Source organism: Vigna umbellata, chromosome 1 (assembly GCF_029865625.1).
Source record: "Vigna umbellata cultivar VRB3 chromosome 1, Vumbellata_1.0, whole genome shotgun sequence".
In the NCBI taxonomy this organism is placed as follows: Eukaryota; Viridiplantae; Streptophyta; class Magnoliopsida; order Fabales; family Fabaceae; genus Vigna; species Vigna umbellata.
This window is the reverse complement of record NC_142165.1, coordinates 82,687,064-82,759,152: the sequence shown is the minus strand read 5'-3', so window position 1 is coordinate 82,759,152 and position 72,089 is coordinate 82,687,064. Positions and strand designations below refer to the sequence as shown.

The 72,089-nt window shown below is 33.4% G+C and overlaps 4 protein-coding genes, 1 long non-coding RNA gene and 1 pseudogene across 9 annotated transcripts; 5 read left to right on the top strand and 1 right to left on the bottom strand.

The window, feature by feature from the left end:
* The first annotated feature begins 3,793 nt into the window (after positions 1-3,793).
* LOC148206611 (dof zinc finger protein DOF5.7-like) lies at positions 3,794-5,621 on the top strand. Its single transcript, XM_088113951.1, has one exon. The coding sequence runs from the start codon at positions 4,228-4,230 to the stop codon at positions 5,326-5,328; it is 1,101 nt and encodes a 366-aa protein (XP_087970077.1). The 5' UTR covers positions 3,794-4,227; the 3' UTR covers positions 5,329-5,621.
* Positions 5,622-17,810: 12,189 nt separating this feature from the next.
* Positions 17,811-18,797, top strand: LOC148206610 (uncharacterized). The gene has a single exon (XM_088108268.1). The coding sequence runs from the start codon at positions 17,811-17,813 to the stop codon at positions 18,795-18,797; it is 987 nt and encodes a 328-aa protein (XP_087964394.1).
* Positions 18,798-18,888: 91 nt separating this feature from the next.
* On the top strand, positions 18,889-19,314 carry LOC148206609 (uncharacterized). Its single transcript, XM_088108263.1, has one exon. The coding sequence runs from the start codon at positions 18,889-18,891 to the stop codon at positions 19,312-19,314; it is 426 nt and encodes a 141-aa protein (XP_087964389.1).
* A 22,673-nt stretch (positions 19,315-41,987) lies between these two features.
* On the bottom strand, positions 41,988-44,045 carry LOC148206608 (uncharacterized). Of its 2 annotated transcripts, none has more exons than XR_015786161.1 (3): positions 43,624-44,045; positions 43,355-43,441; positions 41,988-42,446 (listed from the first exon to the last, which is right to left on the bottom strand). It is a non-coding gene; the product is annotated as an uncharacterized LOC148206608 (long non-coding RNA). The 2 variants fall into 2 exon arrangements; XR_015786162.1 differs by lacking the exon at positions 41,988-42,446 and adding an exon at positions 42,454-42,949.
* An 8,542-nt stretch (positions 44,046-52,587) lies between these two features.
* Positions 52,588-59,656, top strand: LOC148206607 (uncharacterized; annotated as a pseudogene). The gene is made up of 5 exons (XR_015783625.1): positions 52,588-54,872; positions 54,947-55,088; positions 57,486-57,576; positions 57,694-57,976; positions 58,485-59,656. The product of XR_015783625.1 is annotated as an uncharacterized LOC148206607 (transcript).
* A 2,636-nt stretch (positions 59,657-62,292) lies between these two features.
* On the top strand, positions 62,293-66,008 carry LOC124829846 (tRNA/rRNA methyltransferase (SpoU) family protein). Of its 3 annotated transcripts, XM_088104435.1 has the most exons (5): positions 62,293-62,669; positions 63,428-63,719; positions 64,309-64,359; positions 64,497-64,538; positions 65,472-66,008. In XM_088104435.1, exons 1-5 carry the CDS (start codon positions 62,425-62,427, stop codon positions 65,862-65,864), a joined length of 1,023 nt encoding a protein of 340 aa, XP_087960561.1. In that variant the 5' UTR covers positions 62,293-62,424; the 3' UTR covers positions 65,865-66,008. The 3 variants fall into 3 exon arrangements, with proteins under 3 accessions (XP_087960561.1, XP_087960560.1, XP_047159379.2); XM_088104434.1 differs by lacking the exon at positions 64,497-64,538 and having other exon boundaries at positions 62,294-62,669; positions 63,440-63,719; XM_047303423.2 differs by lacking the exon at positions 64,497-64,538 and having other exon boundaries at positions 62,307-62,669.
* Positions 66,009-72,089: the final 6,081 nt, after the last annotated feature.

Sequence of the window (72,089 nt, the reverse complement as noted above, 5' to 3'; positions counted from 1 at the left end):
TATAAACAAACTTATCTAATATAATTGCTAGACTCATTTAATAAGTATATACATAAACTCATCTAATGTGTATTGTAAAACTTGTTTAATTAATATATGAACAAAATCACCTAATAGATATTTTTAGACTCGTGCAATCAATGTATGAAATAATTTATTTAACATTTTATTTCTATATTGGTCTAATCAGTGCATAGTTAGACTCGTTTAATGTCTATTAGTAAACTCATTTAATTATTGTATAATATATAAGATTCATCTAATCATACTCGTATGATGTATATTAATAGACTTGTCTAATATATGTATAAAATATGAGTTTTATATACGTTTTGTATAAATTAAGTTAAAATAAAATGTTGGTGATTATTTTCAATTAATTAACTAATAATTTAAATTGATGATAAATTATTTTAAATTAAGATCTAGTTATCTAGAAGGGGAAAAAAACACAATTCAAAAGAAAAATTATTCCAATAATTTAACATAGATTGACGTGATTTTCACCTTTATTATTTTCCCTTACTTAAATACCTAAAACATATTAATCTTCCATATCTGGCTATTCAAATCCATACAAATCAGATAATCTAAGCAAACTTTGACAAACTCCATTTCTGTTTTTCGCCAGTATCATACAAACGTAACATTTAGTGATATAATATTGTATCCAACTCTGAAAAGAAGAAAAACATGACAAGCTCATATTTCAAACAAATCTACACAGAAATTAATAATAATTTTTTTTAAAACATTTTCTTCTTTACAGCCAAGAAAGAAAGACAAAAACAAAAGTTGCATGTTACAAAATGTAATTAATTCTCACAAAATATATAATCAAATGTGTGTAAGTTATATATTTGAAAACAATTAATTATATTTAAATAAATATAATAAAATATTTATTTTAAAATAATGATATAATAAATAATTTAAATTTAATATCTTATAAAATAACTTATTTTAAGGTTTGATAACTAATTTTATAAGAAAAAATTGATTAATTAAATTTTAAAAGAATTTATCATATATTTTAAAATTTATATGTAATATATAATAATTAAATTTAGCTTTAACTTTAATTTACATTTTCACAATTTTACATTTTCACAATTTTACATTTTACATTAAATTATTTTATAAATTATTTTCTAACTACGTTAATATACAACTAAAATTATTAAGACACAGTTAAATCTATTACAAATTTTCCTCTCATTTTTTTTTCTCTTGTTTTTACTCCAAAGAAATTCACTTTTCACCTTCTTTCTTTCATTTTCAGAGTCAAACTTTATTTTCAGAAGACGACTTTATAAAACTTTGCTTAATTGGTGTTGAATTGAGTGAGAAAGAAAAGGATTGAAGTTGTGACTAAGCATGTACTGCAACCCAAATGAGACCACCAATTACAAGAATTAACCAAAGAGTTAACGATCCGTGAAATGAAGCAGCGTATGAAATATAACACGTGTAAGCTTTTTCTGGACTCTTCAAAATAAGTTAAAAAGTAATCTTTACTTCTAAAGGGACGTTTCAAGGAAAGAAATAGACAAGGTGCTGGCAGTGTGCAGAGCGCCCACTGTTGTGCTCCTTTTACTCCTTCACTTCTTTCCTACCCTTTAATGCTGTTCACTTCAAACTTAAAATTTGTATTTGTAATTAATCATTTCTTAATAAAACCATTTTTAATTTCTTTATATTATTGTATTAACAATATTGTAAATTACACATTGCTATGATATGCAAGCTCATGCACCATCTTGCAAATCAAATAATTTTTCAAAAAGCCTTGTATGTGCATCTCTTTCAAAATAGATTATTTTATGGACATGTAAATGAACTAAAAAATGTATTACAAGTGTGTAGTGTGTAGTTCTTTTATAATTATGAATTTTATTATAAAAGAGAACATAGGAAAATTGGTTATGTTTCATCTATGTATTATTAAACATAAATTACCATCACTCTAGTTTTTTTTCAAAAGAAATTAATTTCACACCCCATTAAGTTTACCAAATATGAGAAATACCAATGACATGATTGAAGAAAAAGAAAAACAAAGAAAGTAATAAATAAGATGAATCATGTAGTAACAAATTTAGAAAAGAACAAATATACTAAGTTAGATAAATAAATGCATTAAATATGGTGAAAATTAAAAGAAAATTCTCACTACAAGGAAGTGTATGCACTCTTTGTAAAATAAAAAATACAAAAACAATAAATATAATGAATAGAAAATTAAAAATAAACAGAAAATCTGAAACTTAAAAACATAAACTATTGGTTTTGAGACTATTTACCAAAGATTTAGCTTGATTCCTTAAATTTAACAGTTTATGCCTCAAATTTATTCCTATGTATGCTACAGGTTGAGTTGCTCAAGGTGCTTTTAAGTTTTAATTATAGATAATTAAGGTGGATAAATTAATTTTGAAAAGTATTTAAAGTGATTAAGAATGATATTTTTGGTCCACAAAAGTATATGTGGCTCAAAATTTGCCAATTATATTCAAACAAAAAGGTTCAAAATCAAGGTATAAGTAACTTAAATGAGAAAGTAAGGACACCTATGACGACCAAAAAGTTTGTTGTTAGACATATGTCTTGGAGTGAGATGAAAATGTTTTTTTCTTTTTCCTTTTTCTTTAATTGAGTCCTGAGAAAGAAAGCTGCAGTTACTAATTATACAACAAGATATGTTTAATAATTTGGAACTTGGAATCACTTATAATGTATTTGTTTTCTTTTAAAAAACGCATGTTTTGATTGTTTTTTACGTTATAATTCATAAAAAAACAGATGTAAAAACATGTTGTATTAGATTTAGTTACACATTAATTATAATTATTAAAAAGACAAAAGAAATTATGTTGTATTAGATTGGGTTATACAGACAGCTTTTTTTTACCTGCCATCTAAACACGCGTTTTTTTATTTCATTTTATTCCACTTTTGAATAGTTTAATTTTGATCTAAAGTTTTTTTACATTGAAAAGAAAAATCATATGACAAGTTCAAATTATATATTAGTCATTATGAAAATAAAAAATTACAATTCGTACCAACATATTTACACTAACATAGAAATGTATTCAGATCATAAGTGAATACACTATTTATCATTAGCCATAAAAGAATGTTGCCTTGAGAAATAGGACTTAATTTCTTTGACGTATAAAAATGATTAAAAGGAATAGTTTTTTCCAAGTATTTATTAAATGGTAGCTCTGGAATAATTTTTTTTTCCAAGTATTTATTAAATTGTGTCGTTAATTGAAGTCTTTAATATGGTGATTAAAAGAATCAATAAATGTTATATTTTATTAAAGGATTACTTTGGAAATCACGATATAAGTGTATTGTTATAATCTCAATTAGTAAAATTATTTTTTCTTACATCCTAATTAATGTTGTGGCTCTTAAAACAGGTGCTAACACATGTTGATTAAGCTTATGAGGTTGTGGTTTTACTTGTGACTTGAATGTTTAGTTGACCACAATTATTAGTGTTTGTTAAGTGATAGTTTTACAGCAAATTTTCCCATTAAAAGAGCAGAAAAAGAGAAGGAGAGTAGTGAAAGAAAATGAGTGGTATGGAAAAGAAAGAAAAAAAGTGGTAATATAAAAACTGTGGGAGGAAGTAAGTATTATGTTGAGATTATTGAACAAATTCCAATATGATTAAAATGAAGAGCAGCTAAAATTGTGGCTAATTTTTGTTTATAGTAGAAGTGGTGGATCTAATTTTACACTGCCAAAACAGTTTGCATCATCTGCCTACGTTTCTCTCGTTTACTTTCTCTCTCTAAATCTTGTCTGTTTCTCTCTCCTCAATATACACGATATCCTCTTTCCAGTGAGATCTGTCTCCTCCCTTGCATATACATTTGTCTAAACCTATGCCTTTCTCCATTTCCTGATACCTTTAAAAGCCCACTTCACCCACCTCATTCACTCACATACCAATTCTCAATCACTCTCTTTGATGAGGATCACAAGCCCCCATCAACATTCAAGCCCCTCTTCTTCTTCCACCCTGCATGAAATCATTCAATTGAAACTCAAGCTCATCTAACCTTTCCCACCCCCCACAGCTCTCTCTTTCTCTCTCTCTCTCTCTCTCTCTCTCTCTCTCTCTCTCTCTTTCTCTTTCTCTCTCTCTCTACATATATATATACATATATACCTGCATACCTATCCTTCTTTTTTCTCTCTCTTCCTTCAATGGTACCACCAGAAGGCATGCCACCAACACCGAAAGACCATGAGCTCACTGAGGGCCGCAAAACGACGAGGCCGCCACCGGAACAAGGTGTGAAGTGCCCGAGATGTGACTCACCAAACACCAAGTTCTGCTACTACAACAACTACAGCCTCACACAGCCCAGGCACTTCTGCAAGACCTGCAGGAGGTACTGGACCAACGGGGGTGCCTTGCGCAACGTCCCGATAGGAGGGGGTTGCAGGAAGAACAAAAAGGTGAAACCTTCTTCCTCCGCTTCCTCTTCCTCCTCCTCCAGACTCTCCTGTGACCCTAAAGACTTCAATTTTCATGGTCTCTCAGTTCCTCCTTCCGTTGACTTCAACCTCGGAGGGATACCCTTTCCCTCCAGGCTCACTACTTTCAACACTCAACACCACCTCCCAACACCCCCCACTGGGGTGTTCAACCAGTTCTCTTCTTTTGGGGACGTTCCATCATCTTCCACCAGTTCTCTTTCTGCTTTGTCTGCCTTCCAGCTTGACCCCCCTGCTGCTGTTTCAAACCCTCTCTTGGGTCTCGTTCCGCCCAACCCTGACCTCTGGGCTCTACGTAGGTCAGAAAGGGCCTCACTCTCTGATCCATTGAACAGTGCAATGCAAACCCTTCAGACCATGGAAGCCATGAACGTTCACAGCAACCTTGCTTCTTCAATTGAGTCGCTGAGCAACATCAACCAGGACTTGCACCTGAAGCTGCAGCAGCAGCGCATGGCGACAATGATGTTCGGTGGGGACAGCCAGAAAGGTGAGAGCAGCGCTGCCCTGAATGGGTTTGGGAATCAGAAGCTGCTACAACCGGTTTCGTTTCAGAACCTTGCGATTTCGAAGCCAGAGAACTTGCCAGCTGGCAGTTCCATAAATGGTGGTCCATGTGGGGAGACAGTTACTGCAGCATCCACTGAATGGTTCTTTGGGAATTCCTTTCCCTCAGTGTCTCCTTCAACAAGCAATGGCGGTGCCAATGTTAACCACATTAGCAACGATGCAAACAACAACAACAGCTGGACTGGTTCCCTTGCCTGGGGAGATTTGCAGCAGCAACCATACACCGCTTTGCCCTAGATTTGACCAAGGAGGACTTAGAGTTGGAGGTAGAACTGCCTTTTTTCAATCTTGAAAGGAGAAGGAAGAAGCTATGATTAGTAGATAGGACAAATCTATAATTGTCTAAAATCCCTTAGTTGCATGTTTTAATTTCTTAATTAGGTAGTTTTCTTTATGTTTCCTTCAAATCATCATATCATATCATATCATATATCATATATGTAACAGAAAGGATAGTTAAATTTAAGAACTGTAAGAACATAACTATGTGTTCATATATACTCATATCAATTGAAATAGTTGTTGTTCAAAATAAATGTCTCAGTTTTTACTCAATATATTGAATATTAGATATATCTCGCTCGTTAATTTTGCCGATTTATACGCGTCGTGACAGTCTCTACATTTATCAAGCAATGGCCGATTCTCTTGCTTATTACATACACTTCAAGTACACCTTCAACAGAAGATTTAGAAATTGAGCTGTCATTATAATTTGTTTCTTGATAATCGAGAATGTGCTCACAAAAAAATTAATTGTTTCTAGAGGAATTAAATTGAAGTCTGGTATTGATCAATTTGATGAACTGTAGTTTTGTCTTTACATAGCATTTTTCTCAGGAGGTCGGTGATAAGATTACCGTTTCCCTCGATATTTTTTGTGGGATACGTGAAGGGTTTTTGGACTGTTGTTGATTAATATCGGGGAACTTTAATGCTATGATACTACCTTTGATTTTCTGTTTTTTCACGTATTTGGTTAATAAAAAAGAACCAACTCATAACCACTGTGGCCATTATCAGAGAGCTGAGTCTCAGGTTCCTTCAGTTACTGATCAATGCAAAATACACAATAAAACACAACATTGTGGCAGTGACTGGCATATAGCCTTTGCGATAGTAAATTAGTCTGCAATATCAAGGCCCTGTTTGTAGCCTGCACTCTCTCTCTCTCTAAATATACACATACATTAATTTTCCTCTATATTTCTATGTTACTCGGTTCTTTTGCAATAATTAGTTACAGTGTGGTGTGATTTGGTGTCTGAAAAAGGGTTGTTTGAAAGTATGTTAATGAAACACTGTCAACGTTTGAATGAGCTAGAGAGAGAAAAATGTGGCATCTAAAGCTTAGGTTTTTTTTTTGTTTATTAGCTTTATGATTTTTGGAGAGTGAGCCCTCAAATCCGTGCTAAATGCCACTGAGCATCAACTCTCATTGCAATTCTGCATCATGTCATAGAATGGGAAAGAGAAAGCAAAGCAAAGTAGGAATTGAAGAATTGCTTTTCCTTGCTTCCGGTCTCATCTTTATTTCTTACTTTCACTATTTGAGCGGAAAAAACAGACCCCACTAATGCTTAAAAGACTAGATTGACGTTGTTTTTTTATCCCTTCATATATCATATAATCTCGTATATGTTGTGCCACCATGCAAATAAAACACTTTCCAAACTGTTTTATAACCTTATTTAGTTAAAATTGTCTCACAAAGTTATGTAATACATTTATGTTTCCACATATAAAGAAAATGAGTCTTTCCTTTCCGTTCTAAACACGGTCAGAGATTAACTTCCATCTTCTGATTAATCTTTTGGGCTAGTCTCTATTGATATATTCTTGGTATGTTCTTAACGTCATGATTTGTAGATTGTGTCCTCATTTTACCAATTTTAAAATAAATAAAAAGGCAACTATAACACGAGTAGCATTAATCAATCATCATGGTTAGACAAGTTAATATATATATATATATATATATATATATATATATATATATATATATATATATATATATATATATATATAATAGCAACATTCCCTTTCCTCATGATTCAGTAGGAAAGGTCACTTTGGTTGCAACCCCTTTGCCTCCATCAGAACAAATATATTCCCTCTCTGAATCTGCATAGGTGACTTTTTCTTTTTCCTACTTTTATAATTTCTTAATTCTCCGTACACTTCCTTTCTGATTAAAAACCCCTTTTCCCTATTAATAAATATTTGCTGTAACAAATAATACATTAGAATGAATATACATATAATACATCCAGTATTTTCTTATAATATTTTCCCTTTTACCTGTCACATTAATCATTTATCAGATATTTTATTTTATAATAATTTATCGTCTTTTGTGAAAATGATGATTCAATTTGTTGTATATAACCAACAGGTCTCATAAATATTTGTGCGTGAATGTGTGAAGAACTTAGAAGGAGTGGCCACACAAGTATACATTACTTCTGTAAGTGTTTGTTTCCATATATGAAGATTCAGTGACTCATGGAACACGGCAAGAAAGATAAACTATAAAACATTGACATGAAGGCGCGTGATTAACGTGACAGTTGCAGATAGAAACTCTTCTTTTTGTTGAACTCTGCTGGTGGCTCAAACTGTCATTTTACAACTTACAAAACTGCAAGAAACTCATGACACACGCATTTATCTACATCCCAGATAAACTCTCTGTTCTCAACTTCTCATGATTCCTACACCGAAACTTTGGTCCCACCATCTTTGATCACTTGATAGTTCCCCCACTACCCAACTGCAAGCAATCATATGTATGACCACAAACAAACACTGCCAGTATTCTTGTTTCCTTAATCATTTTATATTCTTCTACTTCATCTTGTTTTTCATTAAGATTCTACATAAGCATAGTTGAAGCTATGCCTACAGATATGCGTTGAAGATCAAGGACAAGCATCAACATACGTATAAAACTTGCCCCAGTATGCAAAACATCATCATCATCATGCATCCTCAACCAGCTAAAATATCTCACTCTTGTTCTTTCCTTAGATAAGAACCCCATCTATATATCTGTTTATCTTTCGTTCACCATCCACAATATAAGAAGGAGCACAAAGCTTTCGTCTCTGTCACGGATTTGTCTTCTTCCACTGGATCTGAATTTTGGAGCAAGGGGACTGAAACCCGACAAGACAATTTCCACCATCTCGCCAACTTCATCATTTCATTTGGTGACCAGTTCTCCACCTGCTTCTTTCCATTTTTCATTCACTTCTCTTTCTCTCTCTTCTCCTTCTACTGTGATATAACCCCTCTAATTATATAGTCCATCAACCACGAAACTTGGGTTTGATTTACGGTCACATGAACCTTGAGTTTAATTTACAAAATACTCTTTCTAAGAAAATAACTGGTTTGTGTTTTTCTTTCTTTCTTTCTTCAGTAATCATATCTTTTAATAAAGTACCAAAATGATCAATAAGAGAATTCAGACCTATTTGTTTAACATGAGCTTTGCAATAAATTATAAATGGTCTATAGTTATCTTATTAAAATAATTAAGGATTTGCACATAACTTATTTTTATTTATATTTAGATAAGATAATTTGTATACATATTTCATAATTTATATGGAAAAAAATAATCTCCTTTTTTTTTAATTATTGAACAGCATACTTATACGTTAATATTTATTAATTAAATTATTTATTTAACCATGTCTTTAATCTTAAACACCATTACTCGTACTGAAACTCATGAATGATGAACGTCATTCTTGAAATCTCGTATAATTGTTCTACACTATTATCTGAAAATAACTTTTTTTTTTCATTTATGTAATATAATATCAACACTAAATTTATTATTCTTTCTACACAAATTATTGTTTACCTGAAAGAAATCATGAAACAAGTTATATATATTATTTTTAACTAAAACAATTATGCATTAAGTGATATCTAATATATGAAGAACAAACTTATTTTCATTTATCTATGTTTTCGCCATATTAGGAAATAAATGTTACACAACTTACTTTTTGTGTGAATCATTAAACAAATCATATGTCACTCTTGAAATATTTTAATTTTGTTTTGTTTGAATATATGAACTATATACTAAGTGTGTTATTACTTCAAAGTAATGAAAATTTGTGATAAACAAACACTAATCATGTCTTCTTTTCGTAAACTTTAGAAAATAAATGTTACCTAACTTATTTTTATTTTGAAAACATATAATCAAATGAATGAGATAGTCACTAATAATTTGTTCTTCATTATTCTCTTATAAAAATATATATTTTTTCATTTATGTAGCTTAACATGTCAACAGTAAATTTATTCTTACTTTTACTTGTCTTGTTTTTATAATTTAAAAAAGTTAATGCACAATTTTATTTTATTTTGCCGGAAAGGTATTGTAGGACAAATTACATATGTTATTTTGAAATACAATCTGTGTTACATGCAAATTATTTTGTATCTAATGGTTTTCCTTCCTTAACTTCGAAGGTTGAAGTTACACAAATTATTATTTGCTCAAAAGGTGTCATGGAGCGTTTACTTGTGTTGCTTTTAAAATGTAGAACAGTTTTTTTGTGTTGTTATCTCAAAATAACACATTTATGCATTTAAATGACCTAATGTATGAGAACCAATTTTATTTTTTATTTAGCAATGTTTCTATCATAAACTTTAGGAAGTCTAGTTACATGACATACCTTTTGTTAGAAAATATATGATTGAGCGGATCACATATGTCACCATTTAAATATTATATAGTTGTTTAATTTGATTATATGAATTTTATATTCAGATTGTGTTGTTTTCTTCAAAGTAATGTAACTTTATAACATATAAAGTCTAAATATGTCTTCTTCCCATAAACTTTATAAAGTAAATTTTATCAAATCTAATTTTTGATTTTGAAAGCTTTTCATTGAATAAATGGCATACGTCACTCATGATTTGTACTATAATTATTCTGACATTCTCTTAAAGCAACACAATACTTTTTATTTATGTAGCCTATAACCTATAAACACCAATTTTTTTCTTGTCTATACCTGTCTTCTATCCATAACTTCAGAAAGTCGATGATGTTATACAGATTATTGTTTGCATGAAATGTATTATGGAGCAAATAAAGTACGTTACTTTTGAAATGCTTTAGTAGATGCTTTAAGTTATACCAATTTTATTTTTGTCTATACTTGTCTTCTTTCCTTAACTTTAGAAAGTTGATGATGAATTTGCTTCAGAGGTATCAGAGTGATAAAGATCATATCATCTCTTCAATTTCTTTCTCTTTTAACTCCTTTTCTTTAATTTCTTTCTCAACTCATTTTTTTTTCATTCTCTCACAACTCCTCTCAAATTTCTCATTTTCTTTAATTATTTCTCTCTCAACTTTTTTTCCTTAATTTATTTCTCTTTCTTTTTCTCCATCTTCTTTAATCAAAATTTGATGTTTTTTTCAATATTCATCAAACATTTTTTCTTTATCTTTATTTATACCTTTGTTCTTCTTCTTTTTTTTTTCATTTTTTTCTCCACAAAATTCTCTTTGAATTTTCTTTTCATTTGTGAAATAAATTTATCAACAAATAATTTGTGTTGTTATTCGTATTAAGTTAATAGACATTTTTAGTACTATAGTACCTACAATATCATCTAATGAGAAAACTAAGAAGAGATCATTTCTATATTTAGTTTGAGAAATGGTATTGACGTTACACTCAAGAAAGATGAAAATATAAAATATAAGTCATGTGGTTAATTAATTCAGACTATCTAATAAGAACAAAATTAAGTTCTTATAACTCAAAATCCCAAAAAATTATTACAAAAAGAAATCTCATTTTGTATCGAATTCATATATTTATTTAAAAAATAAAATTATAAAGAAATTCTTCAAGATCATATCATCTTTTTTATTTTTAATATTTATATTTATTTAAGTTAATGTAACAAGCGTTAATATATATATATATATATATATATATATATATATATATATATATATATATATATATATATATATATATTACAAATATGTATGCATTCATGACAATGAATATGAATTTTTAACCTAAACTATTAGATTTCTAAGATGACAATTTTTTTATTCACAAATCTCTTTTTTCAAATCCACACTCTTCATCTTCACACTCATATTTATTTCTTTCATCTACACTAAAAAATTTTATTCAGACACATCTCCTTCATCTATATATTTTTTATGTCTCCTTCATCTCGTCATATTCATCATTTGTACTCATTTGTCCATTCATATTTATCTCCTTCATTAGTTGTATTTTTTTTTATTTTTTTATATTTGTTGAACATATATAAAAGTATTGTACGAGATATTTTTTTTAAGTTATTGTTATTAGTATAGGTTAACTCGACACAAATTAATTCAATATTAAAATTATATTTTAAAATTAAAATTGATTCAATTAACGGTACACGAATTTAATTAAAATTTAATTTAAAAATTAATGATGAATATGTTAACTAAGTCTATGCAACTTAGAACCGATCTTTAGAAATCAATACTAATAAATTAGCAATTATGATTTTAGAGTCGCTTGTACATGTAACATAAATATTATATTAATAATTACTAATCGTTGGTTTCTTTTTTCCTAATTGTGTCAATTTTTTCTACACAAAATATCTATTTTTTATAATGATTTATGTATATCAATCTTGTGCTATTAGATAACTCTATATCTATGGATCATGTTAAACATGTTGCTCTTATTTATTTTCAATATTTATATTTATTTAAGTTAACATACGTTAAACGAACGTTAATATATATATATATATATATATATATATATATATTATGAATTTGTGTGTGTTCATTAAGAATGAATATGAATTATATATTAATTTTAATCTAAACTACTAGATTTCAAGATGACAATTTTTTTTACTCCCAAATTTATTTTTTCGTGTCCACACTCTTCATCTTCACTCCTATTTATTTCTTTCATCCACACTCAATTGTTTTATTCACATACATCTCTTTCTTCTATCTTTTTTTTTCTTGTCTCCTTCATCTCCTCATATCCTTTATTTGTACTCATTTGTCCATCCATATTTATCTCCGTATTGTATTTTTTTTATTTTTTTATATTTGTTGAACATATATAAAAGTATTGTATTTTTTTTAAAGTTATTGTTATTAGTATCGGTTAACTCGACACAAATTAATCCAATATTAAAATTAGATTTTAAAATTAAAATGCATTAAAGTCGATTCAATTAACGGTACACGAATTTAATTAAAATTTAATTTAAAAATTAATGATGAATATGTTAACTAAGTCTATGCAACTTAGAACCGATCTTTAGAAATCAATGCTAATAAATTAGCAATTATGATTTTAGAGTCGCATGTACATGTAACACAAATATTATATTAATAATTACTTAACCGTTGGTTTTTTTTTCTAATTGTGTCAATTTTTTCTACACTAAATATCTACTTTTTATAATGATTTATGTATATCAACCTTGTGCTATTAGATAACTCTATTTATATGGATCATGTTAAACATGTTACTCTTATTTATTTTCAATATTTATATTTATTTAAGTTAACGTATGTTAAACAAACGTTAATATATATATATATATATATATATATATATATATATATATATATATATATATATATATATATATATATATATATATATATATATATATATATATATATATATATGGGTTTGCTAACGCGCGTACACCTGTTTTTCAGTTGGTACATTTTAGCAATGCGTACCGGGTTTTAGTAGACAAAAATATCCTTATATACATGGATTCTAAGTTTTAAGGTCAAGGGTATTTTAATAATTTTCATTTTCAAAAAAAAAAAAAAAAAGAAACCCCTGAAACCCTTACTCACCTCTCTCATTCCTCCTCTCAACCCTTTCTCTTTCATCTTTCTCACTCCAATCTTTTTCTCTGTCATCCCTACTGTAGCCCCAATTGAAAAAAATCAGAAACACTTGCGATTAAACAATCTTACAAAAACATGATTTTATAATCAATTTTCATCTTATAATTTTTGTCTTATATAATTTTATCCAATTTTCACAAGCATAAAGGAATTAGTAATTGACCTGGAAAAAATCAGAAATACTTGTGGTTAAACAATTTCTTACAAAAATGATTTTATAATGAGTTTTTATTTTATAATTTTTGTCTTATCTAATTTTATCTAATTTTCAAAAGCATAATTACATCAAAGGAATTGGTAATTAGCCTGGAAGAAATCAGAAACACTCGTTGTTAAACAATTTCTTACAAAAAATGACTTTATAATGAGTTTTGATTTTTATAATTTTTGTCTTATATAATTTTATATAATTTTCACAAGCATAATGACATCCGAAAAAATTGGTAATTGGCCTGGAGGGTTTTTTTTAGAGATGATGATTCAACATATGCAGATTATGAAATTAGAGAGATTAATGAAGATGGTGAAATTGAAGAGATCTTGAATGAACCTTTGCCTGAACGTAAATATGTCAATGACTCAACTCTTTACAAAGGCAAATTGTATAAAGGCAAGTGTTTCTGATTTTTCAATTGGGGCTACAGTAGGGATGACAGAGAAAAGGTTGGAGTGAGAGAGATGAAAGAGAAAGGATTGAGAGGAATGAGAGAGGTGAGTAAGGGTTTGGGGGGTTTCTTTTTCTTTTTTTAAGTTTTGAGAATGAAAATTATTAAAATACCCTTAACCTTAAAACTTAGAATCCATGATATATAAGGGTATTTTTGTCTACTAAAATCTGATACACATTGCTAAAATGTACCAACTGAAAAACAGGCGTACACGCGTTAGCAAACCTCATATATATATATATATATATATATATATATATATATATTATGAATGTGTGTGTTCATGAGAATGAATATGAATTATATATTAATTTTTAATCTAAACTACTAGATTTCAAGATGACCATTTTTTTTACTCACAAATTTATTTTTTCGTATCCACACTCTTCATCTTCACTCCTATTTATTTCTTTCATCCACACTCAATATTTTTATTCACACACATCTCTTTCTTCTATCTTTTTTTTCCTTGTCTCCTTCATCTCCTCATATCCTTCATTTGTACTCATTTGTCCATCCATATTTATCTCTATATTGTATTTTTTTTATTTTTTTATATTTGTTGAACATATATAAAAGTATTGTACTTTTTTTAAAGTTATTGTTATTAGTATCGGTTAACTGGACACAAATTAATCTAATATTAAAATTAGATTTTAAAATTAAAATGCATTAAAATCAATTCAATTAACGGTACACGAATTTAATTAAAATTTAATTTAAAAATTAATGATGAATATGTTAACTAAGTCTATGCAACTTAGAACCCATCTTTAGAAATCAATGGTAATAAATTAGCAATTATGATTTTAGAGTTGCGTGTACATGTAACACAAATATTATATTAATAATTACTTAACCGTTGGTTTTTTTTTTCTAATTGTATCAATTTTTTCTACATTAAATATCTATTTTTTATAATTATTTATGTATATCAACCTTGTGCTATTGGATAACTCTATATCTATGGATCATGTTAAACATACTTGTTACTCTTATTTATTTTCAATATTTATATTTATTTAAGTTAAGTACGTTAAACGAACGTTAATATATATATATATATATATATATATATATATATATATATATATATATATATATTATGAATTTGTGTGTTCATGAGAATGAATATGAATTATATATTAATTTTAATTTAAACTATTAGATTTCAAAATGACAATTTTTTTACTCACAAATTTCTTTTTTCGTATCCGCACTCTTCATCTTCACTCATATTTATTTCTTTCATCCACACTCAATTGTTTTATTCACATACGTCTCTTTCTTCTATCTTTTTTTTCTCTTCTCCTTCATCTCCTCATATCCTTCATTTGTACTCATTTGTCCATCCATATTTATCTTCATATTGTATTTTTTTTTATATTTGTTGAACATATATAAAAGTATTGTATTTTTTTAAAGCTATTGTTATTAGTATCGGTTAACTCGACACAAATTAATCTAATATTAAAATTAGATTTTAAAATTAAAATGCATTAAAATCAATTCAACTAACGATAAATGACTTTAATTAAAAATTTAATTTAAAAATTAATGATGAATATGTTAACTAAGTCTATGCAACTTAGAATCAATCTTGAGAAATCAATGCTAATAAATTTGCAATTATGATTAAATTATGATTTTAGAGTCGCATGTGCATGTAACACAAATATTATATTAATAATGACTTATTGTTGGTTTTTTTCTTAGTTATGTCAATTTTTTCCACACTAAACATCTGTTTTTTTAATAATGATTTATGTGTACCATCTTTGTGCTATTGGATAACTTTATATCTATGCATCCATGTTAAACGTGATTGTTACACTTATAACCTACAATGTTCTTAAGGAACAAAAGTGCTCTGATACCATTAATGTAACATCCCAAAAATACAGCATAAAACTATATAATAGAATAATTACATTGAATAATATTACATATCAGTCTTACATTAATAGAGAATGTACGGTTGCGGCCGAACGGCCTTACAGAAAGACAAGAAAGTTAAAACCGAAAAACATAAGTTAACACCGACCGAACGGTTTACAAAAGGCTATACCGGACGGTCCTACAAAAGAAAAAGGAAAAGATGATCGAACGATCATCTTAAAACTAAACTAATATACTGACCGAACGGTTCTACTGTTCAGTCTTAACTTCTACCTCAACTAGATTTTCTTCTTCCAGCGCTTCTTCCAGCAGCTCGTCTTCTTATGCTCACATCCACATGGATGATCATTACAACAGAAAGACAACCGAACGTACAAAACAGACAAGACAGGAAACATAGGGTAAGCTTATGCAATTTAATTCATGTATCAACATATATTTCACACAGTCAATCACACAAGATAATTCATTACTCTCTCATGCAAAGCCTAATACTAGACTCTGACTGTCCGGACTGTATGAACTCTGTGTAGCTACGACGTTCGTGCACCCGGGTGATGTAGTAACTGGGATACCCTCAACAACTGCCACCCGAGGTTAGTCCTATCTGTCCAAATTAACCATAAGGACTAGGACCTCCTACCGTTCCCACACATGACTTACTCTTCTCTACGTGAGAACGAGTAATCACTGAACATCAGGATGAACTGCCAGCTTAGCATGCCCACATTCATACTTTACCAAATTCCAATATCCATTCATGAGATATTCCTCCCCGAAATACTCTTTCATAATCATACTCATTTCATCTACATCATATTCCATCATCTTTCATTTTCAAACTTCAATTTTAACGAAGATCCCTTAGGATACCAAATACCGAACGTAAAACTTCAACCCCTAACGAGACGGAACACTTGGACTGAGACCGAGAGGTTTCCAGTTCCATAACAGATCAAAACCGAGAGATAATTACTATCGGGATTGGGAAGAGACCGAGTTCAATAATATTTCTCAAGATTTAAAAGGATCGAACGTTATTTACAAAGTGAGTCAATTCAATGAACTGACCCATGAGCGTTTAGACTGAACACCTTGAAGCCTGTACTATAGGATACCTAATTCACCAACGGTCGACCGGTAACCCGGGCGACCTGGCGACAGTTAAAACTAATAATAAGGGTATGCAATACAAAGCTCCCTTACGGTCGTAATGTCACACGATTACATGTTGATGTCAACCACTTGGTGATGTCGACCACTTGGTGATGTCGACCGTTTGGTGATGTCGACCATTTGGTGATGTCGACCATTTGGTGATCGACAGCCAAACAGTGACGTCGCGACATATATCGCTCGCACGACATCTCGTATGTTCATGTCGACACATACGACGGTCGACATATAGTGAGCGATATCATAGTAAACAGTTCAGCAGTTAAGAATAAGCAGTTACAAATATTAGTTAACGCCACGAATCACGCAAGTAATTGACTCAGTATCAAACACGACTTAGCAGTTACAACTTTCAAATAGTCCACTTCGGTAACTGTCCGAATTTCTAGGTAAACGGTTTATTTCCCTGTTTTAAATATGCAAAGCACACCAGAAAAAAGGTACGTTTTTTCCCTAAAGAAAATTAAGAGAGAGATTATTCTTCTTCTGATCGATCACGCATTCCTTTCTTGACTTGAGCGTCGGAGTGCCTTTGCAGGTACCCAACCCATCTTTCTTCAGAGAGCAGAGTATAGAGAGAGAGAGAGAGCACTGTAATAGGCATCACAAGAAGAAGCAGTCCAGATTTGTTAGGTTGGTATCTCGGTCTCCACATCCCTACTGAAACATTTTGGCGCCCACCGTGGGGCCCGATATTTGTTATCCCAACAACGACCACTGGAGCAATGGAAGACTTCAACACTCGCGAATTGATCAAGCAGCTGCAGGCTCAGATTGAGGCACAAGCACAAACTATAAGAGAGCAGCAAGAAATCCAGCGCAAGCAGGCGGAGGAGATGGCGGCACTGAGGGCCCAACGCCTACCACCAGAGTTGTCCACCTCGAACAGACAGGAGGATAACGAAGGAAGCCATCATGGAGGAGCATCTGATCCTTTTGGCGGGGGGAGGAAGGGGCCTACTTCCATGCGCCTCACCAACCTGCTCCCGTTCACAGAGGCCATTATGTAGGCGAATATGCCAGATAAACCTCCCCCAGCCTTAGAACGCTACAATGGTTCCGACGATCCCGACAACCACCTACGTAATTTTATAGATGCCATGGCATTCTATACTGACACTGACCCGGTAATATGCAGAGCATTTTCCTTATCTCTTAAGGATGAAGCCCTAAAATGGTTCCATACTCTTCCACGGAATTCAGTAGATTGTTTCGCAACAATCGAATCCCTATTCCGAAAGCAGTACGCGACCAATAAAAAACCGGCGATGATTGCGGCGGAGCTTGTAAATACCAAGCAGGAAAAGGACGAAACCCTGAAAGCTTTCATGCAACGGTACACCGAGACGGCCCGGCGCGTAAAGGATATCAGTCACACCTTCATCATCAGCAATCTGCCGTCCTGCTTGAGGCCGGGGTATTTTGCGGAACAATTGTATGCTGACCCTCCAGCAACTATGGAAGAGCTGCAATCCACAATTGCTAAATTGATCCGCATCGAGCATCTCCGGAACTCTAGGAGGAAGCAGCAGCAGGATGCCTCCAACCATGATGCAAAGAAACCCGCCCAACGATCGACCAACGACTATAAATCAGATCGAGCACCCCGGAAAGAGTCGGGGTGGACGTCTAAGTATGATCGTTATACGACCCTCAATGCCCCGAGAGCAAGAGTGCTCGAAGAGGCCTTGCACGCCGAACTCTTAACCGTACGGCGAAAGGCTACTCCCAAGAACGCAGATAATAGCAAAACCTGTCGGTTCCACCTGAACCATGGGCATGACACGGAGGAATGTAACATGGTGAAGGATGAACTGAAGCGACTCATACGTGCAGGCTACCTCCAGAATTATATCAAGGATAGAGTCTCCACTAGGGCCGCGACTCCTTGCCGAAAGGATCCTTCTAGGCGGAGTCCCGAACGATCGCCTCCTAGAGACGACCGACACCGCAGGCGATCGCCCAGCCCGCCCCGACGGATAGAGAGGGAGCGTTCGGTCTGAGGCTGAATCGACACAATATCGGGTGGTTTCGCCGGGGGGAGTGTCATCTTCCGCCAGGAAACGACATCTAAGACAGTTAAAGTCGGTTCATATGGTCGATCGACAACCTCGGTCAATCCCTGATATCACATTCACGAACGCAGACTTCCATGCACCCGACCCTGATCATGATGATCCCATGGTCATCACTACTAATATAGCTCAGTATGATGTCAGCAAGGTTCTCGTCGATCAGGGGACTTCGGTCAACATTTTATATTGGTCCACTTTCAAGAAGATGGACCTATCTGAGGTCCTCATCGCCCCTTTTAACGAGCAAATCGTAGGTTTCTCAGGGGAAAGAGTTGACACAAGAGGATACCTTGACCTGCGAACTCGGCTCGGAACAAGTCGGGAGGCACCTGAGCTCAGAGTTCGATTCCTGTTGGTCGAGGCAAATACATCGTACAACGCCTTGCTAGGACGACCTTGTTTGAATGCGTTTGGAGCAATTGTGTCTACCCCCACCTCGCCATGAAGTTTCCGACAGAGCGTGGTACTATTTGTACCGTGAGGGCGGATCAGCGAACAGCCCGACAGTGTTATGTGGCCGGGCTAAAGGTCACCCCTTTCATACCAATTCGAAGGGCGAAAGGAGCTGAGGCAGCGGCGGTCGACTTGGACCCTCGAACCGATGTAGACGAACGTCTTCATCCGCAAGGCGAAGTCAAACTCCTTTCGTTGACGGCGGACGCGTCCAAAACCACCAACATTAGCGGGAATCTCACTTCAAGTGAAGAACATGATCTGGGACGTATACTGCGGAACAATGCAGACTTGTTCGCATGGACGGCCGCCGACATGCCAGGAATCCATCCCGGGGTCATGGCCCACAAATTGTCCATCTTCCGAGAGGCACAACCTGTCGCTCAGAAGAAGCGACGGTTCGGAGAAGAGAAGCGCAAGGCCATTCAAGTCGAAGTCGTGAAGTTGATGAACGCCCAGTTCATCAGGGAGTTAACTTACACTACGTGGTTGTCGAACGTAGTCATGGTCAAGAAGTCGAACGGCCAGTGGAGAATGTGTGTCGACTACACCGATCTCAACAAAGCGTGTCCCAAAGATTCATATCCCCTGCCTAGCATCGATCGTTTGGTAGATGGAGCTTCGGGTCATGTTATACTCAGCTTTCTCGACGCCTACTCGGGATACAACCAAATCCCAATGTACGAGCCTGATCAGAGCAAAACAGCCTTCATTACCGAACGCGCTAATTACTGTTATGAAGTAATGCCGTTCGGTTTGAAGAATGCCGGGGCCACTTATCAATGCCTCATGGATAAAGTCTTCCATCATCAAATAGGACGATGCATGGACGTATATGTTGACGACATGGTTATTCGCAGCAATTCTGTGGAACAACACCTGCAGGATTTAAAGGAAGTTTTCGGCCAACTCCGACGGTATAACATGCACCTTAATCCTTCCAAGTGTACTTTCGGTGTCCCGGCGGGTAAGTTCTTGGGCTTCATGCTTACATGGCGAGGCATCGAAGCTAATCCAGACAAGTGCAAAGCTGTACTCGACATGGTTGCTCCAAAAACTCTAAGGGAGGTGCAACGTCTAGTGGGTCGGCTCACAGCCTTGTCCCGATTCATTCCGAAGCTAGCTGAGCACATTAAGCCCATCCTGAAGAATTTGAAGAAGGGCACCACACGAAACTGGGACAATGATTGTGGAACAACATTCAACACTGTCAAACACATTCTCACCAGTCCTCCAATTATGGCTCGACCGGACGATGGGTCCGACTTGCAGCTGTATATCGCAGCATCCCACCACGCAGTCAGTGCCGCCTTGATCCAGGAGGTGTCCTCCCTCAAGCTGATATACTTTATCAGTCGTACACTGCAGGGGGCCGAAGAACGATATTCTCGAATTGAGAAAATTGTCCTGGCCTTGCTCACAGCTTCTCGTCGACTTCGACCGTATTTCCAGAGCCATCAGGTAGTAGTCCGCACAGATCACCCCATAGCCAAGATCCTCCGCAAACCAGACTTGGCAGGACGGATGGTTTCCTGGTCCGTGGAACTGTCAGAGTTCGGACTCCGTTACGAGCCACGCGGGTCCATCAAGGGTCAACATTTGGCAGACTTTGCAGCTGAGTTGATACCTGCACCAGAGGACTCGACCCCAAAGTGACACCTCAGTATGGATGGTTCCTCAGACAAAAGGGGGTGAGGCGGTGTCGTCCTAGAAGGACCGGGTGGTTTAGTCATAGAGCAAGCCATCACATTCAAGTTTCCAGCTAGCAACAACCAGGCCGAGTACGTAGCCTTAATAGCTGGCCTATCCCTGGCTAGAGAGTTCACGGTCAATCGTCTTGAGTGTCGGATGGATTCAAAGTTGGTAGTCGGCCACGTGAACGGAACTTATCAAGTCAAGGATAATCACTTGCTCCGCTATTTCCACAAAGCTCAAACCTTACTCCAAAACTTCGTCGAGGTTAGCGTCATCCATGTACCCAGGGAGCAAAACGCAAGAGCAGATCTCTTGTCTAAGTTAACTTATTCTAAAGAACGAGCACAACTATCCTCAATCATTAAGATGACGCTCGACCGTCCTGTCGTGAAAGCTTTCGTCACCAACATGTCGACACCCATAACAGACTGGCGCCAGAAGATCAAGGATCTCATGGAGAAACAAGACCAAGGAGAGAGCATTACTGTGACCGATTCCAAACGCATTGCACGTTTTGTATGCATAGGCGACGACCTATACCGCCGCGGCCACAATACTCCTCTGTTGAAATGCATATCAGAGGAAGAGGCAGACTACGTACTGCGCGAATTGCACACCGGGGTATGCGGATTTCATTCTGGTAAGCGGACACTGAGGGCACGCATTCTCCGCGCAGGATATTACTGGCCTACACTCGACCATGACTGTGAGACATTTGTCAAGAAATGTATCACCTGTCAGGCCCACGGTCACGACATCCATGCACCTCCCGAAGATTTACACAGTATTGTTTCCCCCTGGCCGTTCGCTCAGTGGGGCCTCGATATAGTTGGACCGTTACCGATCGCCAAAGCGCAAAACAAGTTCCTTCTCGTGGCGGTCGACTACTTCACAAAATGGATAGAAGCCGAGCCGTTGTCCGTCATTAGTGCCCAACGAGTGCAGAAGTTCATTTGGCGCCTCATATGTCGGTTCGGCCTCCTTCAGAAGATCATTACTGACAACGGTCGCCAATTCATCGAGCGCAAGCTAGAAGATTTCCTTAGCAATTTGGACATCAAACATGTCACCTCGTCAGTCGAACATCCTCAGACGAACGGCCAAGCAGAGGCCGCAAACAAAGCCATGCTGACGGAGTTAAAGAAGCGACTCGGTGAAGCCAAAGGTTTATGGGTGGAGGAAGTACCAGAGGTTTTGTGGGCGTACAGATGCACTCCTCACGGATCGACAGGGGACACATCATTCAACCTGACTTACGGCACTGACGCCATGCTCCCAGTCGAGGTTGGCGAACCTTCGTTAAGGCGACATATTACTGATATGTCGCTTAATGAAGAACAGTTACGGATGAATCTCGATGTCCTTCCTGAACGTCAAGAAGTCGCCACCATCCGTGCAGAAGTACAGAAGCGAATGTTATCTCGCCGATACAACACCAAGGTCAAACCCAGAACCTTCAAAAGCGGTGATCTGGTATGGTGAAAACGGGGATAGGCCAAGAAGAACCGCGCACACGGCAAGCTTGCAGCCAACTGGGAGGGACCATTCCGCATTATAGAGGACATGTCGAACGGTGCATATCGCCTCCAGCTCCTTGACGGACAACCCATTCCCAACACAGGGAATGCCACTCATCTTGAATATTACTTCAGTTAACGTTCATTTTCTGCTTTTTATTTCTGAAACATTATTTAGCTCCATTTTCAAATACAGAATACATTTCACTATGATAATTACTTAGTGTCATTTATAATATCTCCAATGTCGAGTCCCAGGGTCGTCGTCACAGGCACGTCCACACTCGAACGAATTGGGAACAGTCCATCTGGTAGATGTTCTTCTTGGAACACTCAGTCCATTCGGGATACACTCGCACTGGTAGATGTTCACCCTCGAACACCAGTATTTCCCTATTCGACTATCACCCTCGACAGTCGCGCACGATGTTATTTATGCATTCGACATCGACACTTAAGGTATCATCTTCTTAGTCGATCATCGTCTTCGACATTAGATTATTCAGCCAAATATTCAACGCATAAGTCATTACAGAGAAAGTTCACAACATCCACAAACATTCAAACAATTTTCAAAGTTCAGCAGGCGGTCATTCGAACTTCATCAGACCCAGGTTCCATATTCAAAAAAAAATTTGTGTTTATATGTACATCCACATAACAAACCCTAGTCTATTACAATATTAGGCGTGCCGCCAGCACCATCTCCGACAGTCTCCGCGACTCCTTCATCCTGCTCATTGTTGGCGACCGCCCCTTCACCCTCTTCTGCTTCCAAGAAGGCGTCTTCTGGAATTTCATTCAAAGGTTTCAGTTGACCCTCGTGCACGTCCTTCTGAATGTCAAATTCCACCCCCTTAGTCGACACCTCGAGCAAGTGGCCGACCTGCCTCAGAGCCTTCTGGAAACCCCTAGTATGCTCAATCATTATCGCATCCTTCAGCTCTTCTACTAGCTCTTTGCTTTCCAAGGCCTCCGTCCGCCAGTCGTTCCTCTCCTTGGTCACTGCCACCACTACCTTCTTGGCCTATTCCAACTCGCTCGACACTTGATCGCGCTCCTTTTTCAAGGATAGGCCGGCATCCCGGGAGTCGTTCAACAGTACTTCAGCCTCTCTCAAGAGTTGCTCTGAACGCTTCTGCTTCGCATCGCATGCAACATGAACCTCAGTGAGTTTTTTCAGCTGAGTCCGTGTCTTCTCTAGCTCAACCCGGAGCTTACCTCTATCAGAGGCATAGGCCAGGTGCCAAGCCAACATTTGTGCCCGTGTCGTCATTTCCAACATGGCATCGGCAATTTCTTGCTCAGTCATGTTCTCTACAACCTTCTTCTCCGAGCTGTCCATGTTAAGTTCGACCTTGTGACCCATTGTAAAGGCGGGATCCCATACGCCGAGTGGGAGGGGACGCTCTGTCTCCTCAGCTACCTCCTTTCTCTTCTTTGATACATCACCGCTGGTACCGACCGCCTTTACTTTTCTTTTCCGCATCAACTGCTCTTCAACAGCCACCGTCTCGTCAGGCGACACCGATAGTACAACTGGAACTGGACCAACTGGTTGCACTGGTGTGCATTGTTGACCAACAGCACGTCCAGCGGATGGCCCTGGGCAGTTAACTTCGGCCCTCTCATTGCCGATGGAGTGGAACCAATTTCTACCATTGCCCTTTCTTCCCATTATCTCTACAAAACAAAGGTCAACCCAGAACAGTCAGCAACAACAAAGCAAGTTACAAAAATAACGAGCACAGACACATACCAAAGACCCTCGCATCGGCGTCATCGAACTCGAGGCAGTTTATAAGCTGACGGAAAGAAAAGGGGCGTGGCAACGAAGTCAACACACTTAGAGCCTCTAACTCTTCAATCGTCATCTTATCTTCAGGCCAAGAAGTGAACTTCAAGGGATCTTGCGTCCAATACAATGGGAATTTGGGGTTCCCTTCACCACTGAAAAAGTATCTCTGTCCGACTTCAGTGATCGACACCTTAAAGAACTTTTCCTTGAAACCCCTATACGACTGTAGGTACAGTTCTAAAAGCGCATTACCCGGCTCAGAGATCAACGACACCTACCCCTTCTTCGCGACCGGTCGACATCTAAAGAAATACAGAAACAATCCTACGGTGGGCCTAATCGCTAACGCCCGACACAACACAGCAAACGCCTGCACATACCCCCAACTGTTGGGATGCAACTGACTTGGCGCGACATTCAGGGTACGCAGCACATCCATTTGAAAGGTTGTGAACGGTAATCTTAGATACAAGTCGTAGAACGACGAAGCATAACAGTAGAAAAATTCACTAGAAGCGTTCTCCCTACCGTAACATACCCTCTCATCATCCCGGCAAGCTATTAACTTAATAAATGTTTGATACCCTAGGGTCCTCAGAATGCAACTATTCTCAATCTAGTTTGCTATAATTGCCCTACTCCTGAACTGACTTCTAAGTTCCTTCACCTCAAGCGCCACCCAGGCGTACTCATCCCCGCTAATCGGAGACATTACACGTCCCTCTGGACCCTCACCACATACATTTCCATACACAAAAGCGTCATCACCATAAGGTATAGTGGTAACTTCAGGGCATTCCGCCGTTGATGACGGCCGCGACATATCGCCACCGGTGTTATGCCCTTTTTCTTCCATTGCCAGCAGTCAACACACTAGGACGAAGGAGATTTAAGGGTTACCTGATAAATTCTTGTAGCAGCGTAAGCGATGACGATGAAGAGGAGACGATTTCGCTCACAGCACACACTGTCAACTTCTATTCTTCCGCAAAAGTGAAAAACTCCTTTCTGAATCGTGTTGAAGAAGGAAGGAAGTTTAATCGTCAGGCGCTGTAGGATCCTTTTTAATCCAACGGCTGCCAATTCGCATCTCTTCGTTTCCCCAAACAAGCGGGAAAACCCTAAAAATTTCTAATGTCAAAACGGTGCGTATCGTCACCCCAGTAAAACAACACTCAACGTCCTTTAGTAAATTCGCAAGCAACAGCTACGCTCGTTTACTCAGACTCGGGGAGCATGTACTGTAGGATACCTAATTCACCAACGGTCGACCGGTAACCCGGGCGACCTGGCGACAGTTAAAACTAATAATAAGGGTATGCAATACAAAGCTCCCTTACGGTCGTAATGTCACATGATTACATGTTGATGTCGACCACTTGGTGATGTCGACCGTTTGGTGATGTCGACCATTTGGTGATGTCGACCATTTGGTGATCGACAGCCAAACAGTGACGTCGCGACATATATCGCTCGCACGACATCTCGTATGTTCATGTCGACACATACGACGGTCGACATATAGTGAGCGATATCATAGTAAACAGTTCAACAGTTAAGAATAAGCAGTTACAAATATTAGCTAACGCCACGAATCACGCAAGTAATTGACTCAGTATCAAACATGACCTAGCAGTTACAACTTTCAAATAGTCCACTTCGGTTTATTTCCCTGTTTTAAATATGCAAAGCACACCAGAAAAAAGGTACGTTTTTTTCCCTAAAGAAAATTAAGAGAGAGATTATTCTTCTTCTGATCGATCACGCATTCCTTTCTTGACTTGAGCGTCGGAGTGCCTTTGCAGGTACCCAGCCCATCTTTCTTCAGAGAGCAGAGTATAGAGAGAGAGAGAGCACCGTAATAGGCATCACAAGAAGAAGCAGTCCAGATTTGTTAGGTTGGTATCTCGGTCTCCACATCCCTACTGAAACAAATTGTAGGAACAATCGGTACTGTTATAGAGTCGCGCAGCGGAATAAAATATAGATTGCGGAAAGCGTGTAACGATCAGAACACAAGTTAAAATATGTGCTAAGAGTTTAGGGATTAAGAAAATCAACACAGAATTTTTATCCTGGTTCGAATCAAAAGATTCTACGTCCAGTTGTTAATCACTATAAATAATGATTAACCTTTTTCACTAAAAATATAGATGCAGATTACAATCAGATAATCAAAAAATTAAGAAAAGAAAAGAAAACACCTTCCTTCGACAAACGAACGGAAGAACCTGCTCAGCCAACTTGAAGAGAACCGCTCCGACCTTTGACACACAAAGCGCGAGCTTCTCCTATTCACAAGACCAGGCAAGAGCACTCTATCACTTTGAGAACTTCCTCAGACAAACTGTATTCTCAAAATGGCATAGATCCTTTTCACTCACAGAGAGCTTCCCTTAGGCACAAAGCTCTAATACTCTCAATTGAAAAGATATTTCTAAGAGCTGTGAAGACCTCTATTTATAAGCCTAGTTTCGTGCAAGGTCAAAAACTGAAAAAACATCTCCCAACTGCCACTGATAATCGATTATCAAAAGTGATAATCGATTATTCAAGTCCGTTACAGGGTTTTCAAAATGTGATAATCGATTATTCCTGTATGACTCTGTGATAATCGATAATTGCCATTCCACAATCGATTATGACAGTTAAAAATGCAAGTTTACAAAGTTTACAAGAATTTCCTACTACATTTAATTTCTACAAATTGCTTTTAACTAATTCTAATATCTTCTTCAGCTAAAACTTCTTGCAGCATCATCAAAACAAATTTCTTCAAGATTTACCAATACTCCTTATTGGTAACAATCTCCCCCTTTTTGATGATGATCAAAAAATTCAATTTGTTAAAAGCATTTCTAATTTCTTGCACAGATTTCATACTTACAAACATGTTAGAAATAACTGCACTACTTAAATTAGAAGTTTTCTCCCCCTTTTTGATCATAAGCAAAAAGTAAAAAAGTGGAAAAACTCCCCCTCAAATTTTTCTCCCCCTCAACAAAAGAATTGATGCATTTCGAAACAGAAATAAAATTGAAATTTCATAACATGAAAGAACAGAATACCTCATGGAATATAAGAACAACAGAAATTCAACTTTAATTAAGAAGTACAAACAGTATTAATTAATCCATAATAGAGATAAAAACAAGATATCTAACAAACTCATATAGCTTCCCCTGAATAGGTACCAGTTATCCCATAATATGTCAATCAAAAATAGATTTCCCAATTTTTTATCATAATCAGAAAAACATCTAATCTTTATGCTCCCCCTAAATTTGTTAACTTAAAAAGAATTTGGATCCTTTTAATTCATTAAAAATTACTCTCCTAAAAGTAATATTCCCTTTAAAAATCAAAGACAGATTCCTTAAAAAAAAAAATTTTAAAAAAAAAAAAGTTTTTTTTACGCTGTGACTTAAGATAATCGATTATTACTTTAAATAATCGATTATTTGCGAGTCAAATTGCCAAAATCCAAATTTTGAGGACGAGATAATCGATTTTTACCCTTGGTAATCGATTATTTACGTTAATTTTCGAAAAACACAAATTTGGGCCAAATTTTCAACCTAAGACACATCTAACATTCATAAATTATTTCAAAGCTCTTAAAAAATACCAGGATACCATAGAGTCTTCTTTTCCTTTTGAAAAATTAACCTGCAAAACAAAACAATAGAGTTTTGGTCCCCATAATCTCATTTGGGTCCTTTGAGGTTAGAGACAATTTACTTTATAACAGGAATCCAAGCATATTTTCCATTTGGAACATCAAAATGTTTAATTCTACATTTGTTAGAAGTGTGTCCCTTTTTCATACAATAAAAGCATGTGACAACATTTGGGTTTCTATAAGACATAGTTCCTTTTTCAACCCATACCCTACGAGTTCTTTTAATTTTGTTCTTACTTTTAAAAACACTTTTGTTTTTATAAACCTTTCTAACAATTATAGGCATTTCAACATTATTATTTCCAGTTGCAACTTCAAGAAGATTTTCAAGAATATCAATATCAAGCATATGACTCTTACATGAAAGACATTCAACAGGATGTTCAACATTTAAAGACTCTTTCATTTCCAAGTTGCAAATTTTATTTCTCAAACTTACTTCCTCATCTAATGCCTTCTCATATTTAATTCGCAATTCTTTAAATTCCTTTTTCAAATTTTTATGAGCAGCATTCAATTTCTCAGATTCATCAAGCAATTCAAGAAAAGCTTTTTGCAAATCAAATTCACTAGATTCAGAATTAGAACAACTTACTTGGCTTGCAGTGTCATCAACATTAGTTGTCAAACATAAGTTTGTTTCTTCAACAGAATTACTTGAACTAGAGGTGGTTGATGCATTATCCTCCCAAGCAATGTGAACCTTCTTCTTCTTGTGAATTTTCTTTTCTTTTCTTTCTTTACTTCTTTTGTTGCTTGAACAATAGACTTTCACATGGCCTCTTTCACCACATCCATAACATTTGAAGCTTGAAGAGGAACCTTGATAGTCCTTCTTTTCCTTCAAGATTTTGCTTTCAGATGATTTATCGTTGGCCATCAAGCATAGATTTTCTTGCCTATTTGAATTGTTTGAGCTTGAGGAGCTTGAATCAGACAACGTCAACTTAACAACATCTGTGACTTTATCATGAGTAACTCTTAAAAATTCCCACATTTCCTGAGCACTTTCATAAACAGAAACTTTGAAAAAATCATCAAGGGTTAGTGCAGATAAAATTATGTTCCTAGCCCTAACATCATATTGTGCCATTCTATTTTCATCCATAGTCCACTGTAAAAATGGTTTTTCTACCTGCATATCATTTACTAAAATAGTGGGAACAATTGGTCCATTCATAACAACTTCCCAAATACCCCTGTCAATAGACTCCAAAAATATTTGCATTCTTATTTTCCAAAACGCATAATTTTTCCCCGTAAACAAAGGAGGTCTATCAATAGAAGCACCCTCGACATAAACTTGGTTATGACCGCCCATTTTCGAAAAATTTGAAAAACTATCAAAGCAAGCTCTGATACCAATTGTAGGAACAATCGGTACCGTTATAGAGTCGCGCAGCGGAATAAAATATAGATTGCGGAAAGCGTGTAACGATCACAACACAAGTTAAAATATGTGCTAAGAGTTTAGGGATTAAGAAAATCAACACAGAATTTTTATCCTGGTTCGAATCAAAAGATTCTACGTCCAGTTGTTAATCACTATAAATAATGATTAACCTTTTTCACTAAAAATATAGTTGCAGATTACAATCAGATAATCAAAAAATTAAGAAAAGAAAAGAAAACACCTTCCTTCGACAAACGAACGGAAGAACCTGCTCAGCCAACTTGAAGAGAACCGCTCCGACCTTTGACACACAAAGCGCGAGCTTCTCCTATTCACAAGACCAGGCAAGAGCACTCTATCACTTTGAGAACTTCCTCAGACAAACTGTATTCTCAAAATGGCATAGATCCTTTTCACTCACAGAGAGCTTCCCTTAGGCACAAAGCTCTAATACTCTCAATTGAAAAGATATTTCTAAGAGCTGTGAAGACCTCTATTTATAAGCCTAGTTTCGTGCAAGGTCAAAAACTGAAAAAACATCTCCCAACTGCCACTGATAATCGATTATCAAAAGTGATAATCGATTATTCAAGTCCGTTACAGGGTTTTCAAAATGTGATAATCGATTATATGATGTGATAATCGATTATTCCTGTATGACTCTGTGATAATCGATTATTGCCATTCCACAATCGATTATGACAGTTAAAAATGCAAGTTTACAAAGTTTACAAGAATTTCCTACTACATTTAATTTCTACAAATTGCTTTTAACTAATTCTAATATCTTCTTCAGCTAAAACTTCTTGCAGCATCATCAAAACAAATTTCTTCAAGATTTACCAATACTCCTTATTGGTAACAATCTCCCCCTTTTTGATGATGATCAAAAAATTCAATTTGTTAAAAGCATTTCTAATTTCTTGCACAGATTTCATACTTACAAACATGTTAGAAATAACTGCACTACTTAAATTAGAAGTTTTCTCACCCTTTTTGATCATAAGCAAAAAGTAAAAAAGTGGAAAAACTCCCCCTCAAATTTTTCTCCCCCTCAACAAAAGAATTGATGCATTTCGAAACAGAAATAAAATTGAAATTTCATAACATGAAAGAACAGAATGCCTCATGGAATATAAGAACAACAGAAATTCAACTCTAATTAAGAAGTACAAACAGTATTAATTAATCCATAATAGAGATAAAAACAAGATATCTAACAAACTCATATAGCTTCCCCTGAATAGGTACCAGTTATCCCATAATATGTCAATCAAAAATAGATTTCCCAATTTTTCTCATAATCAGAAAAACATCTAATCTTTATGCTCCCCCTAAATTTGTTAACTTAAAAAGAATTTGGATCCTTTTAATTCATTAAAAATTACTCTCCTAAAAGTAATATTCCCTTTAAAAATCAAAGACAGATTCCTTAAAAAAAAATTTTAAAAAAAAAAAGTTTTTTTTTACGCTGTGACTTAAGATAATCGATTATTACTTTAAATAATCGATTATTTGCGAGTCAAATTGCCAAAATCCAAATTTTGAGGACGAGATAATCGATTTTTACCCTTGGTAATCGATTATTTACGTTAATTTTCGAAAAACACAAATTTGGGCCAAATTTTCAACCTAAGACACATCTAACATTCATAAATTATTTCAAAGCTCTTAAAAAATACCAGGATACCATAGAGTCTTCTTTTCCTTTTGAAAAATTAACCTGCAAAACAAAACAATAGAGTTTTGGTCCCCATAATCTCATTTGGGTCCTTTGAGGTTAGAGACAATTTACTTTATAACAGGAATCCAAGCATATTTTCCATTTGGAAGATCAAAATGTTTAATTCTACATTTGTTAGAAGTGTGTCCCTTTTTCATACAATAAAAGCATGTGACAACATTTGGGTTTCTATAAGACATAGTTCCTTTTTCAACCCATACCCTACGAGTTCTTTTAATTTTGTTCTTACTTTTAAAAACACTTTTGTTTTTATAAACCTTTCTAACAATTATAGGCATTTCAACATTATTATTTCCAGTTGCAACTTCAAGAAGATTTTCAAGAATATCAATATCAAGCATATGACTCTTACATGAAAGACATTCAACAGGATGTTCAACATTTAAAGACTCTTTCATTTCCAAGTTGCAAATTTTATTTCTCAAACTTACTTCCTCATCTAATGCCTTCTCATATTTAATTCGCAATTCTTTAAATTCCTTTTTCAAATTTTTATGAGCAGCATTCAATTTCTCAGATTCATCAAGCAATTCAAGAAAAGCTTTTTGCAAATCAAATTCACTAGATTCAGAATTAGAACAACTTACTTGGCTTGCAGTGTCATCAACATTAGTTGTCAAACATAAGTTTGTTTCTTCAACAGAATTACTTGAACTAGAGGTGGTTGATGCATTATCCTCCCAAGCAATGTGAACCTTCTTCTTCTTGTGAATTTTCTTTTCTTTTCTTTCTTTACTTCTTTTGTTGCTTGAACAATAGACTTTCACATGGCCTCTTTCACCACATCCATAACATTTGAAGCTTGAAGAGGAACCTTGATAGTCCTTCTTTTCCTTCAAGATTTTGCTTTCAGATGATTTATCGTTGGCCATCAAGCATAGATTTTCTTGCCTATTTGAATTGTTTGAGCTTGAGGAGCTTGAATCAGACAACGTCAACTTAACAACATCTGTGACTTTATCATGAGTAACTCTTAAAAATTCCCACATTTCCTGAGCACTTTCATAAACAGAAACTTTGAAAAAATCATCAAGGGTTAGTGCAGATAAAATTATGTTCCTAGCCCTAACATCATATTGTGCCATTCTATTTTCATCCATAGTCCACTGTAAAAATGGTTTTTCTACCTGCATATCATTTACTAAAATAGTGGGAACAATTGGTCCATTCATAACAACTTCCCAAATACCCCTGTCAATAGACTCCAAAAATATTTGCATTCTTATTTTCCAAAACGCATAATTTTTCCCCGTAAACAAAGGAGGTCTATCAATAGAAGCACCCTCGACATAAACTTGGTTATGACCGCCCATTTTCGAAAAATTTGAAAAACTATCAAAGCAAGCTCTGATACCAATTGTAGGAACAATCGGTACCGTTATAGAGTCGCGCAGCGGAATAAAATATAGATTGCGGAAAGCGTGTAACGATCACAACACAAGTTAAAATATGTGCTAAGAGTTTAGGGATTAAGAAAATCAACACAGAATTTTTATCCTGGTTCGAATCAAAAGATTCTACGTCCAGTTGTTAATCACTATAAATAATGATTAACCTTTTTCACTAAAAATATAGTTGCAGATTACAATCAGATAATCAAAAAATTAAGAAAAGAAAAGAAAACACCTTCCTTCGACAAACGAACGGAAGAACCTGCTCAGCCAACTTGAAGAGAACCGCTCCGACCTTTGACACACAAAGCGCGAGCTTCTCCTATTCACAAGACCAGGCAAGAGCACTCTATCACTTTGAGAACTTCCTCAGACAAACTGTATTCTCAAAATGGCATAGATCCTTTTCACTCACAGAGAGCTTCCCTTAGGCACAAAGCTCTAATACTCTCAATTGAAAAGATATTTCTAAGAGCTGTGAAGACCTCTATTTATAAGCCTAGTTTCGTGCAAGGTCAAAAACTGAAAAAACATCTCCCAACTGCCACTGATAATCGATTATCAAAAGTGATAATCGATTATTCAAGTCCGTTACAGGGTTTTCAAAATGTGATAATCGATTATATGATGTGATAATCGATTATTCCTGTATGACTCTGTGATAATCGATTATTGCCATTCCACAATCGATTATGACAGTTAAAAATGCAAGTTTACAAAGTTTACAAGAATTTCCTACTACATTTAATTTCTACAAATTGCTTTTAACTAATTCTAATATCTTCTTCAGCTAAAACTTCTTGCAGCATCATCAAAACAAATTTCTTCAAGATTTACCAATACTCCTTATTGGTAACAATCTCCCCCTTTTTGATGATGATCAAAAAATTCAATTTGTTAAAAGCATTTCTAATTTCTTGCACAGATTTCATACTTACAAACATGTTAGAAATAACTGCACTACTTAAATTAGAAGTTTTCTCACCCTTTTTGATCATAAGCAAAAAGTAAAAAAGTGGAAAAACTCCCCCTCAAATTTTTCTCCCCCTCAACAAAAGAATTGATGCATTTCGAAACAGAAATAAAATTGAAATTTCATAACATGAAAGAACAGAATGCCTCATGGAATATAAGAACAACAGAAATTCAACTCTAATTAAGAAGTACAAACAGTATTAATTAATCCATAATAGAGATAAAAACAAGATATCTAACAAACTCATATAGCTTCCCCTGAATAGGTACCAGTTATCCCATAATATGTCAATCAAAAATAGATTTCCCAATTTTTCTCATAATCAGAAAAACATCTAATCTTTATGCTCCCCCTAAATTTGTTAACTTAAAAAGAATTTGGATCCTTTTAATTCATTAAAAATTACTCTCCTAAAAGTAATATTCCCTTTAAAAATCAAAGACAGATTCCTTAAAAAAAAATTTTAAAAAAAAAAAGTTTTTTTTTACGCTGTGACTTAAGATAATCGATTATTACTTTAAATAATCGATTATTTGCGAGTCAAATTGCCAAAATCCAAATTTTGAGGACGAGATAATCGATTTTTACCCTTGGTAATCGATTATTTACGTTAATTTTCGAAAAACACAAATTTGGGCCAAATTTTCAACCTAAGACACATCTAACATTCATAAATTATTTCAAAGCTCTTAAAAAATACCAGGATACCATAGAGTCTTCTTTTCCTTTTGAAAAATTAACCTGCAAAACAAAACAATAGAGTTTTGGTCCCCATAATCTCATTTGGGTCCTTTGAGGTTAGAGACAATTTACTTTATAACAGGAATCCAAGCATATTTTCCATTTGGAAGATCAAAATGTTTAATTCTACATTTGTTAGAAGTGTGTCCCTTTTTCATACAATAAAAGCATGTGACAACATTTGGGTTTCTATAAGACATAGTTCCTTTTTCAACCCATACCCTACGAGTTCTTTTAATTTTGTTCTTACTTTTAAAAACACTTTTGTTTTTATAAACCTTTCTAACAATTATAGGCATTTCAACATTATTATTTCCAGTTGCAACTTCAAGAAGATTTTCAAGAATATCAATATCAAGCATATGACTCTTACATGAAAGACATTCAACAGGATGTTCAACATTTAAAGACTCTTTCATTTCCAAGTTGCAAATTTTATTTCTCAAACTTACTTCCTCATCTAATGCCTTCTCATATTTAATTCGCAATTCTTTAAATTCCTTTTTCAAATTTTTATGAGCAGCATTCAATTTCTCAGATTCATCAAGCAATTCAAGAAAAGCTTTTTGCAAATCAAATTCACTAGATTCAGAATTAGAACAACTTACTTGGCTTGCAGTGTCATCAACATTAGTTGTCAAACATAAGTTTGTTTCTTCAACAGAATTACTTGAACTAGAGGTGGTTGATGCATTATCCTCCCAAGCAATGTGAACCTTCTTCTTCTTGTGAATTTTCTTTTCTTTTCTTTCTTTACTTCTTTTGTTGCTTGAACAATAGACTTTCACATGGCCTCTTTCACCACATCCATAACATTTGAAGCTTGAAGAGGAACCTTGATAGTCCTTCTTTTCCTTCAAGATTTTGCTTTCAGATGATTTATCGTTGGCCATCAAGCATAGATTTTCTTGCTTATTTGAATTGTTTGAGCTTGAGGAGCTTGAATCAGACAACGTCAACTTAACAACATCTGTGACTTTATCATGAGTAACTCTTAAAAATTCCCACATTTCCTGAGCACTTTCATAAACAGAAACTTTGAAAAAATCATCAAGGGTTAGTGCAGATAAAATTATGTTCCTAGCCCTAACATCATATTGTGCCATTCTATTTTCATCCATAGTCCACTGTAAAAATGGTTTTTCTACCTGCATATCATTTACTAAAATAGTGGGAACAATTGGTCCATTCATAACAACTTCCCAAATACCCCTGTCAATAGACTCCAAAAATATTTGCATTCTTATTTTCCAAAACGCATAATTTTTCCCCGTAAACAAAGGAGGTCTATCAATAGAAGCACCCTCAACATAAACTTGGTTATGACCGCCCATTTTCGAAAAATTTGAAAAACTATCAAAGCAAGCTCTGATACCAATTGTAGGAACAATCGGTACCGTTATAGAGTCGCGCAGCGGAATAAAATATAGATTGCGGAAAGCGTGTAACGATCACAACACAAGTGAAAATATGTGCTAAGAGTTTAGGGATTAAGAAAATCAACACAGAATTTTTATCCTGGTTCGAATCAAAAGATTCTACGTCCAGTTGTTAATCACTATAAATAATGATTAACCTTTTTCACTAAAAATATAGATGCAGATTACAATCAGATAATCAAAAAATTAAGAAAAGAAAAGAAAACACCTTCCTTCGACAAACGAACGGAAGAACCTGCTCAGCCAACTTGAAGAGAACCGCTCCGACCTTTGACACACAAAGCGCGAGCTTCTCCTATTCACAAGACCAGGCAAGAGCACTCTATCACTTTGAGAACTTCCTCAGACAAACTGTATTCTCAAAATGGCATAGATCCTTTTCACTCACAGAGAGCTTCCCTTAGGCACAAAGCTCTAATACTCTCAATTGAAAAGATATTTCTAAGAGCTGTGAAGACCTCTATTTATAAGCCTAGTTTCGTGCAAGGTCAAAAACTGAAAAAACATCTCCCAACTGCCACTGATAATCGATTATCAAAAGTGATAATCGATTATTCAAGTCCGTTACAGGGTTTTCAAAATGTGATAATCGATTATATGATGTGATAATCGATTATTCCTGTATGACTCTGTGATAATCGATAATTGCCATTCCACAATCGATTATGACAGTTAAAAATGCAAGTTTACAAAGTTTACAAGAATTTCCTACTACATTTAATTTCTACAAATTGCTTTTAACTAATTCTAATATCTTCTTCAGCTAAAACTTCTTGCAGCATCATCAAAACAAATTTCTTCAAGATTTACCAATACTCCTTATTGGTAACAGGTATCTCGGTCTCCACATCCCTACTGAAACAAAGCCTAAGCCGAGTACTAAGACTCTAGGCCTAAACCAATAGAGACAGACACTACAAGACATTTAAAGAATAATACTTAAACGAATCACATGAAGAAACTGAACGCTTATAAATACTTAGCTTATTGAGTTTAACATCAAGAAAAACAAATGTTAGTCAAAGACCGAGCACGGCAGAGAGTGAACACAACTGAGTTTGGACGAACGCTCTTATCATCAAGATAGAGTACAGAAAAGAGAATGAGCGCTTGGTGTAAGACCTAACATTAAATCGTACGAGCGCTTGGTGTAAGACTTAGCATGAAATAGTACGAGCACTTGGTGAAAGACCTAGCACTAAATCGTACGAGCGCTTGGTGTAAGACCGAGCACAACTTAATTTATAGAATAAAGTGATAAATATACGATATCAATTAACTCATGTTCAAGAACGAACTGACATACTCCTACAAATAGATATACTTAAATTTATATCAGAATGCCAAGGAACGAATATCCTTGGTTGAACGCCTATACACAAATTTTACTAGACGAAGACACTCGGTCCTCAACAGAAATTCCTTCCAAATGAAAGAATCCAGTTCTAAACGAGTCCCCGAGAAAAACCGAACGGTCAAAGACCATTCAGTAACGAACATACATTATCATAGGGAATTTCATACTTAGAATTATTTATCTCAATTCATTTCTCAACATCTATCTTCATAATTTCATACATCCATATCATAGTAAATTTTCATACAGTCAAAACATAACAACAATCATATTTCATATTAATTCAACAACTTAACGAATGTACATGCAATATAAGAAAACATACAAATTAAATTATATAAGCTTCCCTTACCTCTAATGTGACCGAACGCTCACAGCTTGTATAGAATAGCTCACCACCAGAAATCTTGGAATCCTACGGCTCACGCTTTATGAAACTAAACCAAGCAAAAGGCCAAAAAGGTGCTTAGAATGAGATGATAAACTCATGCAACCAGAACTTGGCTTGCATGTGTCAGAAAACGTACGACTTAGCGAAGAGAAAAACTTACCAGTTCAGAACTCAAAACCGATCGGTTCAAACTGCAGCTCTTGACACCGGAGGAGTAGAAATGGTGCCTGAGTGATGATCGTAGGAAGAAACGGTGAGGATTTCATAGAGAGAAGATGAAGAAGATGTAGAGACAAGGAGGAGAGAATGGAGATTTTCAGAAATCTGGGAAGAAGTGTGCATGTAGAGAGTGGCGTGAAATTCTGAAAATCAGAGTTTTCCTTCCAACGTCAAATGCACATCCACTCAGTTGCTTGCACCTGCCTTCCACCATCTGAGTGTCGAGCCCCCCTCTTGACACGTGAACTCCACTAAAACGAACCCTGAGTGGATTTTTAATGGTTCTGACATAAATATACAACAAACAATTTGTAAATCATTACAAAAATATGTGATTTTATCAGGGATTTATTTTTGGATTTTAACTCAAGATAATATATTTCCCGTGATTGGCAAAACTGTTAGGAAAATCACTATTGGTCAATAATTTTCGGCAATTTATTTCTGAACGTCGTTACTTGCGGGGTTTTGTAAAAACCATCACCACTTACGGGAGTTTCTGAAATCGTGGCTAGTTGTAGGAGTTTTTATAGAAACTGCTGTTACTTGCGAGTGTTCCTGTAAATCGTCAGTAGTTGTTGGGGTTACCAAAAATTGTCAGGACTTGTGTGGGTTGCCCAAAAATGTCATAAATTTCTAAGTTTACTTATTTCGGTTTCAGAAACCGCTGGTAATGCAAATAATTTAATTTTTTTATAATTTAAATTATTTGATTAATTTGATTAGCATGTTAATAATAAATCATAATAATATGAAACCAAAAAGTAATTATTACTATATAAAATAACTGTGAATATTAAGAATACAAATAATTTGTAAACTTAAGAAAAAACATATGTTCAATTATAAAAGGAAAAATAAACATGTCTGAATAACAATAATTAATCTTATTATTCTTCATTTTCTTCATCATTTAGTACACTTCTTGATCATATACTTACAATAAAAACAATAGTTAGTCGATAATATATTAAAAAGAAATTATTAGACAAATTTAAGAATTATTACTGATGATAGTTGAAAAATGTTAATATGTGAAGACAATTGACCATGATAATTTTGCAATATAAAGGTCATGATTGCCTTCATTTCATTGACTTGTGATGTTATTGAAGATATTTGAAATGAAAAAAATTATTTAAAAAGTAAGAACATTTTTTGCCAAGTTATTATAAAAGTAATAAAATAAGTAAATATTGATAAAATATGTATGACTTGAGTTTGTAATTTTAAATAACAAGGAGAAGGTGAAGATGAACCACTATGGCAACAACCATTGATTCCAAAGATTTTAGATGGACAAAGACTCAAACCTAAACCGCAAATGCATCCATAATACTTTTGACTTCCTAAATCAAGAGTCCATGAATCCGAACTTGATATTTCTTTTGTTTGAAAGGATGATGTTGTTTGAGAGGATAAATGGTCTATAGTTATTTTATTAAAATAATTAAGGATTTCCACATAACTTATTTTTAGGTTTAACAGCCTTTTTGGTCCCCACTTTCGTTGCCTAATCTCAATTCAGTCCCCATTTTTAAAAGTGTTTGGAATATGTCCACAATTAGTAAAATTTGCGTCTAATTTGTCCCTTCCGTTAAGTATCACCAAACGGAGTTAATTCATTAATGATGTGGCACTAGTTATGTGCAACGTGCCACTATATTTAGAGTTGGGCATAATTCACCAAAATGTACTGGAACTACAATTAACTGAATTATATTATACTTAAAAAAACTAAACTTATTTTAACTAAAACTAATTAAACTATTTTATAGTTCAGTTAAAACAAACTGAACTTTACACAATTTAAGTGCAGTTAACTGTGAACCACAGTTTCTCCCTAACTGAGAATTTCACCCCAAATTGAAAACCCTTGAAGCTAGGGTTCGAGAGGATTGAGAGAAATTGGAAGAGAGTTCCATGGTTCCTTCGCGACGATGGACTAGGAGGCTCGATTCAATGGACCAGAGGCTGCCTACAAAGATTGAAGCTACAAAAGAGGATGATTGAGGGGCGCGAACAAAACCCTTTATTAAAGCTGGTGCGAAGTCACTCGAAGAGGAGCGCGAAGCATGGTTTGGGTTTTTCTTTCCCTTCCCTTTTTCCTTCCTTTAGTTTTTCTATAAAAAAAGTTGTATAATAGTTTTTCTGTGGGGTTAGTTTTGGTTACTCTAGGTTCTTTTTGAGTTTGATGGTGATTCGAAGATAATAGTTTTCAGTTTTTGAGCATTCGAAGGCTCGCCACCGTCGAAGGCTTTGCCACACTCTGTCCCAACACTTCTCCTTTAGCTGGAACTATGCAACCCAAAGGTAATAATGTTTTTCCCTTTCCCTTTCAAAAGGGATATATGTTATGACTTTCTTGCATTATAAAGGAACTTATATTGGAACATTTAGATGTTTGGACTCTGTAACCTAAAGGGTGGCCACCATTTTATGTGGTGTCTGATTTGCAAATCAAATATCATGTCTGTTTGAGTTCAGATGAATAAAAATTGTGACTTTTCTGTAAACTGTAATACATTTTGTGTTATTATGATATTACCTATTAAATGTGCAGGGAAAAGGTATTGAAATTGCAAAACCTATTATTGAAGCCTTGAAAAGGAAAGGTGCTTCTACTATGGGATTTGTTGGTTTCTGTTGGGGTGGTAAGTTTCCACTAAATTGGTGTTGTATTTTGCAATTTCAGGTCACCTTAAGCATAAACTACATAATGTAATGTGTTTTTCTCTTTCTCTCAGCTAGGACTGTGACTAACCTTGGAAAAACCAAACTTGTTCAAGCTTTTATGCTATTACATCCATCATTTATCACTGTGGATGACATCCGTGGTATAAATTCTCAATCAAATGACAAAAACTTCAACTTTTTGTGAATTTGACAGTATAGTGCTTGTGTTTTTTTTTTGTAAACCTCTTTTTCATGCTCTCTTTCATTTACCATTTGTTTATGGTTAAATAAAGATACAAATCTCATAAGCAGTGATTAGATGTTAGTTGTGAAAGAGTTTCTTTGATCTTTTTCAGGTGTTGAAGTTCCAATTGCTATACTTGAAGCTGAGCATGACTCAATCGCTCCTCCAAAGCTCTTAAATCAATTTAAACAAGTCTTAGATGCTAAACCTGAGGTATGATGAAACTTATTTTCCTTTTGTAGTAGTTATGTTATGTCATTTTAGGTTTTTTATTTTTAAAAAAAAAATTTAACTTAATTTAATCTTATCAAACTTATTTGTGATATGATTTTTGTATTTATTTACATATTTTTAATTTGTTTTATGTATGATTAATGTGAAATCTTTAATATAAATATCTTGTGACGAGGCATATTTATTTCAAGTGTGAGACCTGTTATATTTATTTGAAGATGCTAATTAAATTGTAGAAGCAGTTGGGAATTTCAATTGCATCCTGTGATATTTCGGATGGGAAACTACTTGTCACTGAAGAAGAGAAAACAATAAGCACTTCTATAAGTTGAGGTGTTATATTTTACAACTTATTTAGTCAACAATAATTCTTCATATTGCTTCTTGCCTATTTTACTTATTGAGAACTTATACATGAGTGAACACCAAAAGCTTCCTGCTATTTTACATTTGAAGTTGAATATATTGATAAGTGATAAGGGTAGCTAATATTTGTTTCACATAACCACTTATTGATTCAATTAGTTATCTCTCTATTGGACATAGATTTTTTGCTTTTATGTTTATGAACAACTTAGTCACATTACTTTTTGAAAACATGATCTCTATAAAATAAATAGTATAACATTCAAATAACATAACCTTTTTGCAGAAAAAGAAATATAGTCAGATTGAACAAGATGGGGGACTTCAGGAAGGGTTTAATTAGCAATGCCCTCGTGATGGACTTGCAATTGAGGATCCAAAGTCAGAGGAATTCATGAGTTTGATCCATCCAGACCATTGGACGTGCCTTCTGTTTTTGATGCAAACTCCATCCTGTTGTAGCTAGCTGAAATTATTAGGGGGCTTAATGAAGAAGAGTGTGAGTTTCTGATTGAGGCAAGAGGAGTGAAGTCTGATTTGGAACTGCAAAATCAATTTAATGCTGCCATGGCTGAGGTGGAAGCTCTTTTTAGCCAGAGTGGTTGAGCTGCAGAATAATTTTGACATGTCTCAAAAAGATTCACTGGAATTATCCAAAGAGTTGGCTGACTGTAGAGGCTTATTTCATTAAGATACTACTCCACTTTTGTTGTGGTAAACTCAAAGTGTACTATGTGATTCTGTGTTATGGATAACTAAACTGTATTATAGTGAATTTAAAACAGTTAACTGAATTGTACTGCACTATAAATGAACTAAAAAATAGTTCAGTTCAGTTACTTTGAACTGTTTTTAAGTACATTGCAGTTTTCGTAAACTGGTTTATAGTTAACTATAAAATTTTACAATACAATGCAGTACAGTGTGCTTTGCCCACCCCTAACTATATTCATTTGTGAATTATTACCTATAAGTGACTATGAGAGAATATGATATTTTATTAAGTTAGGATTTTATAATTTGGGGAAATCCAGCATTTACAATAGGTGAGAAAGAGTCGGAGAAAGTAGTTTTGGAACCAATGAGAACCTCTGTTGCGACTCTCATTACACCAACTGCACACCACCGAACCACGCCAAAGCTTTTAGTCATTCTCGTCCTCTTTGTCTCCGTCACCTACGTCGTCTACATGCTCAAGCTCGTCGCAACCTCACACGCATGCAGCCACCTTTCATTCCCACCGTCACCTTCTCCAAAAAAACTGCCAAAAAAGAAAAGACTAGAATGATTAATAGTATAGGCATGAAACTCTAGGCAGTAGCAGAGAATAATTAAGTCCACAAAAAATATACTAATGTGACAAGTTTCTGATAGAGAATGGCAAAATTTTCATTCCAAATAACAGTATTTCATAAGAGGATGGGTCGATCATAACGTATCTGTTTTCCTATTTCTGAACTTTACATATCTTTGAAGTTTGACCAGACAAATGTCCTCTACAATATCCTACCAAAACTTTAAGGTGTCTCATGAATGGCACCATTGAACATCACAAGTGTTTTGGTTCCTACATATTTCACCAGCTGCTCAACTGTTTCTGGATTTTAGAATTGTGAGATGACCTGCCACCTTTGTCTTTGTAGGAATTTCTACCTCCAGCAGTCTTTTGTCCCTTACGAACTGCTACCACAGCACGTCGTCTTTGCTTATTCAAGCTCTTAACGAGTTCAACTTCATTTTTCATGACTTCTTCATTGTTTTCCTCTTGTGAATCAAAATTACCACTATTAAGGCTTTCATGCAATGGCCAAATAATATATATATATATATATATATATATATATATATATAAACTTGAATAATATAAAAAAGGAAGCAATACAAGGAAATAATGTTCTACAGTACGTCACTAACAAATTTATGTTAACAAAATGAGCCTATGGTTGAGAAAATACGATATCAAGGTTAGAGAAGAAATGCATTATAACTCTACTCTAGAAGAGGATATGCATAACATTTCTTGTTAACAAGCCAGACATATACAAAAGAATCATCATGGATCAGCGTTTAAGACTATAAATTCTTTGAATTGAATATTATGAAGAGCAAAAGGAAACAATACAAACATAGCATTGAGATAACTACCCAATAAAATAAAACATTGCTCACATTGTCATTTGCATCTTTCTTTTCAGATCCACTGCTTTCACATGCTTCACAAGTCTTCTCTATCCACTGACTTTCATATCCCTCATTCTGATTAAAACAAAATAACAATCCTTGAACCAACATTGTAGAATTGGACTTACACAACTAATGAAATAAGCAGAAAAAAATATGGCAACGTATATAAGCCCGCTAGTCAATTGACAAACTATAAGTAGACCAAATACTGGATATTCGAATTTAGATATCACAGTTCACTACTAAACAAATACCCATAATCTTCCATCAGCATAAATCATACACGCATGCGGCCACGTTTCATTCCCCACCGCCACCTTCTCCAAAACCGTTCCTGTCGACAATGCCTCCGCTACCGTCACCGTCCCAGCCATACCCTCCGTTCTCCAACGGGAGTGCCATGAAACGAACTCCGACGACCGGACGGACCTCTGCCACGTGGTGTTCGAAATCGTCGCCTCGGCGAAGCTCTGGGAGTAGAGAAAGAACTACATCAAGTTCTGGTATCACCCACGGGAGATGCGCGGCGTGGTGTGGCTCGACGAGAAGGTGAAATTGAGGGAGGATAAGGATGCGTTGCCGCCGATTAGAATCTCCGGCGACACCGAGATATTTCGTTACACAAGGTTCAGATTTTCCCCAAATTATAAAACCCTAACTTAATAAAATATCATATTCTCTGGTAGTCACTAACACATCATTGTTCACAAATCAATATAGCGACACGTTGCAGTAACTAGTGCCACATAATTAATGAATTAACTCTGTTTGGTGACACTTAACGGAAGGGACAACTTAACGGAAGGGAAAAATTAGATGCAAATTTTAGTAACTGTGAACATATTTCAAACACTTTTAAAAATGAGGACTGAATTGAGATTAAGCAAGGAAAGTAGAGACAAAAAGGCTATTAAACCTTATTTTTATTTATACATAAAAAGTTTTTTCTAATATATTGTATACTTACTTCATAATTTATATGAAAAAAAAAATAATCTCCTTTTTTTAATTATTGGACAGCATACTTATACGTTAATATTTGTTAATTAAATTATTTATTTAACCACGTCTTTAATCTTAAACACCATGACTCGTACTGAAACTAACGAATGATAAACGTCATTATTCAAATCTGGTATATATGTTCTACACTTATCTCAAAATAACTTTTTTTTTCATTTATGTAATCTAATATCAACACTAAATTTATTATTGTTTCTTGATAAATTATTGTTGAGCTGAAAGAAATAATGAAACAAGTTATATATATTATTTTTAACTAAAAGAATTATGCATTAAGTGATATCTAACATATGTTTCTATAATAAACTTTAGGGAGTCACGTTACATAACATACCTTTCGTTGAAAATATATGATTGCGCGGATCACATGTCACCATTTAAATATTATATATTGTTTAATATGATTATATGAAATTTATATTCAGATTGTGTTCTTTCTTCAAAGTAATGTAACTTTATAACACATAAAGTCTAAATATGTCTTCTTCCCATAAACTTTGTAAAGTAAAAGTTATCAAATCTAATTTTTGATTTTGAAAGCATTTCATATGGAATAAATGACATACGTCACTCATGATTTGTTCTATAATTATTCTACGACATTCTCTTAAAGTAACACAATACTTTTTATTTATGTAGCCTAACCTATAAACACCAAATTTATTCTTGTTTATACCTGTCTTCTTTCCATAACTTCAGAAAGTCGATGTTATACAGATTATTGTTTGCATGAAATGTATTATGGAGCAAATTAAGTATGTTACTTTTGAAATGCTTTGGTAGATGCTTTAAGTTATACCAATTTTATTTTTGTCTCTACTGTTCTTCCTTCCTTAACTTTAGAAAGTTGATGATGAATTTCCTTGAGAGGTATCAGAGTGATCAAGACCATATCATCTCTTCAATTTCTTTCTCTTTTAACTGCTTTTCTTTCATTTTTTTTCTCAACTCCTTTTTTTTTTCATTCTCTCACAAGTCCTCTCAAATTTTTCATTTTCTTTAATTATTTTTCTATCAACTCTTTTTCATTAATCTAACATTTTTTCTTTATCTCTATACCTTGTTCCTCTTCTTCTTTTTTCATTTTTTTCTCCACTAAATTCTTTTTGAATTTTCTTTCCATTTATGAAACAAACTTATCAACAAATAATTTGTGATTTGTATTGAGTTAATGGACATTTTTAGTACTAGTACATGTAATACCATCTAATGAGAAAATCAAGAGGAGATCATTCTTATATTCAGTTTGGGAAATGGTATTGATGTCACACGCAAAAAAGACGAAAATGTGAAAGATAAGTCATGGGGTTAATCAATTTAGACTATTCTAATAAGAACAAAATTGAGTTCTTGTAACTCAAAACCCCAAAATATTATTACAAAAAGAAATCTTATTTTGTATCAAATTTATATATTTAATTAAAAGATAAAATTACAAAGATAATTTAAGAAACTTTTCAAAATCATATCATCTTATTTATTTTTAATATTTAAGTTAATGTAAGTTAAGCCCATGTTTATATATATATATATATATATATATATATATATATATATATATATTATATGAATTTGTGTGCGTTCATGAGAATGAATATGAATTATATATTATTTTTAATCTAAACTACTAGATTTAAAGATGACACTATTTTTTACACACAAATTTCTTCTTTCTTATCTACACTCATATTCACTCATATTTATCTCTTTCATCCACACTCAATTGTTTTATTCACACACATCTCCTTCATCTATATTTGTTTTCTTCCTTCATCTATATTCCTCTCCTCATATCCTTCATTTATACTTATTTCCCCATCCATATTTATCTCCTTCATCTATTGTATTTTTTTTTCTATTTTTTTATATTTGTTGAACATATATAAAGGTATTATACGAGATTTTTTTAAAGTTATTATTATTCGCATCGGTTAACCTCACACAAATTAATCTAATATTAAAAATATATTTTAAAATTAGAATGCATTAAAATCGATTTAACTGATACACTACTTTAATTAAAAAATTAATTTAAAAATTAATGTTGAATATGTTAACTTATAATCGATTTTCAAAAATCAATGCTAATAAATTAACAATTATGATTAAATTATGATTTTAGAGTCGCATGTGCATATAACACAAATATTATATTAATAATTAGTTAACGTTGTTCTTGTGCATATTAGAGTCAATTTTTCGACACTAAATATCTATTTTTTTATAGTGACTTATGTGTACCAATCTTGTTGCAAATGTGCTATTGGATAACTCTATATCTATGGATCCATGTTAAACATGGTTGTTACACCTAAATGTACTTTGTTTTCATATTTCATGCATTTTTTATATAATATATTTTACTTTTTTTCTGTTTAAATTACAATTAAACTTTTATTAGGACTCCTAAGTTTAATATCTAGTGTAAATATACAAATAACCAAAGAAAAGCAAAAAAGTCATGATTTTGTCCTAGTTCAAAAAATCAAAGCAGGAAACCAAAAACCAAATAGGTTTATTGTCTTGATTCTTTAAGAAACTATACCAAAAACCCTTAAAATTAATCAATTTAAGGGATCTATTGTCTCAATTCTATGTCCAACTGATGTCGTAGACTCTTGAAATTAATTAATTAAAGGGTCTATGACCTTAGTTGAATCCAGAATCAAGACAACAGACAATTTTTTATTTCAATTTTTACCACAACCGTTGTCTAAAGTCCATTTTTAATAAAGTACAAAAATGGTCAATAAGAGAATTTAGACCAATTTGTTTAACATGAGCTTTGCAATAAATTATAAATGGTCTATAGTTATCTTATTAAAATAATTAAGGATTTGCACATAACTTATTTTTATTTATATATAAACAGTTTTTTCTAAGATATTATATACTTCATAATTTATATGGAAAAAAGTAATCTCCTTTTTTTTAATTATTGGACAGCATACTTATACGTTAATATTTATTAATTAAATTATTTATTTAACCATGTCTTTAATCTTAAACACCATTACTCGTACAGAAACTCATGAATGATAAACGTCATTATTGAAATCTGGTATAATTGTTCTACACTTATCTCAAAATAACTTTTTTTTTGTCATTTATGTAATCTAATATCAACACTAAATTTATTATTGTTTCTACAGAAATTATTGTTGAGATGAAAGAAATCATGAAACAAGTTATATATATTATTTTTAACTAAAAGAATTATGCATTAAGTGATATCTAATATATGAAGAACAAACTAACTATTTTCATTTATCTATGTTTTCGCCATAAACTTTAGGAAATAAATGTTACACAACTTACTTTTTGTTTGAATCATTAAACAAATCACATATGTCCCTCTTGAAATATTTTGATGTTGTTTTGTTTGAATATATGAACTATATACCAATATGTTTGAATATTTTGATGTTGTTTTTTAAAACATATAATCAAATGAATGAGATACTCACTCATAATTTGTTCTTCATTATTCTCTTATACAACACATATTTTCATTTATGTAGCTTAACATGTCAACAGTAAATTTATTCTTATTTTTACTTGTCTTGTTTTTATAATTTAAAAAAGTTAATGTACAATTTTTTTTTTTTGCCGGAAAGGTATTGTAGGACATATTACATGTGTTATTTTTGAAATACAATCTTTGTGTTACATGAAAATTATTTTTGTATCTAATGGTTTTCCTTCCTTAACTTCAAAAGGTTGAAGTTACACAAATTATTATTTGCTCAAAAGGTGTCATAGATCGTTTACTTGTGTTGCTTTTAAAATGTAGAACAATTTTTTTGTGTGTTGTTATCTAAAAATAACACAATTATGCATTTAGTGACCTAAGGAATGAAAACCAATTTTATATTTTTATTTAGCTGTGTTTCTATCATAAACTTTAGGACGTCACTTTACATAACCACTAGTAAAAATTAACGCGCTGTATACCTTCAATGTCACAAAAATTGAAGCGTATAATAACGCGATGGCATTTTCGTAGTTATGACGATATTATATGCTTTGGTTCAACTAGAACTGATGTCGAACGGTTATACTGCCTCGTTTGTTGCTCAGAACCGAGGCAGTATCTCCTGCCAGAATCTAACATCCTCTTAACCAAATGTTCTATATCATTCTGTCCTGCCACAAGCATACATCCTCTGAAACCGAACTTTCCAAAATCCATTTTTGTAATTTCTATTGCCTCGGTTCATATAGAACCGATGTCGAACGGGTATACTGCCTATGTTGTTGCTCAGGATCGAGGCAGTTCGAACGTTTCAAAATCCATTTTGGTAAACTCTATTGCTTTGGTTCCCTCTTAGCCAATGTTGTAGGCTCTTTATGCTTCGGTTTGCCCATGGACCGAGGTAGTATGTCCTACCACATGCACACATCCTCTGAAATCGAACGTTCCAAAATCCTTTTTTGTAACCTCTATTGCCTCGGTTCCCTCTTAGCCGATGTCGTATGCGTTTTATGCTTCAGTTTGCCTACAGACCGAGGTAATAACATGCATTAAGGTTTAAATTTCGAGAAGAGAGGCACTTTTAGACAGAATGCCTTTGTTTAGGTTTTGCACCGCTGCTCTCTGACGCCCTTGGGGTTCTTTTCGCACAATGATTTGTTCTCTTCTTCACTCCTCTATCGTGGCTTCACAAGAAGGGGGAAGCACCCATCTTCATCTTTTTCTTTTCTTCTCGTTTTGTTTCGCCTCGTAGTAAGGGAGACACAAACCTCCTTTCCCTCTTCTCCAACTCTAGTTCATGTTTCGCATGGAGGGAAAAGTCCATTTCTCTTCTCGGTGTTGGTTCGTTTATGCAGGAAGGGAGGCGACTTCGACAACTTAGGTGCATCTTGAGATTTGAAATTAGGATTTTAATTATTCTCTGATTTTGCGATTTAAGGATTTAGGGTTTTCGTTTCGAGTTGGGTTTTTGATCTCATGGTCTTGCTCGTGTATTTTCTTTTGCGGTTCAGTATGGCTGTGGTGGTTTCCACATTCGAAGCAACATAGATGGTGAGCGCAGGTCATAACCGATCAGTCTCGCGAGAGGCAGAAAAGCTGACGAAACCGAACGTAAAAAAATAAAATAAAAAACACTCTACTCCCTCAGTTCAAGTCCCAACTGAGACAGTAGAGTCTGACATATTGTCTCGGTTCAGTAGGAACCAAGGTAAAAGCCTACACCTTTTTGCCTCGTCTGTATATACTTCAGTTGCGGAACTGCTGCCTATAGACGAAAATAATTGTTGTCGTTTCCCTTGACTGCACTAGTGAACATACCTTTTGTTAGAAAATATATGATTGAGCGGATCACATATGTCACCATTTAAATATTATATAGTTGTTTAATTAGATTATATGAACTTTATATTCAGATTGTGTTGTTTTCTTCAAAGTAATGTAACTTTATAACATATAAAGTCTAAATATGTCTTCTTCCCATAAACTTTATAAGTAAATTTTATCAAATCTAATTTTTGATTTTGAAAGCTTTTCATGGAATAAATGGCATACGTCACTTATGATTTGTACTATAATTATTCTATGACATTCTCTTAAAGTAACACAATACTTTTTGTTTCTGTAGCCTAACCTATAAACACCAAATTTATTCTTGTTTATACCCGTCTTCTTTCTATAACTTAAAGTCGATGTTATACATATTATTGTTTGCATGAAATATATTATGATGCAAATTACGTATGTTACTTTTGAAATGCTTTGGTAGATGCTTTAAATTATACCAATTTTACTTTTGTCTATACCTGTCTTCCTTCCTTATAACTTTAGAAAGTTGATGAATTTGCTTGAGAGGTAGACTGATAAAGACCATATCATCTCTTCAATTTCTTTCTCTTTTAACTACTTTTCTTTAATTTCTTTTTCAACTCGTTTTCTTTCATTCTCTCACAACTCCTCTCAAATTTCTCATTTTCTTTAATTATTTCTCTCTCAACTCTTTTTCATTAATTTATTTCTCTTTCTTTATATCCGTCTTCTTCTTTCATCAAAATTTGATGTATTTTTCAATATTCATCAAACATTTTTTCTTTATCTGTATACCTTGTTCTTTATCTTATATGATTTGTTTTAGGTAATTAGTTTAAGTTTTAAGTTTATCTAATGATAGATTATTTGTTCAAGGACTTCAAATTGGTCGTAAGTCTCTCTCTCTCTCTCTCTCTCTATATATATATATAATAAATTTTTTTCATTTATTAATTTAGATGATTATAGTCCTCCATTTTTAGTATTTCTATTTTCTCTGTTCAGCTTCCATATTTGCATCATATTTTAAATAGATTGGATGATACTGAACAACAGACACACTGTAAGATTCTTGCTGCTGAACTTAAATTCATAGTAAGGACACCCAACAATGTTGATCAGTACCAATTGTCGTCTTCTTTGTTTGATAAAAGGGAAAACTCATCCAAACATTAAACCCAATACAAACGCTGCCACTACTTCTGTTCTTAACCCTCATTACACGCGCTTCAATCGCGTGTGTGGGAACCATTTTAAAACGACGTCACTTAGCAGCAATATTTTCAACCATAGCGCGAAGTCACTCCCACTCACGCGCGTCGTGCTTCGGGAAAGACAACCTTAACCAAAGAGTGAGAGACAGAGACCAAGTGGTTGTTAGGTTGCTGATCATCAAAACTAGTGCCCGTCCCGATCCATTATGCTTAACACCTTAAAAATTTTCCCTCAATTTCTTTCCGTACACACATTTTCTCATCAGTCAAACTAACCAAGCTCCTCACTCAAAGGTATGCCGCTTGTCGTGTCACAGAAATGATTAGTAACATTTTTGTATCGGATTGAATTATTTAACTCTAAGTGATTATTATACCTCTTTGATATGTGTTAAGGAAGGATCTTACTTGGAGCTCTGTTTATCTGTTTCTGGGATTTGATGATTGATTTCCCGTTAAACATTTTGTTCTGATTAATGGGTGCTTCATTTTTATTTTTTATTTCTTCTTTGTATCTGACTCTCTTCCTAGGCATAGGTCTTGTGTTGGGACTTTGAGGAACAATCTAAGGGTGGAACGTTCGAGTTGGTCTCTTTGATGATCAGGTAAGACATTTCAATCTTTTTTGGCTATCACATACTGTTAATGGTGGTCTTTCAACTCCGAGGAGTATTGGGTTAACCTTAATCATTATTGCCCTGTGTGTCTCAGAGAGAATCTGTTCTTCTTTCGTTTTTGCTTTTAGTGTGGAGGGCAAGTATTTGAATTTTTCGTAAGTATCCGGAGTCTTCTTGCCAAGATGCTACAGTTTCAGTCAAAAATGGTATTGAGTATTTACTACATTGTTCTGCACACTGATTGATGGAACTTTAAGCAAGTTCGTTAGTTCTTCGTTACCTGAGAATAATTTGGAATTATTAAGTGAGAAATGCTAGTAAGTACTCATTTGTGTAGGCTCTTAAATGTTTGGTGCAATTTATTAGACCACAAAATTCTAGGGGACTCACTTCTTACACATTATTTTGTGGTTATTAATAAATTTTTAACCAATAGTAAAAAGTATGTCAGAAGGAGTGCGTTGCTAGCATTCTTCAACCCTGTAAATTTGAAACCATTGTATGTCTCGAAAGTTTTGGGTATAATTTGTTGGAGAATTTGATAAGAACACAATTTAAATGGATTTCCTAATGTGTGAATAATCACTATCCTTAAAGATTTATTCATAGTGTATGTGCAAATATCTCAAGGTACAACTGAAACTTGAAAATTTTAAAGATATCAGAAATAGCAAAAGAAACTCTTTACAAGAGTAAATATAAACCCATGATACAAAACAATAAAAAAAGAAAGAACAAAGAGAAATGAGAGGGAGAGCTTGAGAAAGTGTGTTATGTGGTTTTGGAGGAAGCACAACACCCTTATTTATAGATGCTAAATGCTAAATGCATGAGGGTTTCAAGAGAGGTTAAAAAACCATGACATGCAGATGCAGCTATCCGAGTCTTGTAGAGGAGAGATTGTCCAACAACTTTGTTGCAACGATCTCGACCAACAGCCTTGTTGCAACGATCTCGACCAACAACCAAGCTCGGCCAACAAACAAGCTTAGCCAACATAAGCTCAGCCAACACGACCTCAGCTAATGAGCTCAGCCAGCACAAGCTCAGCCAACACAAGCTCAACCAACATAGTAAGTTTTTGTTTGTGATTTTGTTAGCTTTTTACAAATATTTTAAGGACTTATGTGTTTTGTGTTGCACAAGCTAAGCCATGTGCGTGCCCGGTATTCATAAGTGCTTTAAAGATCATGCCAAAATCTCATGCAAGCGATTCCACTTAACACTTATATAGGTGATTTCATCAAGTATATGTTGCACATCATACATCATCGGTAAAATATGAAAATCATTAAAAAATTTGTTTAAACTAAAATTCTTACACCACATAGAATTTTAGTTACAAAGTTTAACCTCAATAATACAGTCTCCAATACTTTCACACACACACACACCATAGGAATGAATATAATTGATTAAAATCAATTTAGTGCTATTCGAACTAACAAATTGCTTGTTTTTACCATATGAATCTTATTCATGGGATCTTCAATCACAAAGGTTGGGTTACTATCACTTGTTTGTTTGCAAGTGGCTTAAGTCCCATTTTTCTCGATGTTTCTAAAATCATATTTCTTCTTAGGGGTTTTGTTAGAGGATCTGCTAAACTCTGTTCTGACTTCACATAATCAATGGAAATTGCTCTTTCCATTGTAATTCTTGTTTTTAGCTATAGTTATTGCTGATTGGCAATCATAATGTATTGGCATTGATGGGGTTGGTTTCATTCCTAGTTGAATGTTTGCTAAGAAGTTTTTCAACCACTGAACCTCACTATTAGCCATTTCGAGAGCGATAAACTCATATTCCATTATTGATCTTGTAGTAATTGTTTGTTTGACTGATTTTTATGTAATCGCACCATCCCTAAGTGTGAAGACATAACCACTAGTGGATTTTGTCTTGACTGAATCAGAGATCCAGTTAGCATCACTATACATTTCTAATACAAGGGAAAATCTACTATATTTAATGGCATAATCCATTGAACCTATTAAGTATCTCATAAGTTTTGCAAGCGCATCTCAATATTTCTAATTAGAATATTAAGTGTATCTTCTCAGTTTACCTACTGCATAAGTAATATCAAATCCATAAAAGCTCATCAAATGCAGTAAGCTCCCGATTATCTGGGTATACTGAGGTTGAGAAATAGATTATGCTCTATTTTTCATTAATTTAGAATTAGTATCATAAGGGATATTCACGCATTTGAAGTCATAATTTCTAGACTTCCTAAGAAGTTTCTCATTTATTGTTTTGGAATAGTAATATACTATCTTTGTTCCTTATAATTCTAACTTCTAAAATCACATTGACTTCATCTATAAACAACTTATATTTCAAAATAAGATTCTAGAAACCTTAGTTCTAGAGACTATCTCGTTGGATATATCAATCATTAGACTTGAGAAGAGAATGAATTTTATTATTATCATTCATGTCTATTACATTCTCCTTACCCTTATTTATAACAATCTATTCTTCCAAAAAGAAAAATAAGAAAACAATATATTGAAAAATAAATTAGAAGATTCTACAGATATTTTCTCTTATTAGAAAGATTCCACAAATATTTTCTCTAATTAGAAATATTTTCCTCTAATTACAAGAATTGGCATGTCACTCACATATAAATATACAATGACATATTCTCTATTTTCAGATTTAGAATACTATCAATATCATTAGGTGAAAAGTCATCACATATTATTATTTCCTTATCTTTGAACATGGGTTAGATTCACTAAAAAAAGAATTTAAATTTTTCTCCTCCGAGTAATTGAGTCAAACCTATACCTCCATAATCTTAAATATTTAAGATTGATAAACAAGCAAATACTTGGTCGTGCTCCTATCATTCGTAGGTAGGAGCATATAAACAACTACTCAAGTAATTGATAATGTTCTGCTGCATCACTTACCATGTCAACTTCATCCATCAGGATCAACCCTTCATCTACTACCACTCTATTTTTCATTCTTCCATATAAGGGGCAACTTATTAACAATAAGGGTTCTTCTTTTCATCGAAAACATAAAGAGGTATTGAAATTAAATAAGAGGGTGCACAAATTAAAGGTATTGCGAATATCTTTCTTTGGCCGAGCTTGCAGAACACTTTTGCCAAGCTCCTCCATCACTACCCAAGCTTGTCGAGCTTCTCCTAATTTGCTTGAGTTTGTTGAGCTCCTCCTCAAGACAGTTGAGGATGAGCTCGGAAAGCTCGGATAGCCAAGGAGGAGCTCGGCAAGCATGGACAACCAAGGAGAACTCGGTAACTCAGAAAGCGAGAAGGAGCTCGGCAAGCTCAGGAGGCTTTTGTTGGTGTTTTTGTCTGCTTTTTGCACCATGAAAAAAAGCTGAAGGTGATAATCTAGAATCACCTAATAGAATATTATTGTTGAATAAAGCTGAATATCAAATAGTTTTTCGTTCCCAGTTTTTGTGTAGGAAATTGGAAGGCGTTGGATTGAACATAAGAAATCATCTCTTCGGAAAATTGGGGTTTTATTGTGGTACTCATAAAAACTGTGCAGTGCTCAACACGACAAAGCTAAAATCTAACACGGTGGTGCTCTGAAGTATGTGCTTAAAACATTTCAGAAAGTCTTCTTTGATTGTCATTTTCGTTCTTATTCTTCTAGAGCTTTTCTATTGCACACTTAACCAAAAACATGAGTTTTGTCAACATAGTAAAAGGAAAAGAAGCATTTTATGATACAATGTCACTTTACAGATTATATAAAATATGGGTTCATCCGGTGGCACATGACACTCGGTTCTGTTAGTTAGCTATTCCAAGGATTGAAAGTGTTTCAACTAACCCAATTTCAAAATTACACCAAAGATATTTGAACGAGTTCTGGACTTCATTGCTGCTTTTTTCACCTTTAAGAATTTCAAATGGTAGACTATTTATAATTATTATTTTGAATCTGCAATCTGTACTTTTGCATTTGTACGTACTTTTTGTATTGTTGTGCTGCACAATTTCTTGCTTAAATGGTTTTGGTGCACTCTACACAAAAAGATATAACTGTAGCTTAAGAACTCCCGTGAATTAAAATGCTAAAACCATAAACTTCGGTTTTTACACTAGAATGAATAGTGATAGGGTCTTAAGGGTTTATGTTTGGAAAAGGGGAGTTGGTTAGGCAGTTACGTTAGGAGGTTGTTTTAGGAGTTCGCTAGGATTTAGCTATATAAGGGGAATAAGTGTCTTTCAGGGGACACTTTTTGTATTGTTTGAAGTTGAGACAGGATCTGCACATCCTGTGAGGGAGGAAGACAGGATTCCTTGATAGTTCTGTAGAATTGTTGTGTTTTCTGAAATAAAAAAACAATTTCTTTGCTGTGTTTCATTTTCTGGAGTTAAACCAGAATAGTGTTACAGGTTTCTTGCTGTTAAGAAACCTAACAGTGGTCTGACCTGCCGGATATCAGAAAGGGGTAGTGATGGAAGGAAGAATCAGCACAATTGAAAGGATGGTCAGCGAACAGGGGAGGGCTATCAAGGAGTTAAGAAATGGGCAGCAAGAACTCAAAGAAATGATGGGAGTTCTGATGAAAACCTTCAAGAAACCTGACAGAAGTTCAGAGGACAGCCAAGGGTCCTGAATGGGGAGAAATATGAAAAGAAGGACGAGGTTGATGAGGAACTTGAAGAAGAAAGGGGAGAAACACAAAAAGGCTGGATGAAGAGAGTGGATTTGCCTACATTTGAAGGGGTGGATCCGGTGGGATGGTTGTCTAGAGCAGAAAAGTTTTTTGAGGTCCAGAACGTTTCAGCAAAGGAAAAACTAAGACTGGCCTTCATCTGCATGGAGGGAGGGGCCAGCCACTAGTTTCTGGAAAAAGAAAACCAAGAACCCTTATTGGGAGGAGCTGAAAGAGGCATTAATCCGGAGGTTTGGTGGTAAAGATACGTGCACAGTGTGTGAGAAACTGGCTGCGATAAGGCAGAATGGGTCTGTGGAAGATTATATTCAAGAATTTGAGTGGCTAGTGGCACAAGCCACTAAGTCGACAGAGGAGCAGCTGCTGGGTACTTCTTTGCAGGGTTGCAGGGAAATATCAAGAGCCAAATAAGACCCCACGACCCCAGAGAACTACTAAGGGCTATGGAGATCAACATATTGTAGTGGCTAGTTTAACTTTTGTAACATCATACTATTGGAATAATCAAGTTGTTCTCCACGTTACATCAAAACCAGTGTTTCATGAAAGGACTAAATACATAGAAATTAACTATCATTTTGTTCGAGAAAAGTTATTGTCCAAAGAGATTTGTACTGAGTTTGTTGGGTCAAATGACCAACTTGCATATATATTGACAAAGTCCTTGAAAGGACCTTTGATTGAGTTCATTTTTTCCAAGCTTGGTACATACAATTTGTATACTCCAGCTTGAGAGGAGTGTTAGAATTATGAGCTGTGTGAGTGTGTATGAGTTGTATGTGAGTGTGTTCCAACCAATTATCTGGTTGGAAGTGTAGCCAATATCTTTTTTCTCCAATAAATCTAACTTGAATTGCAGAGGTGCATTAAGCCCTCTAGAAATATATTTTTCTGTTCTAGTCTCAAATTATATATATATATATATATATATATATATATATATATATATATAGGAAATAATATGTTCAGAATCATTTTATTTATTTCAGCATATTTGCATTTCCATATCTTAAAGGATTTGATTATTATATATAGAGATAAGGAGAACGAAACGGGTATGATTGTTATAGATAGAAATAATTCTTTATTTTCTTACATAGTTTAAGTCCCCTCCATTTTTACAATTCTTACATCAACTAATTATTGATTATTATCTATTTTCTATCTATCATGTTTCAGTTAAAAAAGTACAAACCTCCTCCTTCTCATTTAGCAATAGTTATGTCTTAATGAACTTAGGCATCCAAGAACAATATTAGGTGCTTTTTGTGATTATGTCTGTTGCCTTTTTCTATTTCCAGGGAAGAAAAACTAGTGCAGCGTGCCAAACTACTTATAGTGAATGCAGGAACAGATCCTTGTGCTGATATTGGTCCAGTTATTAGCAAAGAGGTGAAAACATTTATCCCAGTTTTCCGAGGTGTTATTGTTTAAAAGCCACTGATATTACATCCTGATAATGAACTGGGAAATAATTCGTTAAGGTTTTGTTATTTTGTTCTTGATCAGGCCAATGAGAGGATAAATGGACTAGTTCAGAGGAGTGTCTAAAACCGGGCTAGACTTCTACTTGATGGAAGAGATATTGTGGTACAAATTTGTTTCACAAATTACTTTGATGTTCACGGTTCCAAAAGGAAACATTTCCCTTTAAAAGTGTTAAATTTCCTTTTGAAAAAAGACACTGAGTTTTCAGAGCTTGCTTTACATACAGATACCGGGATATGAGAGTGGGAACTTTGTTGGTCCTACCATCTTATGTGATGTTACTACAAGCATAGAATGTTACAGGGTATATATTATTTCGGTGTTTGAATACTCTCTCTCTCTCTCTCTCTCTCTCTCTCTGTGTGTGATTGGCAGGAATTTTAATGGTATTTTTAGTAAAAGTGACCATGCTGTCTTTTGTTTCACCGAAGAAATATTTGGACCAGTGCTACTTTGCATGCAGGTGCTGTTTAGTCCATACTAGTCTATTTTTTAAGCTTTTTGCCTTGCTGAAAATAAAGCGACAATGTTATTGTTTATTGTTTTTAGACTGATAACATTGATGAGGCTATAGCAGTAATAAATAAAAACAAGTATTTGTTTTACTTCGTGCTCCTTTATTGCAACTTCGTATCGTGTATCAACATATTAATATTTACCACCATTGCAGTTTCTCACAAAACTGATACAAGAACTTTGATGCATTGGAACCCTACATATTGCATATGTTGAAACTCATGGATTGTTCTTCAACATTTTCTTGAGTTTTGAAAAATTGTCTTCCGGCATAATCCAGGACTTCCTTTCTACAGATATGGAAATGGAGCTTCTATAATAACCACATCTAGTATAGCTGCTAGGAGGTTTCAGACTGAGGTTAAGGCTGGATTGGTAAGCATTATTTATTCTATATGTAAGCACTATTTTATCACAAGCCATGGCAATGGAATCTGAAAGTGATTCACCAACCTATGAAGTACAAGTGGCCATCACTGATGCAGATATACCAAACACAACCATGTCGGCTGCATCTACATCAACCGAGAAGGATCACACAAGCCGGGATGTTTCCCTAGTGCTTCCTTTAGCATCTAAGAGTGTTATGTCACTAGCATTATCATCTGCATTGCAAAGGGACTTAACTAGCCAAGGAGTGTCTGTCGCACACCACTGGCATCAGAGAGGATGTATGTTTCTGAAACATCTCAGTGGAATGAAATTTCACTAGAAACATCATAAAGGAGTGAAATTGTTCAACCAACTTCTGAGAGGAGTCATGTTTCTGAATCTCAGATGAATGGAAACTTATTTACCCACAATAGGACTGATACTGTTGCGGCTTTGAAACCCGAGGGCATGTACTTGCCCATGTCACATAAAACTGATAACATGTCTCAAATATGACAAGGGAGAGATAACACCAGTCCCTTGTCTTGTAGGATGGATGCTACTGTGCATTCAGACTTGATGGGGCATTCATGCTAGCAGCATCTCATTTGAACGAAAGTATGGGTCCAACATTTGAAAGTACTGACCCCATGTTTCCAACTTCTGAGAGATTATACATGCCTTCATCATCTCAAAGGTCTGATATTCCAACTACGGAGAGAATGTATATCCCTGCAGCATCACATGATAAAAACGAAAGCAATAGTCAGCTTGATGATGCTTTGGCTCCCTCTTCTGAGAAGCTATATATTTCTACAAACAACTCTGAATCCTATAATTTCAATGGATGAATTGCCCAGCCAAGCTTTGCCATCATCTCAGAGGATATAAGATGTAAAAACATGTTATATTACTCTTTTTTCTTATAAAATTCCTTCTGAAATAGTAATACCATTACCAATCTGTTTAGCCCCCATCTTGTTGAGCACCGGAGCATGTGGATTTTAGGGTAAAAGAGAAAACTAGGAAAACATTAGCCTGCATTGGGACAGTACTAGACAGAGCCTCCATAGATAATAAAACAATGGTTGTTTCATCTTGCACTTTCAATCATTTTATCTTGCATTTCCATTTTTTTTTAAATTACAAAATTGTCCTCAGTAATTTAAAAAATCCTACATTCTATTTTTTTTTTACTTCATTAAATTTCTTTGATAAAGGATTTTTTTTATCGAATTTCAAAATCTGATAAAAATTTTCTTATTAAATTTTGAAATCTGATAAAAAATTATCAAATTTTAAAATTTGATGAAGAAATTCTACTTATCGTATTTAAAAATTTGATAAAAAATATGAAAAATCTTTCATTAAATTTTGAAATTTGATGAAGAAAATTTTCATCATCAAATTTTGAAATCTGATTAAAAGAATATATAAAATTATTTTTGAAAATTTAAGGTACATAATAAAATTAGGATTAAATATGTTTTTAGTTCTTAAACTATCATGCTATTTTGGGTTTTGTCCCTCTTCGAAAGATTTGTTCATTTTCATCTTGAGTTAGGAAACTCATATTTTTAGTCCTTTAAAAATAACGGTGTTAGATATTTTGTGAGGTGGCTAACAGTGAGCCATGTGGATGTCAGTTTCCCTGACAAGTGTGTGTCATGTTTCTCTTTTTTTTCTCAATGGAGAATCTTCCACCACCTCCGACACCGTCTTAAAGTCTCCACCGCCATTCGCAGCCACCATGAAACACCCTCATCCACATATGCAACCATTAGTGAACAATCGCCGTGACGTAGAAGCACTTCAGTGCTGCCATCACCTCGAGCAACCATCACCTCCTCGCATAGTTCACCTGCAACCCAAACGCAGCGGAGAAATTCTTCTTCACCATCAATAACCAGAAAGCCACTGCACAACCTTCATGCCTCCACCATCGCCATTCACATGCAAACCTAGAAAACCAACATAGTCCATCTCCACTGCCCAGAAAAACCCAAAATCACGTCGTGCTTTCATCACCAACCTAGAATCACGAAGAACCCTACAACCTCAACCTCTTCATCATCGCGCAGGCTTTCATTCTCGACAACACCTGCAAAGAAACGCAATCAACCCAGATAATCATCTTCCACCAAGGCCTTAATTCTCTTTCGTGAGTGTCATAACCCTAAGACGCGAGTTCCTCTAAGCGCGACCTCCTTGCCCAAGTTGCATCTTCGTGCTGCCATGACAAAGCAAATAAGAAAACCCAATTCGGGTTCTCCAATCTACACCACGAATTCGGATAACCTACAACATCTATGAAATGGCAAAATGACAAGTAGAACTCACGTGTCTTCACGGCTGCAACACCTCCCTTATTTCAGAAACCCTAATTTTTGGGGAAAAGGGGGCAACAAGTCTGATAGCAAGAAAGAGAAAGATGGTGAAGGTGCCCAAAGACGGTAGTGAACGTCGATGTGGTGGTGGCTGTAGACGATAGTGGAGACTTTAAGAGGGTGTCGGAAGCGGTGGACGCTGCTTCGTTAAAGAGTAGTAAAAGAGAAAAAAAAAGAAAAATGTGACATACACTCATCAGGAAAGTTGGCATCCCACCTGCCTTACCGTTAGTCACCTCACAGAAAATCTAACGTCATTGTTTTTTAAGGACTAAAGATACGAGTTTGTTAACTAAGAGGACGAAAATGAACAAATCTTTTAAAGAGAGACGAAATCTAAAATAACATTATATTTCAAAGACTAAAAATATATTTAACCGATAAAAATAATTAGAAGTTCATATGAAACAATCTAAGACAATGTTTTTCTTATTCGGCCATGTATGGATTAGCACGGCCCTGAGTCCACATGCTTCTTTGAATCCAATATTGATAAATGGGATGATTTTATTTATTTTTCATATTTTTGTGTAGCTTTATGCTAAATTCTCTTTTGGTAAGTATACAGTCTTTATATATTAGAAGTGATAATCAAGAATGTCCTATTTCTCGAGACTAGAAAATTTCACTGAAATTTAATTATCTTTTTCGGAAATTCTGTACAAATTATATATAGTTTTTCAATAACTTTTATGATTTAGCGATGTTTACGTTTAAGTAAAAAAAAAACATACATAAATGAAGGAATATGTTAACAAGAATAATTATTGCGATTTGATTTCAGTTGTTAACAGTTCTGCGACCTCTAAATGCATATATATAATCTAAATCTTTTAATTTTTAAATTCTATTATTCATTCCAAGATAATCTCTTTTAGTCTTGATAGTATAAGAATATTAATAAGTGATGAATTATTTAAGAGAAATAATATCATCACACATTTATTATAAAATTTTGTATTCTTTTAAGAAAAAAAGAAGAAGAAAAAGTAAGTAAGGATTAAAAGATTTAAGTGTATGAAAGAATATTTTTCATTATTTAATAACCAAATTAAAATCTATGCATTTTACTGAGAACTTTCATATTCAGTAGTTTAGAGTCTGTATCCAGAATTTTGCATTTTTGAGTGATTTGATTTAGATCATAGACCAGAAATTATTTTTCAATGACAATCAAATTTCAAGCTGATGAGCACGAAGAACAAATTACATTCAATATGAATAATGAAGATCCTTCATTCATAGGACTTTTACCAACCTCGCTCCAATTCTTGATATTTAAGTAAATTTTATTTCTTTCAATTTTGTGGGTACATGTCCTACAAAGTATCTAATTTGGTGTTAGGGCTAAACTCAATAGATAGCATTTGGGCAATAAAATGGTTATAATTTATCCCCAAAATTTTCAAAGCTTTAGCCAGGAGCATAACATAACAAGCATAGCCATCTGCAGCAGTGGAAAAAGGCAGAAACCGAAATGCAATGTGCTTCCATTTTATATCCTCAAATACATAAAATATGGTGTTTTAAGCCAAGCCTTTCGGTCACTCCACCGCCCCAACAGCAGCAACAAGAAGAAGAAGGAACCTCTCACGACGACAAACCCAAGCTCATAACTAGTGCTTCTAACCCATTTGTGAAGCACTGCGTCAAGCTTCGCAACTCCTCTTCCTATCGCCGTACTCACGCTTCTGCTCTCGTTGTCGGTGCTACCCCTATCAGGTCTCTGTTTTTCCTCTGCTTTTCTTTGAATGCTCTTTTTCTGCTTTTCCTTTTGGTGGGTTGAGGTACTTTGGCAGTGACCCTTTTGCAATTTTGCTAAGTCTTTGTTAGTTGCATACGGTTTTTAAGCTACATCGCCTTCAAAATTCCAATCTTTCAAAAAAATTAATTAGTGAGTTTTTGTTGAAATATTGTGCAACTTGCGGAACATGTTATCTCATATAATGTTAATTTGGTCATTAATAAACACAAGCTACAGAGCATGCTGTGAAAAGCTTTACATAGAAACTTGTGGAAATAAGGTAAAAAAAACTTAAAGAAGTCATAAGCTATTTCATTAGCCAAGACACGTTCCTGTTATTGTGCTTTCACTAATTATTCATCTGATAACAGGTACTAAACTTCAAATTACATTGTCCTATCTAAGCTTAAACAGTTTTAAATTATATGAATAGTGGAAACCTATGCGGTTGAGCTCAAATCCTCAAAGTATTATTCATTAAGTAATGTACTGAAATAAATTACCTGAACCTTATTCTTTGTTTTCTTGTCTACATTTTAGGATATCACTTCAATATGTACAAAACTACAATTTCAGGCAGAATATGGCTTGATTCATCCCTTTTAGTTCTTAAGCCAGTTAGCATGGACTTATTTTATATGGATCTTTTCTCTACAATTAAAGTATGGATGATATGTATGACTAAAATTATGGAATAAAACTACATGGGTGAATGATATATAATTGTTGTTTGCAGAGAAATCTGCAGGTTTCAAGAGTCATTACAAGATGAAAGTGTTTCAATGGATTGTTTAATTCTTCCTGACAAAGCTGAGATTCCTGATGGGTTGGATAAATCCACTGCTTCTATTGTGCGTGTGACCTCCACAGTGATGAGAAAGCTTTCAGGGCTGCAAACTACTGACTCTCTAGATGCAATTGCTCTTGTGAAAATTCCTGCCAGTTTTTTCAATGTTGATGATGATCAAAAGAACTACCAGAAATGGTTTCCATCTGTTCATCGGATATTAGTCCTTGATGGGATTCAGGTGATACATAATGTCACTTCTTGACTTTACCATTTCGAGTCTCTGAATGTTCACTTGATCATCTTTCTTGTTGATGGTTGCACCACTGTTCCTGGTTTGACCTATTTTTGTCAATATTGCCACTTATTCTATGTAGTTATTTTTTGCACTTCTGATTAATGTAGGACCCTATATACTTATTGGAAACATCACAAACATAAATTGAATTACCAAGCTTTCATAAAAAGTTTAATCATTGATGTTGTACAATCTTTATCAATGATTGTGTTCTGGGTAGAATATGAAACATAGCTCTAGTCTACATTCTAAATTTTGAGAGAGAAAATAATAAAATTAATATTTCAAGTTCATGTTCCTCAAATGAAGCTCAGAATCATTTCCAGTTCTCCATAGCCATTGCTCCCCTCATTTTGCATATAGGATACAGGAAAGTAGAACATTCATGGACTTCAATTACGATAAGGGCTTGAATAATCTGTTTGTCATGTGTTATTTTATTTGAATGTTTCAAAGTGTAAACATTGAGAGAATCCTGTTGGTATCAAAAACTTCGTGTGCATTAGTGATATTTGAGAATTGTTTTCTGCAGGATCCTGGCAACCTTGGTACATTGCTCAGATCAGCTGTGGCCTTCAGATGGGTAAGGAATTATCTTCCTCCCCTGGGCATAGGTTCATGGAGCATTGTTTTCATATCATTCTATTGATCCTCTGTGCGTGATTTTCTAACCCTGTTTTATGGACATGGTACATGATTGCTACATTAAACTTTAACTAGTTTCAGGGAATGGGATCTTCTCGTCTAAGAGTTCCTGATAAGGTTTTACTTGTTTTAATTGATGTCTTACATTTCAAACAAATTTTTAGAATGTTACGCTTATTCATAATTCTTTTAATCGGCACATTCGTTTGTTTGCATTGAGAGACGTACGGAATCAATTTACAACTTAATTCTCTCCTCAATAGGAACTTCCTCCCATTGTTGTCAAACTCAAGGATAATAAAAGAATAGTGGGTACAAGATCATAACTCGAGGATAAAGAGATTGACAAAGATAATAAAATCCTTTCTAGAATGCATAAATATACATAAATAATAGCATAAAGAAGCAAAATAACTAATAACTCTTAATAAGTCAACAGAAATTACTAGACTCAAACAAACAACATACAGCAAACACCAGATGCAAAAACACTAAGAAAAGATGAAAAACATAATAGATCTACTGTAAATTGTTGTTTATAGTGTTAAGAAATTGTTGTTTATAGTGCTAAGAAGTAGATTTTAAACCTAATTCAACCTTACAAAACCGACTTATAAGATAAGCTTTGTACTCACTTATATAATATAAACTCGCTTTATTTATAGTCCATGTGAGACTTCTAACACACCTTCCTCATGCTTATACATATACATTTCGTGCATAAAACAATAGATTTAACAAACATCAAATTCTGCTAGGATAAACTCTAACTTAACTCTGATACCATGTTAAAAGTTAGATTTTAAGTTTAATTGAATCTTATAAAATTAGCTTGTAAAGTGAAATTTGTACTCACTTAGGTATTGTAAACTCGCCTTATCTTATTTTTAGTTAACGGGAGACTTCCAACAATTAGGATAAAAAATTCTGTAGGATCTCCATTTTAAAATCTTTCTAATTATTTCAACATAGTTTGTTTCATATTTGAATATTATAACTAAAATTCCTTTTGTAATTTTAATTCAAACTTGACATGTTTGCATGTGACAGGATGGAGTTTTCCTTCTTCCCGGCTGCTGTGATCCATTCAATGAGAAAGCTCTTCGGGCTAGCCGAGGTGCCTCCTTTCAGATCCCTGTTGTTTCTGGCAGCTGGAATCACGTGGAGTCTCTCAAAGAAGAATTTGAAATGAAGTTGCTGGCTGGGCACCCAGAGCTTGGAGAGTTGCTAAAGCCAGTGTGCTCTCTCTCTCAAACCTTGTGTGATTCCTTATCAGATACACCATTGTGTTTGGTTTTAGGAAGTGAAGGAAGTGGCCTTTCAGAAAAATCCCTGCAGGCTTGTGAACTTGTGAGCATTGCTATGGCCGGAGAATACGAGTCGCTCAATGTCTCAGTTGCAGGTGGAATTTTCTTGTACATGCTACAACCAAAGAATCGATGATTTTGTATTTATTGTCTCATTTAAGTTCATCATAAGCTTCATCGTCTTATGCTGATTGCAAATTTTCTCCTTTTTTTTCATCCCTTCTTAAAATTAGAACTTAAATGTCATTTAAGTTATGAAATGAGCTCATATTGAATTTGATCTCTTCAAGTTTTCTGTTTTTAATTCTTAGTATTTGAAAGAACTGTTTCTATTCTGTTTTTCCCTAATAAATATATTTCATTTTAGAAATCTTAAAAGGTATCACTGATAATAGTATTACAAACATGAATATTATCTGAATTCGTCCTTATATAAATAAAGAATTTCGCATAATATTCAAATTGATATAGGTAATATGTAAGTTTTAAATCATGAACATTGACGAGGGCTTTTATACCCGTTTCTATTTTTATTTACTAAAATGCTTTTAATTGATTTTACACATTATTTTAAAGTTTATAAAATTATTTCTTCTTTTTTATACTTCTTTATTATAAAATCATATTTTTTTGTTTATATTTTTTAAGAAAAATATTATATATATATATATATATATATATATATATATATATATATATATATATATATATATGAGTGTGTCTAAGAGTGTGAACGGGTGTTTTATTCAAGAAAAAAAAGGATATAATCTAATATTAAAATACGTGTAAAATTTATTATGAGAAAACTTTTGCCGTTTATCATTAAATATTTTCAATAACTAGGTTTCTATTTTTCAAAGGTGGAAATAGACAAAATATTTTATCCAAGACTAAAGTTGAAACCTATTTTTTCAAAAAGAAAAATAAATTATCTTTTTCATTTTTTAGTATTTGAAATATATGCATGTCTTCTGTATAAAAGGGAATTTTTATGTTGGTATCTCTTAATTTCACTTTTTAGTTTTACTTCATTTTGAAATTTTGTTTTGTATTGTGTTCAAGGATAAAGAAATAGTATGTATTGTTACATTTGACCTAGTATTACAAATCTGGTATGTAATATAGGCTCTTTACTGTGCATGTTAAACATATTAGTTAGGCTTTTACTTCCTGCACTATCAATGTTTGTTAACACCACCAAATTTTCAAAATGACAATTTTATCTTCTCGAAAGTGACTTCTGAAATATAAGTTCTGGAAACTTTTTGAAACAATTGCAGAATTTTTAAAATAAGATTTCTAGAACGAGAATTTTAAAACAATTTTTGAAACTAGATTTTGAGGAATTTTCTAAATAAATTTTTTTCAAAACATATAAAATATATTTTGGAACAGATTTTCCAAAATAGGACTACTGTAACAAATTTTTCGGAATGCATATAATATTTTTTAGAATAAATTTTTCAGAATACCACTACATGAAATGTGTTTGGTACATGGAATACATTCTAAAAAGAGTTGTTCAGAACGAGTTTTTTTCTGTATTTGTTTTCTTATTTTTAGCATTTTGGTCTCTTCCTTCTCTGCAACAAAGTAACTGTAGAAGCGATGGTAACAATGATGGTATCATGCAGTGATAAAAGATGTTTGAATCTTTTCTATTGTGAGGGTGCAAGAAACAACAGCATATTAGTTAATGGTGTAAAAATCACAATCAAAATCAATGATTTCATATTATCTGCATAAAAAAAGTTTAAAAACAAATCATTAGATCATGTTTTTCCGTCCATAAACTGTTATAAAACGTTTGGTTCCTAAATTAAATTATAAAATATTTAATTCTTATATTTTATGAAAATAAATGTAAACATTCTTCTCAAGCAATGATATGTGAAATATATTTATGTGACAAACAAGATTTCACATTAAACCAAAATATATTTTTCATATACTGTTTGTTAAGAATAATGTTTTATAAGACTCTCATAAAATACTAGGACAAAATATTTTATAATTTAGTTTATAGACTAAACACAATTTTTATAATAGTTTTAAAATAGAAAATATTTGTTTTATTTCTGAACAATATCTAACCTTTCATAAAATTCATTTTTTCATCTTCCAATATCTGATGATGTAAGGAGGAATAATGTGTCTATTGCCCCAGCACAAATGCTATAGAAAATTCCTGAACGATAAAAGTTTTTTTCTTTTTTTTCTGAAATTCCTTCTGAATCAATCTTTTTTATGATGTTGGATTGGGCAAGAATAAAATCTTGAAATATCTGTATGAACCTTAGGCTTCTTTTTATGTGCCCTCAAAACACAAGAATGTTGTATAAACCAAAAATATCATTTTGGCATCTTGGGCCTCAATACTTAAGCCCCTTATTGTAGATAGGTTGAAAGAATTTCCTTAGCATATTTGCAATAGTGAAATATTAGATTTGGTGGTCCTCACAACAAGAAACAATGATCTTGTAAAGATGCTTTACATATGATTTATTTAATCAATTTTCCTTTCTCTTTTTTTATATGTGATTGAAAAATAATATTTTGATACGTATAAATATTTTATATTCATTTGATACTATATTTTTTAAAAAAAAATATAAAAAATACTCTTTTATAATTATTTTATTTTTATACCGAATAAATGTAAAAATGTATTAAAGTATTATTATTTTATATGATTATACATAGTCCGCAATTTTTATGGCACTCTGAATCATCATGACTTTGATTTTTTACCTTTTTAATGTGCAAATATAAACTAATTATGAGCCACTGGATTTTGAAAAGCACCATCTGCAGTTTAGGTTAAATAGCACTTGTATCCATCATATACTATGAGCAAACATACTTCTTATAATAATGTGAGGATGACAAAATATTCATATTAACTATTTGGGCAGTTTTCTTTGCTCATGACTTACTTTTTTTGGCTGAGTTATATTCATATAAGGTCAGTTCTGAATGTTAACAACAGAATGGTTTAACAAAGTGTACGAGTCTTTTTGGGAACAGCCTTGCAATCCATATTCTGATATTGGCCCTTGACTTGAAACTAGTTGATTCAAAGGTTAAAAAAAGAGTGTGATTTTATGTTTCATGTATTCTGACATATGGAAGTTAATAACTAAGATGAACTTGGACAAATATTATTTGGTAAGTTTTCTTTGTCCATTGAGTTACTCTTTTACTCTCAAGTTGTATTCAAAATTAGGTCAGTTCTCAGTTTTAGTAACACAAAAAGGTTTGACAACCAAGAATGATAATTTTTTTAATAATTTATTTTAAGATATAATATTATGTTATAAAAAATTATGTTGAAATGTTTGAAATATAAATTATAAAATAACTTCTTAGGATGTGTTTCGTGAAGGAGAAATAAGTTGTCATTTCATTCTCATTAATTTTAAAAATCTATGAAGAATTAAAATATGGTATTGCAATTTGACCGTTTTCTTCGTTGAATTTTTTTTCTTTTAAGAAAACTGTGCATCTTTCTAATAATGCAAATTGTTTCTTTTGACCGAAACATATATGGATGTTATTTAATTTCATTTTTTTTTGTCTTTCATAATTGTGAAACTTGAATAACTAAAGGTATAATTAAGTTATGTACTCTCCCTCTATTGTTTTATAGTAGTCGTTTAATTCTCTTACCTAAATTAAAGAAATTGTTTAATTTTTCATTTTAATATAATTTTAATTGAGTTATCTATTATTATCTTTAGTTTTTTAATATGCATTGTTTTCTATATCTGTTATTATAACTAATTTTTCTCTCTAAATTAATTAAATTAAAAATATAATTGGCAAAAACTATATTATCTTATATAATATATCTATGAAAAAGTTATATCTATCTACAATACATATAGAATATGTAACATGTCTATGTAGTAGTTTTACCGGATCAGAATGTGATATGATATACTGCTTTAAAAAAATGTAGGGTATTTAATCCTAAAAGAACAAGTCTTATATTCTTTATCGTCCAAAATTAGTACAATGAAGTCACTTTTGTCTTGCACTAGATTTTATTAACATATTAATTTGCTAAGAATTAATGGTTTATATTTATTATCTTTACGTTAGTTGTGTGCAATTCTTTTACTAATCTTATTGTATCCAACATTTTCTTGAATACATTGTGTTAATAAATATTAGATAATACTAAAGATAAAAAGATCATTTTAATTTTAAAGAAATTAAAAATATATATATAAAAACACAATTAAAAACATTTATTTTATTATAATTAAATAACTATGTCTAAAATAAAGTGTTGAAAACCTTCTCACTTATTTTACTTGGTCAATAAACATTTAGAAAATAAAGAAGAAACCGGTGCTATCAATTGATAATGAAAGTTTTGACTAATTTGTAGGAAAATTGTTCATAACATTGTAACTTATAATTAAACATAATTTTTTTTATTACTTGATAGGTAAAGAGCCTTTATTGGTTACGACTAAATCTATGCATTCATGTATTTTAATATTTAAAAAAATCATGCGTCTTTAAAATCATGCGCCTTTATAAGACAAAATTTATTATTTTATTAAGATTTAATTTTATTTCTTTAAAAACATACTTATGTTTAAAGTTTAGCATTATTTACAATAAATATTATGAGAATAATTTAGAAAATACGAAATACCTTCAATAAATTTAACTAAACTTTTTTTCCTTGATAAAAAAATATTTTTTACTTTTATTTTAATTCAAAGATATTATATATTGAAAATTTCTAGTCATACTAAAGGGTCTCATAGAAGAAAATGCTATTATAGTTAGAAAATATCGTCATGTCAGGAACAATAATTAGATTTGATAATGCATTGAATCTTTATTGACTTTATAGTAATTATCTTAAAAATAATATGAATTACAATTTTTTATTTTACACCAATATCAATGTATTATTATTAAATTTTAAAATAAAATTTTATTTTTAATCACACAATATAATAATAACTATTTTTAATAGCAACACACCCTTTAACACAAAATTCAAATAAATGTGCACAATAAATTTAGTTTAGCATCATATAACTTGCATCTACAAATATTCAATAAAATTATTATGATTTCACATGTAACTTTTTAATAAAAAATAAAAATAATAACTATCAAATTAACTATTTATTATAATACTTTTTTACCTTATTTTTTTCATATTATATTTGAAATTTTGATATATCATCCGTAAAAATCAATAGTTATCTAGTGTATGCTATTAGATAATGAATTATATATTGTTTTTAATATTGTATACTATGACGACTATAATTATTGTATATATAAATTGTAAAGTTTTCTTATTAACATGATATATGCAATTCATAAGTTTTTTCTCAATCGTATGCTAAGTTAAATTTAAATACATTTCAGTCTTTATCTTTTTCCTAAAGTCCATCTTGTCCTTATCTTTAAATCATTCATCTTGGTCACTGTCTTTAAAAATCTGAGCCAACATTCTAGTATCCCATTTTAAATAACTTAGTCAATTATTATTATTAAACTTATCAACATAGAAATTGGAGCCAGAGTTGGTCAATAGATACTTGTATTGTGTAAATCATTGCTGAAATTAATTTATGGAAATGAAAATCAAATAACTCAATCAATGTATATTACTGTTAAATTATCTACATCAACATTTATATTATTATGGATTTTGAATCATATAAAGTCTCACATCAAATAAAATAAAAATTAAACATGAATTTATATACACATAAAATATATTATTTAATAAATTTTTTTTTAAATAATATAAAAATAAATTCGTGAAAACTTGATTCTGAAGAATAGTTATACTTTTCTATATAGATTAATAGTTTTATTTCTGAGACAATTTTTTAGAACTCTGAACTAATTCAAAACACAACTTATCTATATGGAAACTAAGTGTTTAAACCAAAAAACGCCATGAACATGATAAAAGTTGTCTCAAGAGTGAGTCCATTCTTTTAGGTTTCCATCATACCCAATTCATATGCTATTCTTTTCTAATTAAGTTTCTTATTGCATAAATTTCAACTGATATGCAATCCTTTCAGCAATATAAAAATGTTAAAAATATGAAAAAAAAAACGTTTCTCTCCCTATAAATTCACCTCCCTGGCACATATTCTAAGGTCACGCATATCCAATTGGCAAGTTTGAAGTGATTACAATGTCTATGTTTCCTGTACATAATTGAATTGAACTAACAGTCAAAACCAAAATATATTATATTATATATATGTCAATTGCTAATGTTTGAAGGTCAAGGTAGAATATATATTTTATTTACAGTAATATTATAAAAAACGTGTGGACTAAACGTAAAATATTGAATAAGGTT

Bases quoted from the DNA above. Each gene is read 5' to 3' on its own strand.
- LOC148206610 (XM_088108268.1), top strand. From the start codon at position 17,811: ATGCCAGATAAACCTCCCCCAGCCTTAGAACGCTACAATGGTTCCGAC.
- LOC148206611 (XM_088113951.1), top strand. From the start codon at position 4,228: ATGGTACCACCAGAAGGCATGCCACCAACACCGAAAGACCATGAGCTC.
- LOC124829846 (XM_088104435.1), top strand. From the start codon at position 62,425: ATGCAATGTGCTTCCATTTTATATCCTCAAATACATAAAATATGGTGT. The intron at 62,670-63,427 runs GTCTCTGTTTTT...TGTTGTTTGCAG, and splicing joins GTCGGTGCTACCCCTATCAG to AGAAATCTGCAGGTTTCAAG. The intron at 64,539-65,471 runs GTTTTACTTGTT...TGCATGTGACAG, and splicing joins GTCTAAGAGTTCCTGATAAG to GATGGAGTTTTCCTTCTTCC.
- LOC148206609 (XM_088108263.1), top strand. From the start codon at position 18,889: ATGGTCGATCGACAACCTCGGTCAATCCCTGATATCACATTCACGAAC.